Genomic DNA, 72,089 nt, shown 5'->3' with positions numbered 1-72,089 from the left:
TGTCTAGTATTAAGACGCTAAGTAATAAGTATTGACTTAATTATGACAAGTATAACAAATCTTTTAATTTCTTAGCTTTTTAAATACATGTACTTATAATAACAGGTCTACTAATTATTCATATCACATAGACAGCTCTGTATTATTTTAAATGTAGAAAACTATAAGGATCTCTATCAAAATGAATATTGGGTATCTGTTGCGTGTTATAAGCACTTGGGCAATATATTGAAGATATTTAATAGAAGTATGTTCATGTACAAAATATTAATGTAACAGACAAATGGTTGAGTTAACTACATACATACAACTACATACATTTATACACTTACATAATTAGGAGTAGCACCTGCATTTTCCAAGAACTTACTGTTGTCTTATGACCATTAATGTAAGCTACAGTATGAGGTGTTGTGTCGGTTACATAACTACCTCTAAAATCACCAATCTATATAAATAAACAAGGACATTTTAATATATGATCAAAATCCATTACATATCTGTATATCACAATACAATTTATTACTTTACATTGACATGTATCATTAATTAAGACATTACTATCAAACAATATAAGGATTTCAATCAATTCAAAATTATAAGACAATTATTAAAATATGACATGAAAGATCATTTATGTTATTGATTAAGTTCAATAACCTTAACAACAGAATGATAATTAATTGTTGTGTAAGTGTTAAAGTTTAAATTAAAATTTTGGGCAAGGTTAAAAATAATTGTTACTCATAAAGTCCTGCATATTTTGAATTGATTACTTAGGTAGTATATACACATATAATAGCAGGGTAAAGGTAAATTAAAAGGACCTTACAACAAAAAGACAATTGAAGTGTGCTCCTTTCTGAATGGCTTGTTTTGTTTTCTCTAAGTGTCCATCTCTAGCAGACAAAACCCAAAGTTCAGTGTCCTATATAATAATAATTACATTTAAAAATAGTAAATCATACAACAAACTACATGTATGATATAGACTATTAAACCCCCCCCCCCCCACTATAGGACAGTCAAATACACAATACACAAAGTGACAATATTTACCCCCGCCCCCCATTACAGACCCATATATACTACCACCTCCCCCCCCCCAACAAATACCAACCCCCACCCCCCCCCCCGACTATACCCCCCCCCCCCCCAACTAATGATAAACCCCCCACAGTTCATTAGTCTGGACAACTAAAATAACACAAATATAGCCCAGGAACCAATACATGTGTGTATGTAACATTGTCCCCCCCCCCAGATGTGATAACCCTCCCCGGCCGCCCCCCCCCCCCCCCCCCCCCCCCCCTGCCCCCCCCGTAGTTGACCCCCCCCCCCCCCCCCCCCCCCCCCCCCCCCCGCTTGCGCTCCTAACTATAATGATATATTAAACAACACCTACACTATTTTCTAGTGCATGCGCCTCTGTCCTCCCCCCCGTGCCCCTCTTCTAATTAAAACTACAGTAACAAAGTCTTCGTGTCACTTCTAGTTATGTAGAGCTTTACTCATGCGTCACTACCCTTGTTTCAATACATTTCTTCCCACTATCTCTGTGGCCCACTATATTTCAAAAAACATATGAAAAAAGGCTTTTATCCAAACACTTTCCATTCCTTTGTTCTACGATTTTTTTGTATGTGATATCATCAAAGAATAGTAATAATTAGACATTATCGAGTATTAAGTGAGTATTAGGAACACAGAAACAGGTCATTGATACTAGATCCAACCACTGTTTTTTTTTATAATAATTAATAGTATTTACCATGTGGTAATAACAAGATCAGTTGTATTTTAATGGATCTTAATAGGATGAATATGTTATCACAGATAATCAGATAAATTATCACTCAACTAAAAGGCTACAGTTTTAAGAAATTATTACTTGATGAACAATTTGACTTTATAAAGAAGCTATGTACACTTAGTATGGGAAAAGGAACAAAGTTGTTTTCGCTAGTTCTATTCTGTCTAGTTATAATTATAAAGACTCAATTTCAACTTGACAGCTGCATATACTGTAATTGATTATATGAGACAGTTGTTTTTTCTGACATATATCTACATATTAACCACTGCTGTACTTAATAATAATATGTAATGTATTGATTATACACTAACACATGTAGTATAACTGTATTAATTAATATAATATACTTACAATTCTCTCCTGCTCTCTCTTTGAAAGTTGAGCTGCCATTACCAGGAGAGGGTTGGTACTAATAACTTGATCTCTAATAGAACATTAGATATCAATGTACATATATCAGTTATACTATAATGTACATATTTATACTATAATGTACATATATAGTTTATACTATAAATGTATTATATAAATACCACTTTATATAGCAAAACTGTATGTTCTTCATTTATTGTCATTACAAAATCATATACAACACGATCATGTCAACATTCAAATAAAATATCTTAACAACACGAGTCAAATAAAGACACTTTTTCAACAGTGGAGTTAAAAGTTGGAAACTCCAAAAAAAATGAACAAATGGTGTGTTTTACACAACCTTAACTCTATATCTTTGTAATGATTTGAAATACTCTCTTGTTAGCAGAACTAGCTAGAAATACACAAAGTTACAGAAAGAAATGTACTTCCTCTTCAATCAAATATCATAGGAAGTAACATATCTCGTGTATATAGTAAACAAGTAAACATTGTAACTACTACAAGTGTTCATATGATCTATGACTCATATTATCTACATAAAGTACTACTAATTAACTTGTACTTTATATTAACTTACTAACTTAGTCACTTGCAGGGAAAGAGCGCCATCACGTGATTTTTGAAAACGTCATTGGCGATTTGGGTGGGCTCAAATCCTGGGACTATGGCTCCTTATGCAGAGGAATTACTTAATTATAATTATTATGCCAAATACACTTTAACTCTGATCTGGGACTGGTTCAACGCTGCAGTTGAAAACGTACATTGCCTTATATAGAATGGTTATATTTTTCTAGATGCTAAATCTGAATATACTAATCTGATACCTATACTAGATCTGACTATTAATATTTTATGTCATTTTTTGGTCATAGTATTTGTTACATACACAAGATGACTAGCTGGTCTTTGAATTTTTGTCAAATTAGCACATCTATAGATTTTTGACAAGTGATTAAACAAATCAAGTGACCTTTATCCTACCTCCTCCTCTAATTGAGTCTACAAGAAGCCAGTAGAAATGTATACCTGATCAATTAATAATAACTTGTGTCCAATATGTCTACTTAATATTGACAAAACCCAAAACCTTCTAACATTATTACACAGACGCATATGTACATATCTCCATGGATAGCAATATTAAGATAGTTCATTATTATGAAGTACTGTAACACTGGCAGTGTTTAAACCCTAATATATATGAAATAAATCGTCTTTTGATATCTAGATGCTTGAATTGAAGCCTTTGGAAATTTATCTAGTATAGAGGTGTCTTTAATATATAATAATGTGATAATAATATATTTAAATATTAAACAAATATTCTATTGTTAGTCCTTATAAACCAATATCCATAGATCTAGATTTTGTAGTAAGTTATTTTTAGTTGTTGTGATGACCTTCTACCAATCTCTCTTTTTCCTTAACTGTTGTCAGTATACTAGTTGACCTGTTAAAACTGTCAGCCACAGATCTATCTCAAACAGGACTAATGAAGTTTGTGGCTAGGTAGCAACTGTTAGTTTGAATAAGTACTAATAGTTTAGAGAAAGAAGACCTTAGAAAGGGAGGTAGTAATAATCACTATATCTCAGTTGTGTTACTGTGGAATAATTAATAACATCAACTATAATTGTGTGTATATATAAGTATAATCAGGACTAACTTTAATTGTAATGTAAGGCTCTTTACTGCTGTTAATATAGCTATATAGCTATTGTTTAATTCAGTGATTCTTGGTGTAACTTGACTACAATGAAGAAATGAACATAGTTATGTCCTTATATATATCACAAGTTATACCACATGACACATAGTGATGTCATATAGTACAAGTTATACCAAGTAGCATCCTAAACCCTAAATCTTAATAGACTGAATAGAATAGAATAGAATAGAATTACACTGTTTACAATCATGTTTCATTCATACTATAAAGATTATCAAGACAGTGTTCCTTTTTTGATGTATTCATTAATGTCATTGTATTATCAGATCTAGTGATATACTTGAAGTATTAATATCTTCCCACTTGCTCTGATTTCTTGACATTTTACTCCAACATCAATGGAGACATTGAATTTGGTTCTCCTTAACATTATATTGTTATTGTTGTAGAGTTGATTAGTATAGTTGTATAATATATATATTGTAGTATGGTACAGGAAGTGCATCCTCAATATGAAACACTTTGTGGATGACTGGAAGTTTAATTATATTCATTACATAATTATTGCATCACATGTATTCAAACATCCAACTATGATCATTAGATGCTATTCCTACTTAATTAGACTTTTTATCTATGTAAACTGTACGTTCATAAACATTATTAGTTTATATATTACATGATCTGTTATTTCCTGTAGATTAGTGAGTCAGAGACTAACTAATAGAGCGTGTGTCTCCTGGAGAGATTGATGACGGAAAAATAGAACTAATACTACAAACAAAAACAATACTTAGCTAGTCAAGTTAGTATTATTTTATATATTCTAGTTATATGTCACTATTGTAGGATGTCCAAGATAAACTTGATCAACTAGTTGAACTCTTTAAATGTCTTGTTGATCAATCTACTCATCAATAAAGACACTACATTAGATAACTACTCACTGCTGTTATAAAAATTATTAGACAATTTTGAATAATGTTGTATTATTGTTTTAATGAAATATTGTAGTTATGTAATTGTGGATTACTTTGTTATGTATTTTAACAATAAAAAGATTAACAAAAACAACAGCAACCATAATATAAGAAATTAAAGTCTAGACATTTATTTTAAGTAGTCTAATTCACTAAGGAAATATAATGTAGAGGCAAATACAAAAAGTAAGTATGTTAAGGACTGGATACTAAGTAGTGGAGCTAAAGCCTTGCGGTACATAAAAAGTGAAAAACATTTTTGTTATGTACAATAGACTACTTAACTATAACATTATTAACTAGTTATAAACATGCTAATTTTCTAATATAATGTATATAATAAAATATAGTGTTGTATAATAAAATGTCTTACTTTCTAGTTGACTTTTCATTCTTGTACCAATGTCTTTTAACTTCTGGTTCTGTTTTAGAAGGAAGTCACAAGAGCTTTTAAAAACTCAATTCCTTTTTCTTCAACCTGTTGTTGTAGTTCAGTAACAACTTTGTCTGCTTTGTCATAATCATCACCACTCATCCTTTTCACATCCTCTTTAAAATTTAATGATATCAACTTAGAAGAATAGAGACGGTTAACAGTGAACAAAGGTTTACCTTCAATGGCTTCACAAATATCAGCAAAATATTCTTGAAATATTTCTGATGGATCAATAGTGTCTATACAATAAAATAATAAAAAGAAATGTAACTGAATTAAAGAATAGTTAGTAAACAATGTAGAAGAGATATAGTTAATTAATGTATCTTAATTTCTCGTGATCTCAGTAATCTAATACAACTAAAGATACAGGTGTCCTTATATTTTCAATTTCCTTTAAGATTATTAACTAATTAAGCTTATCATCAGTCAACTCAAATCTATACACATATCTATTTATAATGATATACCTCTGACATTACTCTCTTGTTGTTCTTGAGCATACTTCTTAGTTTTAGGCAAATCATCTAATATTGTGTAAATAAAAGAACTATATTCAAAGAGTTAAATAAAAAATTTAAATATTAAATTCATAGAAATCAAAACACACATGTAATCCCTAGCACTTCGTTATGAATATAATTAAACCACATTAGTTTCATTTATTTTCTAAAGTAGACAGGCATTTGGTAAAATTTTGTTCATATTTGAGATAATTATATAGCATTGTCTGTGTTATCAATTGAAATAAATTTCTCATGATATATGTAAGTAACATAACATGTAAATAGAAAATAATTACTTTTAGTGAAAAGAACAATAATTTGTTGTCATTACCTGAATTAACGTTACTACTATGCTTATGTTTTACATGAGCCTGAATTGGTTTCTATAAAAAGTATAATAGTGAGTTAAAATGATGCATAAAGTTATCTTTAAATGTAGATTTTATAAATGAAGAAGTGTATGTGACACTTAAAATAATCTAACTAATTGATCATCATCTGTGTTATCAGATTGCTTGAGCTTTTTGATATTGAAAGGGAAAAAGATCTCTTATGCTTAACAGGAGCTGAGAATAGATAAGATTAAGTCATTGATTAAACAAAATTAAAGGTTATATAACACTGTGATGTCATAATAAAAAAGATATTCATTACCTACTTAGTAAACTTAGCTATATTTTATTTATAAGATGTGGTTATTATTGATAGGACATGAATTAAAAATGGCGTGATTATAATATATCCCTTACTGTAATACATAGGTACTGTTTCTAGACCACACCTCAAAATATTCTAAAACCTAAAGTATACATTCTACTCAACCTCCACATGATTTTGTCACAAATTAATTAACTTCATTTACTAAAGTAAGGTGAAAGTTGCATGCTTTTATTGTGTGACTATGGGTAGTTTCATGCTAATATGTAGAAATATATATACTGTCCTGTTTCTATGACAGTTGAAGACCATACAATATTAATGATTTTGTAACATATGTAAGAACTAAAGTATCTTAATTTCTCATGATCTCAGTAAATCAAATATATTGATGACAACTAAACAGAATATGATATTAGTGACTTTGTAACATGTCTAACAATTAATATATGTTAATTTCTCATGATCTTAGTATCAAATATAACTCTAAATAGTCTATTTATCAACATATATAAAGTACTTATGTCAACTATAACAACATAGACTATAAAATAACTCTATACAAACACAATGGAAATCATCACATACATTATATGTAGTGTTTATTATTTAGATGTCTTATATTACCTTGTTGTGTAGTATTACTAGCGGAGTATCTGGTTTGTGTTCACTTGAAAGTTCATTAGTAGAATGTTGCTATTGGATACAGAATATAAGTAATGATATGAGGTATATAGTGTTGTAGTTTTATAAAACACAAAATTGATGATGAAACTATTGTTTATATTATTGCTAAGACGAGGTGAGGAATTACAATGTAATTGTTAGTAGTAATTATTGTCACATAGTGAAACTATCAATCTATCTATGTCAAATTCCTTCTAAGAACCCACAACCACAAAGAATGTTTCATGGGTATGGCTGCATGCCCAGATGCCAGAAACCACTTTTTGTATCATCACTTCAACGACTGATATTTCTCATTTTGCCTTTGAATAGATCAGACATCCCTTTCTGATATTAAACTAGTGGGTGTCTACACAAGTGTATAAATCATACCTGATGTTCCATTGATAAGTTGTCAGTAATACAGACTTCAGTTGAATCAATGGCGCTTGATTCCTTAGCATGTTCTATAGAATATTGAGTTGAACGAAGTGACAATTATAGGATAAGCTAAACGTTGTAGTAAATGTTTGTGTAATATACAAATATGTATTGAAGTTCTCAACTTTAATGTTGAATCAGTTAATCACACGATTATTCTAAGAGGAACTAATTACTGACCAATCAGCAATTTTTCAAGACTACAGTAATTTACTATAGTAGAAGCTAGTTATACACTTAATACTTGTTTATCAAGCCTTGTTCCTGTGACACTTAATTCAATAAATCCTTTACATTGGTATATAATATATATTCATTACATTATAAGAGTAATGCAGTAAATATGTTTGTTGTAAGTATGTTTGAAATATAATAAGTACTTCTCTAATGTATACATTATTCGTAAACCATTGTGTAATTATAGAAAGGCTTAGTAATATGGACTTACCATCATCAGTTGCTCATCACTTCTGTTCTTGTCTGCTTGTGTTTATACCTTCTGTAATAACAATATATGACATTAATGAAAGTATTAATTATTTTTAATATAACAGTAGCAGCTATTAAGCAACATTATTATTATATTATAAACTATTACTTGTAAGCTATTCCTTAACTCAGTGAACAGTTAAATCATTGAAATTATAACTAAAGATACAGGTGTCAATATATATTCAATTTTCTTTAAGATTATTAAATAATTAAGTATCATCATCAGTCAACTCACATCTACACACACATGTATTTATAATGATATACCTCTGACAATATTCTCTTGTTGTTCTTGGACATACTTCTTAGTTTTAGGGCAAATCATCTAATATTGTGTAAAATACATGAATTATATTCAAATAAGTTAAATATTAGATATATAGAAATCAAATACAACATGTATTCCCTAACACTTTGTTATGAATAAATTATAATTAAACTACATTAGTTTCCTTTACTTTCCAAAATAGACAGATAATTGATAAAATATTTGTTCATATTTAAGATAATTATATAGCATTATCTGTGTTATTAATTGAAAATAAATTCCTCATATTATAATGTTAGAAACATAGTATATACAAGAAAAATATTACATTTAGCTAAAAGAAAACTAATTTGTTGTCATTACCTGAGTTACTACTGTGCTTGCGTTTAAGAGAGCCTGGATTGGTTTCTATAAAAACAGATGACATAACATCTCATAACTCCAAATACAAGAGTGATTTAAAATGATGTATAAAGTTATCTCTAAATGTAGATATTATATTTTAAGAAGTGTGTGTGTGACACTTTAAATAATCCACCTAGTTGATCATCATCTGTGTTATCAGATTGTTTGAGCTTCTTTGATATTGAATGGAAAATGATCTCTTATGCTTAGCAGGAGCTGAGTATAAATAAAAATTATATCACTGATATTAAACAAAAATAAAGGTTTACATAACACTGTGATGTCTTGATAAGAATAAAGGATATTCACTACCTAATTAGTAAAACTTGCTAAATTTCATAATATGTGGTATTATTGCCAGGATATGAATATATGTGAATTACAAATGATATGATTGTAATGTACATTATAATCATATCATTAATGTAAATTATAAAACATTGCAAAACCATAATGTTTAGTACTATGTGCACATTCTATGCATTCTCAACTTGATTTAGTCACTATTTAACTTTCATAGTACCACCTTTCAAGTGGAAGTTGCATGCTCTTCCCTCTATTGCATGACTATGGGCTACTAATATGTAGAAACATCTATGCTGTCCTGTTTGATGACAAGTAAAGAATAATATGATATTAGTGATTTTGTAACATGTCTAAGAAATAATATATCTTAATTTCTCATAATCTCAGTAATCAAATATAACTCTAAATAGTCTATTTATCAACATATATAAACTACTTATATCAACTATAACAACACAGACTATAAAATAATTATATACAAGCACAATTGAAATCATCACATACATTATATGTAGTGTTTATTATTTAGATGTCTTATATTACCTTGTTGTGTAGTATTACTAGGGAGAGTATCTGGTTTGTGTTCATTTGATAGTTCATTAGTAGAATGTTGCTATTGGATACAGGATATAAGTGTATGATATATAAAGTATGAAGTATTGTAGTTTTATAATACACAATATTGATGATATAACTTTTGTTTGTATTATTACTAGGACTGGAGGTGAGGAATTAGAATGTTATTGTTAGTAGTAAATCATTGCAACATAATGAAACTATCAATCTATCTAAGTCAAGGTTAGGAATGCTTCTAAGTGGTCACTCAGTTGCATACCCAGATACCAGAAACTACTTTTGTATTATCAGAAACACATCACTTCAGCAACTGATATTCTGATATTTCTCATTTTTTTATGTATAGATCAAACATCCTTTCTGACATAAAACTAGTGGGTGTCTGGAATGAGACTACACAGTTTATAGAAAGTAAATGATCTGATTAGCAAGAATAACTCCTAATTACTGAAATAAGCTATTTATGTTATTAGCTGACAAGACTAATTACTTAGTTATTATTGAATTGTTGCTAATGACCTTAGCTTGTCATTAAGTATAGACTCTAGTAGCTTTGATTTGTTTTTTGTTTTCATGTTATTGCCTTATAGTTGAGCTGTAAAACATTCATAGCCATAAATTATCCATCAGTAATTTTGTTTATTGTAGTGACTTTATAATAGTGTCAGGCATTTTGAAATACATGTACACTTTTAACAAATCAAATTTGTTAATGACTACAATTAATATAATCTATTACACAAGTGTATAAATCATACCTGATGTTCCATTAATAAATTGTCAGTAATATAGATTTCAGTTGAATCAAAGGCGCTTGATTCTTAGCATGTTCTATAGTTATATTGAGTAGAACAAAGTGAGAATTATATGATTTGCTAAATGTTGTAGTAAATTTTTGTGTCATATACTAATATGTATTGAAGTTCCAACTTTAATGTTGAATCAGTTAATCACATGATTGTTCTAAAAGAGAAACTGATTACTGACCAAGAAGCAATTTTTCATGACTAAAGCAATTTACTATGGTAGAAGCTAAATATACACATTAGTATAATTTACACTTCTTTATCAAACCTTGTTCCTATTGCACTCAGTTCAATAATATAATATTAAGATATATCAGTATATAATCTATACTTGGAAAATTACATGAATATATAGTATGTAACTGGAGCCCTACTTTGGTATCAAATGCAGTAAATATGTTTGTTTTAAAGGAAATATAACGAATACTACTCTAATATATACATTATCAATGAACCATTGTGTAATCATACAAAGTTTAGTAAAATGGACTTAGTATCAGTTTGATTATCAATTGTGTTTTTTGTATGTTAGTGTTACTTAAAAGTTGCCAGTAGCTTAAGCTTGGAAGTGTTTCTTAAATCAATTAATGCTAAATGTCATAATTAGTTACACCCAATCTGCAGCACTCACAGAAAGAGCAAATTAAATTCATTAGTTGTGACATGTATTTGCAGTCAATGGGTTAATTTATTTGTTCCCTTTTGATAGTCACAAAACAATAACTAACATCCATTGCAACAAACATACCCATATATAATTGTAATAACATTCATGGCTTACACATTTTGAATAGCATAACAAATCCCCTATATACACAATTAATAAAAATATTTCCAAAAAAGATGGTGTAGTGATGACAATTGCCAAAAAGGAAAGAAACAAGATAGGGATAAATACACAAATTTTCTTTCACATTCCAATGTGTGTAGAAGCTGTTAATATATATTGTACATATCATACAGTATAAATTTTCATTGATTGATTCCACAAAAAATTATTAAATTTAGTATGGTCATCTGAATAACTACATTTAAACATAAAGTGTTGTAGACAATTATTAGTATAAAGAAATATATTGTTTTATTATTATAACCAATTACTAGATATAGTATGTATATATATTTGAGATATATGCATTTGTCATACAAAGATATTTTAGTTGAGTGTAATGCTAAGTCATCACTATATGTGTAAGATCTATAGTGAAACAGTATATTTTAATATTTTACCAGTAGTGGTCAATAACTCCAATAGATCATCATCACAAATGGTCACTACTTCCCTTTGTTTGGGCTGCATAAATAATACCATAAAATAACTATGATGATTACTAGTTTACAAAGGCAATGATAAGTAATCTATCACTATTAATCAATTTCTTTTAATAGGTATCACACAAACTTGTGTTATGTAAAAATTAACAAAGAACAATTACCTAATTTACTAGGATTATATAAGCACTCACATTTTAAGAACTCTTCTATCTCCATGACAGTAGATTTATTTTCAATTGGTGGACTTTCTATTGTCTGTAAAATTGTGTTTCCAAGTTATAGCTTCAGGCATTGTGTCCATCCAAATTTGGAGTACTTCGGCAAGTTTGTCAATGTCTCTTGAAGTCTTGCTTTGCAAAGAGGCCAGATGTGTGTATTGAATTCCAAGACATTCACCAATAGTATACCATTGAAAAGCGATACCTGACATTAGTTTAGGAGGTCAGGTTTCTCAGGATGTTTTTCTAATAAATCAGAAAGATCAGAGTCATTGGTGACAACAATGTATATGTATACACACTAACTATTATAAGAAAGCTATCATTTACTACACAATGTCCTTAAATATGTATATCAAAACCTTTATACTTGAAATATTTCTAGATAGAAGGCGATCTTTTGAGACTTCTATTATTTCATTTTGTGTTAAACATGGACTTGAGAGAACCTTAAATTCAATAACATATATCTCTTAAAATAATGAGTAAAAGGATAATGTATTAATTTATAATTAACTGTGCTCACATATAGGAAATATATAGGCTCATATATATATAATAATAACTGAATGACATGTATTAGGTTTAATATAGTACTATAACTTACCAATGGATTTTGTCCAATGAAAAAAAAACTATAGTCATTGAGATGACTGGCAAATCTGAGTAGGGTGCTACCTTTGGATGTATTATAAAATGACATTATACTGGGAGCAACTTCTCGAATGTGTTGAAGATATCTTTCTGGAATAACTTATTGGCTTTAACTAATAGAGAATAAGGCATGGGATGACGTTTTGGCTGGTGCAAGGGAGATGTATGGTTCATGTGGACAAATGTGTTTGACATTGATTGGACTGTCTTGAACTTCATTATGATCAAATATTTCCTCATTAACTAGCATTCCTCGAGCTACATCATTTACTCTGTAGATTATTGTTCAAAAATAGCCTTACAACAAATGTCAGCTAAAGATCCCGAAGGTTATGATTGTACATGTCAATTTTACACAGACAAAATTGCTTTTGAAGAGAAAGAACAGTTTTATAACAGAGCAACATATTTTTTGACTTTCAACTCCTTTGTCATTGAAACAAATACAGTGACACATCTATTGTTATCTGTCACTTCCACTACTACATCAGTGCTATGTTTCCAATAAATACCATTCTTCAGACTGTACAATGACGTTTGAACTGCTCTATAGCAGATTTTGTAACTACTTCACCAGCTTTACGGCGACGAGGAAGGGAATATTGATATGCCAATTGAAGCAAAAGAATGTGAAGGAAGCGAACAGAGAGAAATTGAAATGGATTAGGACAATACAAACACCAACAAAACCATCTCTTGTTTCAAAGATTGAAGTGGTTTGTCTTCTGTAATAAGTGCAGGAAAGAATAAAAATTCTCATCTTTACTAATAGGAAAGTCATCAGATGGTACATTGTTAGTGATACAGAAATGGTGGAAGAGTCCATTTGATGACAAAATTGTAGACTTGTTATGAAATGAATCAGCATATCTGTGTTGTGTTTAGGAAAAAGGTTAGCTAGAGTAGAAACAGGCATTATACCAGTATTACTGGCAACTGGTTTACGCTCACGATCAATGCTTTTATTAAATAAGACACCATTTACATCAGTTAAGAGAGCCTTTGGTTAATAATCACCCATGTGTTAGCCAGAAACAAAAATAAGACCCTTGCTTCCAGAATTGTTAAAAATTCTAATACTGTTGATCTATCAGTCAAAAGACAAGGCTCATTTAGTTCCATTAATTTGGAACATAGCTCATCTAGGACTAATAGCAACCACCTCAGCTGTTGAAGATAAGAATTTAGACAGTGGCAGTGGTAGCTCATCTTATCATTTTTGTCCACAACAGATTCACAGCTCTCTCTAATTCTCCATACACATCTCGACACCTATTCCTCCTGGTCGATGACAGTCTAGTAGCAAAAACCCTTTGTAATTCTGAAAGTGACCAGCCAAATTTGCTACATCATTTACAAAAGGCTGGAAGTCTTTTTCACTGGACAGTTTATCAGCATGACTTCCAAGGACAAGTACTTGACTTGAGCTAATTAACTTCATGCTTACATTTTCAACAAAATTAAACCAGAAAAGCAGGGTCCTTCTAATCGTCTCCTCATCATCAGTAAGGTTGCTTAAAATTGCAAAGACAGCTGGAGACCTCAACAAGAGAGTTTCCAGTACTGCAGCATGGCTACTGTAATAATCAGCATGCCCAGCAAAATCAAAAAAACAACATTTCCTATTTCCTCACTACAAACACTATGGTACTCAATTCCAGTGGTTTGTAATACAACACCATCAACACATTTTTCTGGATCAATATTATCAGATACCAATAATTGTTAGCACGATAAGAGATAACTGCAGCTAATGAACTTTACCAATTCTGTCTTTCCGCAGAGAAATAATTAGCATATGATTCTGTGAGGTAGTCTCTGTGACATTGTTTGAATGGTTGAAACAGCTTCAGTAATCGAAATCTATTAGGTACATCTGGTTGAATACAATCAACGGCATTGTTTGATGTTTGTTTAGAGCTACTAGATGATCTGGATTTAGTTGGACGTTATGTAATAGGTAGTAAATTGTTTCTTCATTGCCACTTTCACAGGCAAAATGTAGTAGATTATTGCCATCCTAAAATTAAAATAGTGAAAATATAAATAGCAACTGTATTGTTATAATACAATATATGTTCATGTGTAATATGAGACAAATAAACAGATTAACTTTTAAAAATACTTTTATGTATAGTTATAAGGTAAAAAGAGTAAATTTCTTAAAAATTATATTAATTATAACAATTTTAAGAATACTTGACAAAAAAAATAAATCTTTCTCAAAGAAAGACTTGTACATTATACAATGACAAGAAAAACTGACATGATAAATCTTAAGACAAAAAGTATATACATGTTAAGACGTCATATCAAAAAGCACATCTTTTACATAATAATAAAAACTACCATACATCATGCACAGTATAGATTATCATTGTAGTTTGTTAGCAGAAGAAATACTAAATGTCACCATTATCATTATTATTTACTAAATATGAATGAGTAAACATTCCTTCATAAAAAACGATCCATAAAAGATTTTTAATAGCATCACAATTTTTAAAAGTATCATTGATTTTGACATCTTGATGTATATTGGTATGGTGAATTATCAGTATTATATGAAGAGGGAGTATTGAATATTTACTATCTCTGCAGATTACAGTTCTGTATGTAACCTTTTCACAGTGACACTATAAGGGAAAATTGCAATACTGAAATTTACTATTGTCTAAGGTCTATTTAATTCCTCCATCTTGTAAATTTATTCAATTTCATATCAAGACTTAGTCTTTCACTTAAACAATCACTATAAATCAGAACACAAGAAAATTAGACAAGAATATCTTGACTCAGTATTTGTTCAAAAACACTCTCTATATTCCATGCAGTGTGATCATAGATAAGAAAATGTTACTTCTATGTAGTAAACATACAACATGCATATAAACAGTAGCTCAAAAGGTTACACTAGCGGCTAGGAGGTTTTTGAAACCAAAAAATATACACTAAGTTCACTTGAAGTAAGCAGTATTACAAAGCAATTAACTGAACTGTAATTATTAAATAACTTAGCAATGAGGGTTCTACTCCTTAGATTTAGTTGATACCCCATATAAACCTTTTATCTCTCATGTAAACAGATCATATTGAGTGTTAGTCACCCGGACCCCCAGGGATAGTCAAGCAGAATTAACTCATTAATTCAGTAATCCAATTATTAATATGATGGTTAATCATACATAAAAAGGACAAGGACTAATACAAATGGAAATTTCAGTCCTGCTACTGAATTTTTGCTTAGGTTTTCAACAGTAGGATATTCTCAAGGAACAAGATATGACTAAATTCAATATATGTACAGTAGATCATTGTGAACTATGGTTGTACAACAAACGAACAAAATAGCGTGTCCACTTGTCAATGTACTTCCACCTGAAAGCTGGTGATCTATTCAGAATATATGAAAGTTTTCGAGAATCTATTACCCAATTATAGGGAAATCAATGTAGAGGTGTACTATAAAAGAGGTCAAAAATCACTGAAGCAGCAAAAACAGGACAGGTAAATGACAAGACTATCAAGCAAGTTTTTATGCACATGTGTGTATATGCAGGAGGGAAGAGGGCTAATAAAGGTCACATGCAGCATACTAAATTTGTGTATAATTTTCATGCTACATTAATTAATTGATACATTAATGAATATTGTAAGTTGTTGATATAACGACCAAGCAGTTATGTTTGACACATTTCAGGCAAAAATCAAATTTGATTTTGGATTATTGTTCTTGGAACATCTGTTGGCAAAAATATGTTATCAAAAACATATGAAAGTAGTGAATAGTCTGGTATGAGAGAGGTTGGTATCCAATATTAAAGACAATATTAAATGTCTTACTTCAAAGGGAATAATACATAAATAACTATAATATGGACTTATTGGTCTGTAGCATTTACGTCAACTTGTACCATTTCAAAAAATGACTTTAGAACATTAACATGACCTTCTGTGCTGCATGATGTGTTGGTGTTTTTCCATACTAGAAAACAAGAGAAGAAATTTATTCATTACAAAAAATAATACGAACTATCATACAATAAAACTATATAGTCAATATAATAGTTATCAATACAGATAATAATAACTATTGATTATGATGGCAAATCAGGCCAATGACACAAAAAAAGCAGAAACTAGAAGTGTTGATAGCGTTAGACACTCTGATCTAGGCAGTAAGGTAACCTGTGAAACCAAACTAGAACTAAAACTTAAAACTAACAAATTGCTATTGAATAGCCTTTGTCTTTAAAAAAGTGGCCACCATCTCACATTGTGAAAATGTTAGCAACAACCCACTAATAATATTAACAACATATCTATGTATAGTTGATGTATTTTAAACTATCGATAGTATTTTGTCATAGTAATAGACTAACAGCTTGCTTTCACAACAAATATTGCTATGTCAATGTGTTCAGTAATGTCTATCAATTGAACAACTTAGTAAACTGATATTAGTAAGGAATATACACTATATAAATTAGGACACACCTACTAACAGTTGCCGCTGACTATGCTAATATTCACACATAATTTAAACAACAGACTGCATCCTTAAGGTTGTAATATGAAAGAGCATTGTTATTTCTAGCCTCATATATACCAGTTTAGCAACTACAACAGGCCTAATAATTTATTGTGATAATAGTAGCTTTTGAATTAATAGGTAGTCTTTGACATTGTATGGAAGATATTGGTTTATATATTCCCATCTTGCAAAGATGATATTCTGCAAAGTATTCTACTTTGTGAGAGATGTAATGTCATTATTTAAAGATGACAAAGTTATTTATGTTGCTTAAGGTCCTAAGTCAAATAAAAAATACAAACTATACACATTATACACTGACTTTGTTACAAATATTAGGATTTGTATTGATACTAAGAGAAGAAATTTGACTGTGTCAGTGTGACCGTTACCTGAGCAGGCAAAGCTGTATCTTCATCCTAATAATAAAACAACAAGTGAATGTGAATGAAAATATGGTTACTACAATTTTTAAAATACTACAGTAAGAGAATATAACTACAGTCTGGTAATCAGTTAGTGACGATCTTACAGCAATCTGAACATCATACTATAGAGTTTGTAACAGTTCAAAATATGGTACACAGATACACCCGAGCAGAGATATTGTTGATATCAGAATCCTTGTCTATTACAGCAATACAATGAGACTGTTTATTGAGGTATCCAGATAGTAAAAAGTTATAACAATCTATGACTATAAGGATGACCTGTAGTTTTGATATATTGACTCTGATTGGAGCAGCTGTATTCGAGGTATTTGATATCTTAACTGACATAATAAGATGTTAACTCACTGTTTATACTAACATTTTTTTGTTTAGTGTTTGTTTAATAACATTACATACAGTAAAAAAACTATATCATTGCACTGTGGATTCTTATACTATGCAGTGACTTTCGAGTATCATAGTATTTTCATCATCATATGATTCCTATATTACAATGTCATGTCATATACAGTATTTTCAGTTCCTTGGTGCTTTAAATATTTAGGACAATAAAGAATTTTACTTTTCAAAGAGAAACTAAGTCCTGTATATCTCTGACTTCTCATAAAATATTATATTGTTTATAAACATAAAGAAATTTATAATTATAAAAAATTAATGAGTTATCCTTTACTAGAAAAGAGTCATTTATTATAATAAGATAATAACTTACAAAACTTGCTCTTTAACATTTCAGCATTAGCATTCTCTTCTTTAAAGATGTATTCACCTTTCATATCTACTAGTCCTCTTACAGCAGCTGCTAACATAATTTCATTTAAGAAAGTAAATACACATAATGTACATCATAATAAAAATAACAGGTATATACTAGGAATAACATGCACATAAATGCCACATGGCCACGATTTCCAGAAGCTCTCATTATTAACTATGTATTAATTACATGACCATGTGAAGGTGTGTTTAACTATATCCTACCTATGAAAGAACACTTTTTTATCTGAAACTATTTCAAGACATTAATACTAACATTCATAAATAGATAGAGAAAGATCTCTTTTTATGACAGAAGATTTGTCGTGCTATCATAGAGTTAAGAGGGGTAGCTAGCTAGTCAAAGACAATTCAGTCCAGTTTAATCTTCTTATAAAAGTCTTATAAACAATTAACACAAAAACTAAAGACAAAATATAAGCCTGGCAAATTATGAAATACTAAAAATCAACTGGCAAAGCTATTTTTAATACCAGTTTGAGTGGGTGTTAATGTATTGTATAGTCTATTGAATTTTATTAATCATTAATGCCATTAAATATTGATCTCAAACTACATACATGTATACCACTTACATAATCAGGAGTAGCTCAACTTTTTTCATAAGAACTCTACTGTTGTTGTTATGACCATTTGATGTAAGCTATAGTATGCAGGTTTTGTTTCCTGTTTTATAACTGACCTTTAAGAGATCATTGAATCATATAATAAACAAAGTACATTTTAATAAATGAAATAAAATCCAATTACATATATTATGTATACACAATACAAGCTATTACTTTACATTGACATGTATCATAAATTAAGACCTATGTTATCACACATAATAATGGATTAATTCAATTAAATTATAAGACAATATTAAAAATACTACATGTAAAGATCATGTATGTAATCAATTGTGGATACTAATTCAGTAACTTTAACAAATAGAAATAATAATTAATAAATTATGTAAAATAAGTAGAAGTTTTTATTTAATATTTAGGTGCAGCTAAATGAATTAAAAACTTATTAAATTTAATATTTTGAATTAATTACCTAAGTCAAATAATAACAGTAGATTAAAGATAAAGCAATAGGATCTTACATTTAAAACGACATTTGAGGCTTGCTTTTTCTGAACAGCTGTTTTTACTTTCTCTAAATGTCCAGCTTCAGCATTTTCCCAAAGTTTCTCATTCTATATAATATAAAACATTTATTACATTTAAAATAGTAAATCATACCACAAAATACATGTATTTACACATAAGATGAGACTAATAAAAACTATAGGACAGGTCAAATACACATCTAATGTAATTTATTTAAGGTAACTTGTATTTATTGTTATATATACTAGCTATAGAATGTATCATCAGGGATAAATGTTAATGCTGAGTGTATAGGGTAATCAACACAGAATACCTTTTGGAATAGAATTATGAAAACAAATTTCTTATTACAGTAAAATCACACTATTTCATATATAAAAAACAGAGACAACTAGACTATATTACAAATACAAGACTCTACGACTAATAATAAACAGTTCAATTGAGTTTATTTATATACTGTATCTACAACTATGACTAGAACAATAAGTGAATATTATGACACTAATATTTCTTGATATATGAAGACATTAAAATGACTTTTATATATGAATACCAGAATTCCTTATGTCAGTTGTGTGTTGTGTAATAGCTATCATGTTGTAAAATAATTGTAATGTATCTATAAATGGATCCTCCCTTGACTGTTCTACTTCCTTATTCACAAAGTCTTTTATAATAATCAATTATGAAAGAGAGGAGAGTCTTAAATTACAAAATCAGAGCACACGGTTGCTCACGTGATTATAATTATAACATAATAGTAATAATAGGTAATTGACCACAAATGCACAACAATAATGCCCTCCTTCTTCATGTATCTATAATATTCACACCATCCTCAAAATATATACTATATTGTCCACTTAACAGAATTGTTACTAATAAGCTTTTATTGACTAACTTTTAGATTCTTAAAAATCTATTTTACAACAAGAAGGTTTAGTAGACGAAAATAGCTGTTAGATTGAGAAATTCATATACGATCAAGCACAAAAAACTAAGTAATGACATAACTTTTCTTTAAACATAACAAACTTATCTTTTTTACTTTAACTCTGTCAAAACTTAAGTTATTTAGAATTTGAGCTATGAAGAAGCTGTGTATATGTTAGTATAGGAAAAAAAGGAACAATTTGGTTGTTTAGCTAGTTCTCATTTTTTCTAGTTATATATTAAAATCTCAATTAGTCAACCTTTAACAGCTGCTATATTAATGGAATATACTGTAATAGATTGAAATGTGATGGCAATTCTTTTGGGCATAGTTCTATTATAAGCGGCTTAATAATAATATGTATTGTATCATTAAATACTAATACATGTAGTATACTGGATTATTCACTAATATACTTACATTTTTCCGCTGCTTTCTTGCTTTCTGAGCTTCCATTGCCAGGAGAGGGTGGTACTAACAACTTGATCCATGACCTCTTATGAAACATTAGATATCAATGTACATGTATCAGTTATACTATAATGTACATATATCAGTTATACTATAATGTACATATATCAGTTATACTATAATGTACATATATCAGTTATACTATACGGTACATATATCAGTTATACTATAATGTACATATATCAGTTATACTATAATGTACATATATCAGTTATACTATAATGTAGTTATACTATAAATGGTATTATATATATATCATTTATAGAAAGGTATTGCATCATTTTCAATCAAGACCTTGGTTACCATAGTTTCATCAATATGATGTAACGTCTAATACTAAGTTACCACAAACACCAAACCAGTCTACTTCAATATGTATAAAGCTATTAAAATATAATATTGTGTATTTGTTGTCTAATATTTGAAAAGGTGTCATAAACAAGAGATTAATTTACTATTTCAACTGAACCTAATCAGTATACTAGTTACTATCATTGCAAATATCGAAAGACTGTCGTACTACCAGAGTTAACTAAAAAATATGCTAAGTTATGTAAAAGAGACGTACTTCCTCTCTATAGTCTCCACTATGATAGATGTTTATAGGAAGTAATATATCTCGTGTATTAGTCAAAAGTAAACACTGTAAGTTCAACATTGTAAAGTAAAACATTGTAAATTAATAATCAATTGCTAGGAGAGAGTACTACCGACGGCAAGCATTTAATATGACGTATGACTCATGTTATTTACATACAGTACGATACTAATTAACTTGTACTTTATATTTCACTTACCAATAAGTCATGATACATGGCTTCTCTTAAGAAGAGATTAATCATCAGCTACAAGGCATAGCATAGTACAGACTAATATTGGAAAACTCCACGTACTTCGGGTACATTCCTTGTCCATAACCTGCATGTAAAAACTATGGTTTACAATGCTCCTGTTTCTTATGAAAACGAGTACATAGTATTTTTGGAATTTTGGCTTTATTAAGCGTTACTGGTATAATAAATATTTATTTGAAGTAATATTATTTATCTGACAATTTACTGATAAATGTTATATCACAGTCATGGTAAGTTTTTTTGCTAGTATTAATATACTACAAGGAACTCTTCAGATTAAGTTTTTAAAATGTGTACAACCATTTCCAACATAAAGTAAAATATGTTTACAAAACAAATCACAGTTCCCACAAGTTTTTTAAATTTTTTTTTAATATTCTGAAGAAAAATGGAGATAAAAAGAAATATATTATAATTGTTTTTTATATTATACCATCAGTAGATGTGTCATCAGTTGTAAAAAGGTTTTTCAAATGTATATCTGGTAATTAAACTGGTATTTTTTTTTGTTCTGTTCTCATCTGTGAAAACAGTTCGCAGTCTATACAAGCTTTAGGCTTGAATTCTCTATAGCTGGTGGACCGGTCCACTCCTTTATTGTTGCAAGAGCAGCATCATCTATAAAGAAAATATACTGTAACATAGTAGAATGTTTATACAAGAGTTAAGGAAACTGATGTGCTACCTTCTCGCTAGTAGTACTTCTAGAGAGGATCATTTCTCTTTCAAGATTCCTCTTAATAGTGTTATGTTAGCCTCATAAAGTCCAAATTTCACCAGTACACAAGCACTGTATTAGTTTAAGAACAGATAAATAGCAATGACCACATTGTTGAAATTGCTGATGAGTTCTAAGAAAAAAAAAACAAACTTAGTTTGACATAGTATGTTTGTTTGTACATATGTATGGGGAAATATAAGGGGTGTACTTATGTATATTTTTATACAGGGGGCTAATTAAGTTTGTGGTATAAGTGGGACTTACCAATGTGTGGGAGTAATCAGGGGGTCTAATTAAGTATGGCTATACAAGGGGTTTACCTATGTATGGGGCACACAATGGTTCTAATATGTACAGGATAGTGATAGATCAGTCTGTATATTTGTGACAACATAATTAATATCTTCCCATGTTTATATACATATCATTCCGTCCATTTATAATCTATTCATGTCCATTAATTACTTCATGTGCAAGCACAGCAATTTGTATTCCCAACTCAATTTATCTTTTAATCTATTTTTAATGTATTATTTCCTAAACTATATAACTCCACATCACTTCCATATCATCTACTACATATAATGTTTTAAATAACTCCATCAAATTATACAACATCAAGTTCAGATATGTGATTTCACAACTTACCTTTAAATACACAACTCAATACTGACCAATAAGTAATTATACTAAGATAGTAGTATCCATGATGATGCAGATCACATTCTCAAAAAATAGGCCTGACTAGTTCAACTCTCATACCTTTTTCTACAGTTTCTCAGCAAGTTTTACAATTTATCCATTGACTCTCTAAAGAGAGCTCCTTCTTTTTCAGCCTCCATCTTCCAAGTACATGCAGCAAAAATTAGGACGACTGTCAGATCAAAAATGAATTTAAAATAGTTGGTCCCACCTACTAGTTAATTGCTATGGATACTTTCCTAATTAATCCTCACCAACAAAATTGATCTCGTGGTTTAATTATCTTCAAATATGGATTTCTCTGATTCTACCTTAAAAACAGGGCCTTCTCTAAATATCTCTGAACTATATCCAGTATAGACTTCCTAACATCATATTAATTACAATGACACATTCAAGTATGTGTATCAATTACTGACTAATAGTCAATTTTATCAAAAGTATGATAACTTTTTCTGCAGATTTAGATGTCACAACTGCTTCCCCAATGAACCAGATGGATAAGTCTTACTTAATGTATTATGAGTTCACCTCAATTCTATCACATTCTCAGTGCATCCTCCAGATGGACTCATTAATTCCTTGGTTTACTAGTTTAAGTACACAAGAGTGAAGAGTTTCCATATGAAGAGAACACTCTTCAAAATCATGATGGTTGAAGAAGTAAAGAATGTATTCAGATAATCTGAGATGGAGAAAAGGACCACAGGTGAGAAAGATAAAGGAGGAGTACCACAAGTAACAATCCAGTAGGCAAGCATCTACTAACAAGAAACTGTCAGGTCAGATATTAGCTACTCAAGATGAGGTGGCTTCTGAAGTAAGGATTGGGTCAACTACTGACATAACATCCAATCAAACTCCGGATATAATACCACAATCTCAATGTGAGCTTATTAGTACATTAATTTACATATATTCACACACACAGGATGACAGGGTCTTTTATTATAAGGAAATTGTATATCTCTATAGACAATTATAAATGTATACATATGTTGTGTGTATTTGAATAACTCTTAACAGATAATTAATTGGAATATTTTTATGTGTAGCTTCATATCCATGTTATTAGCAAATGAAGAGGGCATTAGAGAAGGCCCTGTTATTATTACTAGTCAACAAGGAATGTCATGAGACAGAAACAAGAGAATTGACTAAAATTTTAGATCATTTACCAACAATAACCAGGTATGTTAATAAATGACAAATAACTTAATATTCATTTCCAGTGAATAAAAAGACTAAATTTATAACTAATAAGAAATTAGTTGAATATTATAATTTAAGGTACTGGAGGTTTCATTAGTTTAACATAAAAAGAAGCGGAGATGAAGAAGACACTGATAGTCCATTTAATGGAGGAGATGACAACTTCAATGTTTGCCTTAGTAAGTTTTCTATTACTAGTGTTCCTTACTGTATATTAGTATAGACTGTTCATGTGTTTATTAGAACTACTACAATAATTAGATGTAGAGTACTGACAGGTAGGGTATTATCTATTAATACATCTATCTAATGTCTAACATAGTCATTTACAATATCTATTTATTCACTGTTAATCTCTATCCATCAATTCATCTATTGACTATAACTTATCTATTCATCATTACTCTATGAATTATTGACATACCTTATTGTTTTGATCCTTTTATCTTAAGATATTTCTCTCTGGGATCTGCAATAGCTTATTCATCAGTCAATAAAGCAGTGGAATATGACATTATTAGAATCATCCTTTCCCATTAAGATTTACATTGGGTCTACTTGTTATTGTTATCAATTGTACTTGTCACTATGTTAGACAGGTAAATAATACAGTTAATAGGATAAGTTAATAGTACAAGTTAATAGTACATGTTAGATAGAATATAAATCATACTGGTTAGATATTCTTATATAATATTGTTTGTATCTGTCACTGTAGACATTACGGCTACTGTCAGCAACTTGACTATTGTCTATAGTAGTAATGATCCATGGATCACTACCATCTAATGGAGTCACAATGATAAAATAATTTACTGTGTTATATCATCCTGTGTCACTGAGAGTACTCTATGATAAACTCACTAACAGGTAAGTAACATTGACATTAGTCAGGTCTGTGGAGTACTGGGTATAGCTATAGAAATAAAGATAATACAAATGACTAGCTATAATACATGGGCATGTATTTTATATATATGTCAAACAGGGATTCATACAGGATTTTTCTTTAGGGAGGGAAACCCTGGTTTGGGGTATGTTAATACCTAGCATGTTGATTTTATACTGTTGACTCTACAAGTAGGCACTGCTACTTGTTGAAAGGTCTATTATTCCAATGAAAATGATCAAAATGAGTCTGCGAAACCGACTGTCAGATGCTAATTTACAACACTTAATGAGAGTGGCTATTTAAGGGCCAGCATAAAGGAAGTATACTTTAATGAAATCTTAGAAATATTAAAATTGAAAAGTAGAAGACTGTTATTGTAAATAACAAGACTGCATGCTATTAAGAAGAGACAATTGGTTATATTAATCAATCTCATTATTGTTATGCACAAAGTGAAAGTTCTTGTGGGGGAAACTGGAGTTTGGGGGGGAGGGGAGAATCCCAGGTTCCCCTCCCCCCCTGTATGAATCCTTGGTCAACTAGGAACTGTTCTATTCTAATTTGACAGTGTCCTTTATGACAGGCTCCACTTTACATGCATGTGATTGTCACATGATGACACTAAGTTTTTCATTAGATTTTATATGCCAGAACCAACAACCACTATATTGGAAAATGTTGTGTCACTTGCTGACAGAGATAGCTCTAGCACAGGTATCTTCTTTATATGAGCATTTTATTTTTTTTACATTTATATTTTGTATATCAATATCTTCAATACCTCTATTTTGCTCTCTATAGCTTTTAATACTGTTGGTTTGAGCTTTCTTGGAGACAACATCATAACCCATTTTAGATGAGAGAATTATACTGTTTACTAAGCAACTTATATATATGGTATGTTAACGTCTATGATATCACATAGTCAACCATATACTATCAGAATAAGTAGAAGATAGTAACTTAGTTTTATCAATGAGTGTCCTTATAGTGACAGTTTAGAGTACTTGGTATAGAGTACAGGACAAAAATATAGAACAAGCATTCTAAAATACTTAATTCTTGAATCTTAAGTTCCATGGCTTGCTTTCCTCTTTTCTATAGGCTTGATATATTGACTACAACAAACAGTTTCTCCTTCAACTGGTCAAACAAAACATTTGACTGACTATTTGGTTAACTCTTAGAGTGTAACAAGAAGCATTTGTATATGTCTTAGCAGGTTCTTGGCTGGATGAACACTTAGTGTAGATAGATTAGAAAAGTAAGTACATGTATATGTAAGTAGTGGTTTGGTCTAGTTCATGTATGGAGTGTAGGCTGGAAGGTAAAGGATATATACCACAAAAAGATAAGGTTTTAAATGTCCTTGTATTGAACACATGCTTTTAAGTTGTGAGCCTTTCTGTAGTGGACAGATTTGGACATTAGCAGTTACTGAATCAGGACACTGAGGAAGGTTCAATATCGAGGATATTCTTAGTTCACAATATACAATTATAAGAGTAAAATGTTTTGAATTACACAAATATGAATAAGAGATTTTATTAATACATAATTAGAATAGACCAATCAAATTGCAGAATTACGGGTTCATTATTTTACTTATAATACCTACCGGGCAGTCCGGGCTCACTATGATACCTACCGGGTAGTCCGGCGGGAGATAATGTAATTATCAGTAGTTGTTGATAATTTTATTCAAATAATGATAAAATATGAAATAAATATATAAATATGTTTTTAAGCAGTAGTTGGTGTCGTGTTTCGTAGACGCTGGTACAGAACTTTCTCTGCACGGACAACATCTTCGTCAGATTTGGGAAGGGCGTATCTTGTAGTAGAAGTAGTCGTCGTGGGGAGGGGGGCAACATGTGTTCAAATCTGAGAAAAAATGTCGTCAAATGATTCTCTTCCTAATTCTGAAATTCTTAATTCTGGAGACGACGCAATGTTTCTAGGCTAGTTGCTATGGACGCACTGTATCTAGGCTAGTTTGCTATTGTGATTTTTTTTAATAATAAATACCTTAGATACTGTTTATTCGGTTTTATATGCGTATTATAAACCCTTGGAAAACCATAGCAACCTCGCGCTTCGCGCTCGGTTGCTATATAGGTTTCATCGAGTTTATAAATACGCATATAAACCTCGTAAACATATATAACCTATATGTTTTGAATAAATAAGAAGAGATTACTAGTATTAAAACTAGACCACCAAATAAACTACTGTTGAAGTAAATGTTGTGAGTTTTCTTTTTTTGAATATCTGTGAAATGTCAACCTATACGGGTGTTTAAAACGTTTCTTATTATCAAAAAACAAGAACCTATACAATCTTTTAAGTAGTGTTAATTAGATAGCAAAAATATAACAAAATTGTAATAGTGAGAAGTACATTCAAAGACTTGCATTGTACAATAGAAAAGCCCAGTTGATAGATAATAGACACCACCATTCTTCAAAGTGGATTACTCCTGAATAAATGTACCTATGAAAATGATAAAAAGATTAACTGACTCATTATTTTGATGACCAAGACATCAAACTACAAACTGTACAGTTATAATATATAAATAATATCTACTGTATATCAATAGAATGTAATAGTCATTTACAGGAGTTATCTACATATCTACTATACACATACCAAAGTATTACTTTATATGATGCACTATAACAGTATTTTTATAAATTACCATATTATAGCAAAAATGACTACAGTGCCTGACACTACACACAAACCACCACAATAATAATTATAAACTATATTAAAAAAGAATAATAGAAGGGACATAAATTGATTTGCTGAAGATAATTTAAGAAGTCATTCAATGCCAAGTACATGTGCATTGAAAATAATTACTAGTGGATTTGATCAGACAGACATTGGAGGTGATGTTGTCTCTATTATGTGTTAATGACATAAGCTGTTATATATATTACTATCAATACTACTGTCAAAAACAGTCAATGATAGTTTTACATTTTTATCTTCTAGGTCAACTGCTGTAAATGAAGGACATAAAGTAACTAGTAATTTAATACTATTGTAATAATCTCTAATATTTTTAATGCTATGATAAAAACTATCTAGTTAATATGGGTGTGCTCAGAAAAATTGCTAAACTTAATAATAGTCACTATATTAGAATGAAATATGCACAAGCTTACTTGATAGAATTAATAATGTATATCATCTTATCACTAATTATAGTCATGATGAACTTACCACTAACAGTGTTATTGTCCTTAGTAATAGACTCATTAACACTTTCATTCATATCTATATTGTGAAGGATATAATAAAATATTTAATTATTTATTTAATAATCATTATGTAATCATGTACAGGTTAAGTAATATTAACTTACCATCACTTTGTGCTCAATTGGTGTCTTGTCTGTTTGTATTACATCTTCTATAAAATTATAACATAAAATAAACATATAATATATTAGTATAATATATGTACTATTATTATGTTGACACTAAAGTGGATCAAAAAATTACTAAACTTAATACAGTACATCTGAATAACTAAGGAGACTTGATTTGTTAACTACAATTATAGACTTACCATTGACAGTGTTAATGTCCTAAACAATAGACTCATTTTTATTAATACCTATATTAGGAATGGAATAAAGTAGTAGTCATGTAGGAATCATAATATATAGTAATCATGTACAAATTAATTAATATGGATGGATAAGTTAACTTACCATCAGTTTGGTTCATCAATTGTCTTCTTGTCTGTTTGTGCCACACCTCCTACAAAATGTAATATAAAAATGAACACGTATATATCAATGTATATATGGTAAATATGAAATATCTTCCTGTGAATTTTACATGCTAAATATTGCTATATTTATAATTATTAGTTCTGTGGTTTTGATGATTACAAAAAATTCAAATGCTTCTACCACCTTTGTGAGTAATTGACCAATCAGATTGCTTGAAATAAGGTGAATAACTATTTCAGAACCACATGGGAGGTTTAATACACTAAATTCTATCTTTTTCAATGGAAACAGAACTTGGTAATTCAGTTATTCTAAAATTAGCTTCATCTTCGACAGCAATAGTGATACAACCAGATAAGGTTAAATGTTGAATTAACTTTGTGTCATATATTATATTATTTTGAATTTGTCAGCTGAAGGTCAACAAGTTAATTATACTATATTGTTCTAAGAAGGAAAACTGAATACAGGCTGATTGATAAGCTGTTGACCAACATTTTCAAGAATAAAGCCAATTTAACATCCTATAAGATAGTTATACACCTTAATACAGATAGCTATTTATCAAACCTTGTGCCAACTTAATACTCTATATCTGATTCAATTACACACAAGAAAATAAATAATAATTAGACATCATCATTCCATCAATTTTAGTAATAACAAACTTATCACTATCAGTGTTATTCTCATCTCTAATAAACTCACTAACACTTTTATCAACATCTATATTGTGAAAAGCATAAAGTAATTAGTATATATTTAGGAATCATTGTGTAATCATGTACAAGTTAATTAATATTAACTTACCATCATTTTGCTGCTCAATTGTGTTTTTGTCTGTTTGTGTTGCTATAAAATTATAACATAACAATAAATATAGAATATATTAGTATAATATATGTGCTATTATTATGTTGACACTAGAGTGGATTAGAAAATTGATAAACTTAAATATACTACATCTAATAACTAAATTTAAACTTAAAATGTTGCAGACAATCATTAGTATAAAGAATATATTGTTTTATTAAAAACCAACTACTAGATACATTATATATTTGAAGTATATGCATTATCAGCTAAAAGTATGTTGGTTGAGTGTAATTGCTAAGTCATCACTATATGTGGAAGATCTATAATGAAACCAGTACATTTTAACAATATCTTACCAGTAGTGTCAATAACTCCATTAGATCATCATCACAAATGTCACTACTTCCCTTTGTTTGGGCTACATAAATAATAGTAACAATACCTATAATGATTACTAGTTTACAAAGGCAATGATAAGTAATCTATCACTATTAATCAATTTCTCTTATTAGCTATCATAAAATTTGTGTTTTCTTATGTAAATACCATGCATTTTAAGTGAAGCCATACATACAAAGTTAAACAAAAGTACAATTACTGAGAATATTGTATAAGTACTCACATTCTAAAACTTCTCTATCTCCATCACAACTGATTCATTTTGGATAGTGGGACTTCCTATTACTTCTAAAATGGTATTCCAAGTAACAGGTTTAGTCATTCTCTCCATCCAAAGTGTGTAGCACTTTGGAAAGTTTGACATCATCATATTGATTAGAACTATTCAAAGAGTCCAGATTCTCCGTTTTTAATTTTTAAGAAGAACACCAATAATTGTACCATCTGTTACAAATCCTGACCATTAGCATTAGGAGGTCATTTTTCGGGAGCTTTTCCTAATTAATTAAAAAATGATCAAAAAGTAAAACATATGAACAAAATACAGTCTATATAAGGTTTTCTTAGATATAATCAAACCTTTTAGAGTTGAAATATTTGTAGATTGAAGGCGATCTTTTGAGATACTTAGTATCTCATCACATGTTAAAGATTGAGTCATGAGGTCCTAAAATTTAATTAAATACATATTTGAAATGAATAGACTACAGGAAAATCATAACATATCAATTAAAGTAATTAACTGTGTTGACATATAAAGATATATAGGCTCATATAACATGTAATAATGAAGACATGTATTACGTTTAATATAGTGCTTGCTAACTTACCAAGGATTTTGTCCAATGAAAAAGCTATAGCCATTGAGATGACTGGCGACATCAGATAGGTGTATTCTTTGGATGTATTATAACACGACGTTATACTTGGAGTAAATTCTTTTATATGTTGAAGAAATATCTCTGGGATAACTTGATTGGCTTTACTAATAGAGAATAAAGCAGGATGACTGCTGGTGCAAGGAAGATGTATGGCTCATATGGACAAATGTGTTTGACATTGCCTTGAACTCCATTCTGGTCAAGAATTTCCTTGTTAACTAACATCCTTGGGCCACAGCTCTTACTGGATAAAGTGTTCGTTTTGAAATCCCCTTACTATGAATGTCAGCTAAAGATCCAGAAGGAATGATGTACTCTTCAATTTTTACATGGACAAAACTGCTTTTGAAGAGAAAAGAATCAGTTTTATAATAGAGCAACATATTATCTTTTGACTTTCAACTCCTTTTTTGTTGGAAAACAAATACAGTGACACATCTATTATTATCTGTCACTTCCACTATACATCATTGATATAATTCCAATAAATACCATTCTTCCAGACTGTACAATAACGATTCAACTGCTGTATTTGTATAAGAGACTCTAATTCACCAGCTATAGGATTATAGATAGGGCAATAATCAGAATATGCTAATCGAAGTAAAAGAATGGTAAGGAATAGCGAACAGAGAGGAATTGTGATGGATTAGGACAATACAAAGCACCAACAAACCACTTTTTGAAATGTTCATTTAAATCTGAAGGAGGCTCAGTGGCAACAAGAGCTGGGAAAGAAAAGAATGTCAGCATTAGATATGTGATCTGATGAAGAAAGGTTGGTTGTAATAGTATTCACTGTTTCTGAATTGAAAAACATGACAAAAATCCATGCTTTTCAAAAAATCAATAAGCATACTTGTATCGTATGTTGGAAACAGCTTTTGGTAAAAACAGTAACATGAACAATGCAGTAGTGTTGCTAGAGGTTGGTATAGGAAGACGCTTGATGTTCTTATTAAAAAGAACACCATTAACTTCAGAAGGAGGCTTGATTTGTTGACTACAATCCAACTATTAGACACTATTTTTTTTCTCAGAAACAGAACAAGACCTTTGTCACTGAGAATTGACAAGTAGTCAACCAAAACTGCTTCATCTGAAGGAAGGGAAGGATCATCAAGAGCTTTTAGGCTTTCAATAAGCTCATTAATGCTAATAGCTACTTTCTGTAGCTTTTGGAGGGAGGCATAATGGACATGGCAATAATAACTAATGCGATCAGACTTATCAACAACAGCCTTACAACTTTCACGAAGGTGAACAATGAATTCAGGGAATCCTTTCCACTGGACGATGACATTCCATGGAAACAAAAACCTCGATACTCTTGTTTACGAAATGGCATCATTAACAACCCTAATCGACAGACAACTTGAATTCATCATAACTGTTGGTAAATTGATCAGCATAACTTCCACCGACAATCACTTGAGAAGATTTAGTTAAATTTGCACAAACATTTTCAATAAAGTTAAACAGTAATACAACTGCTTCTTGAAGTAATCAAACCTTTTTTGAATCTATCAACTATTGTAAAAACTGCAGGAGTTCTTAACATAAGATTCTCCAGTACAGCTGCATGACTACTATAATATTCTTGATGACCAGCAAAATCATAAAGAACAATATTGCCAACTTCATGATACGAACATTATGATAGTTAATACCGGCAGTTTCCAAATTGCACACCTTCAACACATTGAGAAGGGTTGTAGTGATAATCAGCAGGTTTATCAGCACGATATATAATGCATTGGGATAATGACTAAAACTTTCAGCTGTCAGGTTTCCACAAAAAAAACACTTTTTCTATATGAATCAACTGGAAAGTCTTGACGACTTCCTCTCAAATGGTTCAAACATCTTCAATATTTCAAGTCTGTTTTGATCATGCAGTCGGACGTCATCTAGTGGTGTATTCCAATGCTTGTTATGAGCAAGTGGATCGACTTTTCCAGTGTGAAGTAGATATGAAATTATGTCTAATTACCATTAGCACAAGCAAGATGTAATAGAGAGTCCCCATTCTGTAAAGAATAAAAAGTATAATTATATTTATTAATACAATCTAGATTATACATGTATAATAGATACATATGTTATATAATCTCCTAATAGAGCAACAAATGAAAAAGATACAATAATGTTTTTGAATGTTAATTTCCTTAAAAATATTGATTATATAAATCAATAATGTGTTATATTGTATGTTAAAGCAAAGAAAAGCATAATACACATGATAGATATATCAGTGTAGTTATATACATAGAAACAAGGACAAAATCCTAGAATTTGAAACAATACATTCAGATATTAGTCTGTGCTTGCTTCATATATGCCTATTGTTTGATTCAAGTGTTATGTTTAAAAGATCATAAAAATGTAATATTGTGATTTACCACATGTATGTAACATGACCAAATAGCAGTGATGTAGTTTGTTATTTGTGAAAATATAAAGAATTCACTTTTAATCATTTAATGTATGATCTACTGCTATATGCAAATGGTTGACCTCATTCTTGAAGGCAATTCCAGTTTTCTGATGAAATGAAAACATTTATTGCAGTGATGTGTTGAAGCATCTACAGCTCTGCCTATATACCTAATATAGTGTAGCAACATCAATAGATGGACTACAGGTTGCTGGTATCAATCAAGGCCTATGGGACATAATACTGAGTAAGACATTCAGAGACTCTATACCTTAACATTAACACTGACTATATTAAAGGTCAAGTAGTCAGTTAATTTGCTTGTAATGACAGATAATTGCCTCTCTTTAAATTAGTAACCAAGCTTAGGTCTATGGTCTACTATATTATATAACGTAATACTGACCTGACCTGTTTATTTTTGCTGATGACTTTACTTACTAAACAATTTTTACATTGTGATATTGTCTACATGTGGTTGTTATAACGTTATTAAGGTGGTAGGAAGCCTTAAAACTGCTTATTAATTATATTCATTGTGCATTGTAATATTTTCGTAGGTTAAAACAGAAATGCAGTTGAATGTAATTCTCAGTTCTGTTACTCAAAGTACTTTATTTATGACATAAGTGCATGTACAAGTTGAACATAAGATTTTATTAATCATTTTCTTGCACCAGATTTTTAAACTATTGAAGAGCAGAATGTCATAGCTATTACTGGTCATAGAAATGTTAATAGTGCAAAAAGATATTACACCCTCATCTACTACAGGCTATGACGAGCACTAATGAGTGTGACATTAAAAGTCAAGTAGCACTTCAACGAGGCTTTGTTCTTTTTCTAAAACTGTATGTTTATAGACTTAGATTTTGCAACACTTACTATACTCTTCACTAAACCAAAATATGTAAGTGGATAGGACACTCGAGAAAACTCCTTGACCAAGTCACTTACATGTGCAAGTTATTGATCACGTGATAACTATAATTATTCATCAAATAAAGCATGGACACCAAGATCGTAGCAGAAGAAAGTAAGTTAAAGATTGCTGCAACTTGAGAATGAAGCATTTTTAGAAAATTCACACATTGAAAAAGTAGTTAATTTTATATTATTCACAGTAGTAATTTTCTGAGAAACTCTACCATATTGATTGTGTTTTGGAACAGACAGACACAATGACAGACAGACTGACAAAGCAATGTAACCCTTGCCCATAGAGTGAGTTATGAGTGTTAATAAGAGGTACATCCCATATTGTGAATATTGTTAGTGATAACCATTAATAATGTTAATAATTGTGTCTTTACACTAAAACATACAAAAAAACATAAACTTATCTATTTATAATTGATATACTTTAAATTATCAATAGTATTTTATCATAGTAACAGTTGCTATGACAACAACTATTATAATGTCGATGTTGTTCAGTAATATCTATCAATTGCCAACTTAGTAAACTAAAATCAGTAAGAAAATGTACTATTATAACAGGCCACACCTACTGATTGCTCTCAATAACTATCCTTATTAATCCTGCACTAAAATAAAAATTTAAAAGGACAAATCAACATAGAAATTTCTAATAAGCACAGCCATTACTCCTTATATCTTACTTATAGTGATAGGTAATACCAATGTTAATTATTAGCCTGATAGCCAGGTGTTTAGTGATGAAAGGAATTTCTATACTTTATATTTAGTTTATGTATAAATTAATCTCATGTAAACAGATCGTATCAGTGACAGTCACTGATATAGGACATAGTCAAGTAGAATTGAATCATTAATTCATGTAATATAATTTATCATTTATACTAATAATACATATAAAGGAGACAAGGAATAATACTATGGAAATGTCAGTCCATGTTACTTAATTATTACAGGTTTTACACAGTAGGATATTTTTAAGGAACCAGATATGACCAAATTCACTATTTGTCCAATAGATCATGTGAACTATGGTTTTATATGAAAATGGGGTTGTCCACATGTTAATGTACTTCCACTGGAAGCTGGTAATCTATTCAGAATATATGAAAGTTCCTAAGAATGCTATTGCCTAATTATGAGGAAAAACAACGCAGAGTTTGTTATAAAATAGTCTTATAAAACTACTGAAGCCACAAACAGACAGGTAAATCACAAGAGTATAGACAAGTTTTTATGTGCATGTGTATATATGTGAGAGGGCTAATAAAGGAGGTGGTTCTTGGTATTATTTGAATATGATGACATCATCATGACATGACACATATTGATGTCATCATCATAGTATAAGTTACAAGTTGCACTAAGAAGCACCCTGAACCCTAAAACCTTCTAAACCCAAATAAACTAACCATACATTCACACTGTCATTATTAACCTGTATGACACATAGTGATGTCATCATCATAGTACAAAGTTATACCAAGAAGTACTAAACAAAGATCACATAGAACATGCTAAATTTGGTATGTATTAATTTTCATGACCATTAATTAATTGACTATTAATAAATATTGTAATTGTTTGATGTAATGAGAATAGGCTATGTCTGACATATTGTAGGCAAAAATCAAATTTTGATTTGGGACTATTGTTCTTGGAACATCTTTTGACAAAAACATGTTATCAAAATATTGGACAGTCTGTTATGAGAGAGGTTGATATCAATATTGAAGAGAATATAAATGTCATACTTCAAAGGAATAATTCATAAGTAACTATAATATGACTTACTTCATCTGTAACATTTATGTCAGCTTGTCCCACTGTAATTAATAACCTTAGAGCATCAAAATGACCATTCTCTGCTGCATAATGTGCTGGTGTTCGTCCATACTAGAAACAAAAGAGGAAAAGTTATTTAATTATAAAAGCACAGGAACTATCATACAATAAACTATATAGTCATATAACAGTCATCAATACAGATAATCATAACTATTGTATTTTTATGTCAAAACTTGACCAATGACAGAGAGACAAAAAGTAAGATATTAAATGACTCTCAATTTATTATAAACATTGTAATTAATAATAAAACTAGATCATTTATGTCACAATCTTATCACACTTATAATGATTATCAATTCTATTAACATGATATAAATATTCAAATTTGTCTTTAGGACTACATTTAAAAGGTATAGGGTTTCTAAGTATTATAATCACTGAGAAAAATGTTCTATGGATGTTTCATTGTAATATATTATGGAAGTTATATGTTTGTCACTACTATATAAAATAAAATGACCTTTATAAATGTATCATAAAATTATTTTGTATAATAACTAACAAACAGTTTCCTGTCTTGATTGATTATTGTATATTATTTTTTCTTTAATAACAGAACAGATAATGGGTGTATCTAATGTATTCTATGTCAACTTAGTATATTCATAGATAGTATAGACTACATAACTGGGATTGGGAAACGGATCACGTGATCCCATAGAACTGAATGAACATTCGAAAACGCATTCCATGTCCAAAAAAAATCAATTAATTTTATTACCTGACATTGTAAACTGGACACACTCTTACCTCTATTGTATTACTCTATAAAGATATTAGTGTTATTTTTATTTATCAACACATTGACTATATATTTTCTTTATATTCTATTTTTAAAAAGTTTATAATAATGACATTCACTTTTAAATTAGTTATTTTTCGACGAAAATGGCACTAAAAATACTTTTGTCGCTCCTTCTTCATACAGCAATGTTACCACTAAAAGGTTTAGGACAAATTATTTAGAACAAATAAGAACACATTGGTTTAAACTGTTCTTATGTTAGTAAAGTCGTGCTATTCTAATGGAAAACACTAAAAACAACAAAAGATATAGGTGCACTTTTGGGACTATAGCCATTGTTTTAAGTTATGTAGACATAAATTACAGCTTGTCATCTAAAGATGAAAGATTTCTGTGTTGGTTTAGCTTGTTTATTACTTGCTTTGGAAATCTCCTGTCATAGTTATGTAAGATACAAAAATATGTGTACATATTCAGTACTAAATAATTATTAATAATTAATTTCATTTCAGATGGTAAGAGACTGTACTATAGAAAGCACAGATCAATTAATTTAAACAGGAGGTCTGTACTATCTAACACTTGTGTAGCAACTGGTGTACCAATTTTAAAACCTACATCTGAAAGAGCTCCTTGTAGTATTATACTAGCAAAAAGACTTCTGTCTTATACTGTAACTGTGACCTAACATTATCAGTAAATTAATTGTCACATAAATAATAATTACTTCAAATAAGTATTTATTATAGTGTAACACTTAATTAAAGTAAAAATTCCAAAATACTACATGCTTGTTTCAGAAGAAAACAGGAACACTGCAAAGAGATTATTCTTCAATAATCTCAAGCTCTTGGCAACCAATTGCAATATATGTCCAAGTATGCCATCTAGTTTAATTGTTATGGGGAGGGGGTCTAGTTATATTAGGAACCATAGGTAATTTAGATGTGTTAATCACACCACCACCGATAAGGCACATTGCTCCATGACATTACTCTTTGTCCATCAGGATTAAGGGGTAACTATGTCTTATCAATGTGACCATAAGTTTATTAGAATAGCAATGTCTGTTACATGTTAATATATTCAGGATATAGAGAGGTTTAACATCTAGTGACTAAATGTACTACTATTATAACAGGTCACACCTACTAATACCTGACACTGACTATCTTTCTTAATCCTTTACTAACAAAAATTTGAACAACAAGTCAATGTAGAAATTTCTAACAGCCACACCCATAACATTCTATATCTATTAAATATGATTTAAATCTACTAACATCTAGTAGTCTCTACAAACAATATACACTGACCCTGTCACAAATATTGAGATCTGCTTTGGAGTTTAACAGTAGCTGTACGATATCACAGTAACCCTCATTTGATGCTAAATGTAGAGATGTTTGCTGATTCTAGAGGAAGAACACAAGAGTTTATTGTGATTATAATAGAATTAATTATAGAATATATATCAATAAAAAAAATGGACCACATATTAAAATTAAAATTATAAAAAATTGTCTTAAGATGCTTTGGGATGTATTGGTATTGCAGTTGTTTTCTTTATTATTGAAAGCTGGAAGTTTCAAGTAGTTATCATAGAATAATAGAGAAGTCTTATCATTAATAGTTGAAGAGACTACATTTAAAGAAATATTTTCTGTCTTCAGGTTAAATTACTTAACACTTGGTCTTTCAAGTAGTATCATAGAATAATAGAGTAGAATGTCTCACTATTGGCTGTTCTTTCCTACACTCAAGGGTTTAAGCTTTAAATTTTTTTGGTGCAAGTCTAGTAACATTATAAAAAGTATAGTATAATGCTGATGATATAACTTCTATTCATAAGAACAGTTTGACACAAATGCACATCATATTTTAGTGGGACCTCTGTGAATATCAAGATGATATCTACTACTATTATAACAGGCCACACCTACTAATACCTGACACTGACTATCTTTCTTAATCCTTTACTAACAAAAATTTGAACAACAAGTCAATGTAGAAATTTGTAACAGCCACACCCATAACATTCTATCTCTATTAAATACTGATTTAAATCTACTAACATCTAATAGTCTCTACAAAACAATATACACTGACCCTGTCACAAATATTGGGATCTGCTTTGGAGTTTAACAGTAGCTGTACGATATCATAGTAACCCCCATTTGATGCTAAATGTAGAGATGTTTGCTGATGCTAGAGGAAGAACACAAGAGTTTATTGTTGATTATAATAGCATTGATTATAGAATGTATACCAATAATAAAATGGACCACATATTAAAATTAAACATTATAAAAATTATATTAAGATGCTTTTGGATGTATTGGTATTACATTTGTTTTCTCTATTATTGAAAGCTGGAAATTTCAAGTAGTTATCATAGAATAATAGAGAAGTCTTATAATTAATAGTTGAAGAGACTACATTTAAAGAAACATTTTCTGTTTTCAGGTTAAATTACTTAACACTTGGTCTTCAAGTAGAACATGCTCAGGTTGAATAATTGTGTTCATGGAAAGAGTACATTAAATTCATTTGTTTTCTCTATTATTGAAATCTGGAAATTTCAAGTAGTTATCATAGAATAATAGAGAAGAATGTCTCACTATTGGCTGTTCTTCCTACACTCAAGGGTTTAAGCTTAAATTTTCTTGGTACAAGTCTAGTAACATTGTAAAAAAATATAAATATAATGCTGATGATATAACTTCTATTCATAAGAACGCTTTGACACAAATGCATATCATACTAGTGGGACCTCTGTGAATATCAAGATGATATATACTACTATTATAACAGGCCACACCTACTAATACTGACACTGACTATCTTTGTTAATCCTTTACTAACAAAAAATTGAACAACAAGTCATGTAGAAAATTTCTAACAGCCACACCCATAACACTATATATCTATTAAATACTGATTTAAATCTACTAACATCTAGTAGTCTCTACAAAACATATACACTGACCCTGTCACAAATATTGGGATCTGCATTGGAGTTTAACAGTAGCTGTACGATATCATAGTAAACCCCATTTGCTGCTAAATGTAGAGATGTTTGCTGATACTAGAGGAAGAACACAAGAGTTTATTGTTGATTATAATAGCATTAATTATAGAATGTATACCAATAATAAAATGGACCACATATTAAAATTAAACATTATAAAAAATTGTCTTAAGATGCTTTTAGATGTATTGGTTATTGCAGTTGTTTCCTCTATTATTGAAAGCTGGAAATTTCAAGTAGTTTCATAGAATAATAGAGAAGTATGGCTCATACTGGCTGTTCTTCCTACACTCAAGGGTTTAAGCTTTATATTTTTTGGTGCAAGTCTAGTAACATTATAAAAAGTATAGTATAATGTTGATGATACAACTTCTATTCATAAGAACAGTTTGACACAAATGCACATCATACTAGTGGGACCTCTGTGAATATCAAGATGATATCTACTACTATTATAAACAGGCCACACCTACTAATACCTGACACTGACTATCTTTCTTAATCCTTTACTTACAAAAATTTGAACAACAAGTTAATGTAGAAATTTCTAACAGCCACACCCATAACATTCTATATCTATTAATACTGATTAAAATCTACTAACATCTAGTAGTCTCTACAAACAAAAATACACTGACCTCATCAAAAATATTGGGATCTGCATTGGAGTTTAACAGTAGCTGTACGATATCATAGTAACCCCCTTTTGATGCTAAATGTAGAGATGTTTGCTGATCCTAGAGGAAGTACACAAGAGTTTATTGTTGATTATAATAGTGTAATATAATATTCCTCAACAAAAACAATTTACAAAAACAATCAGTTCTAAACAAACATGTGCTCTCGTTTATTAACTATCATGTTAATTGATGTTAATTAATGTTAATTACTATCCTACATAACCCCCTCTCTTCAAGAGCTCGTCTCGAGCGACAATGTGACATAGGGGGCATATCTATCCGGAACTCTGCGTGTGCGGGTAGGTCGAGAAGTGGAAGGTTCTTCTAATGGGTAATTGTTAGATAATTCATCTTCAGACTCACAAAACAGAATGTTCAAAAGAAGGTGGCTGCCAATATGTCGGAGAATGCCGTGGCATTCCTTTAGGAACTGGTCTAAGAGTATGGAGCCGTAAACGATTTATATGAACTGTCTTCTTTCGTCCATCTGAGTGTGCAATTATGACAGTTGGTTGACCTGAATTGTGTTCCAAAACTGTCCATCCACTCTCCCATCTTGAACAGAGCTTTCCAGCTGTTGGTTTGGATAACCAAACATGATTACCCACTTGTAATGGTGACCTAGTATGAGCCCGAGTGTCATATGTCTTCTTCTGAGTAGATGCTGCATCTATAAGGTGCAGTTCAACTAATTCATACATCTGACTTAACTGACGTTGGAGTTGTTTAGAATAAACATAAGTGTCTGTGGATAGTCCAGGTAAATCAGATGGAAGTGTGGGTTCTCTACCAAACATTAAAAGATATGGTGAGCATTTAGTAGATGTGTGCGTTGAGGATCGGTAGGCATATAGGAGAAGAGGCAGCCATTTCTCCCAATCACTGGATTTAACACAATATGTCCTTAACATCTGCAATAAGGAGCAATTGGTGCGCTCCACTAAACCATCACCTTGGGGATGATAGGGTGTGGTTCGTGATTTATGAATTCCAAAAGCCCGGCATGTCTCTTTTAAAAGTGTGCTCTCAAAATTAGCTCCCTGATCAGAATGAATATAAGTAGGTATGCCATAAATACTAAAGGTTTCAACGAGAGCTTTAAACTGTACCTTCTGCTGTTTGATCTTTCAGGGGAATGGCCACAGGCCATTTAGTGAAGTAGTTTGTATAACTAAGATATAAGAATTGCCCTGACATGACATAGGTACTTTTAGAATATCCACTCCTAACATCTCCCAAGGTTTACCCATAGGCATATTTACCAATGGGACCGGCTGGGGTAGTGCTGGTTTTGCTTGATTGCAAGCATCACAAGAGTCGCAGTAATTTTGAGCATCTGTTGCCATTCCAACCCAGTACACATTTTTTTGTAATCGCAGTAATGTTTTCATATACCCTTGATGAGCACCTAAAGGAGCATCATGAAATTGTTGTAGATAAGTGCTTTGAGACTTAATGGTGCTATTGGCACTAGACGCTGCTCTTTACTAACAGGTTTAATAATACAGCGATAAAGAAACACCATTCTGTAACTTGAGTTGGGGCCATAGTTGAAGCCACCTTCTGTATGTGGGTGTTTACATTCTGTACCTTGAGGTTTTTTGTTACCGTTTTTGTCTTGATGTATGAAATGATTTTTGCTAGAATTGGATCATTAGTCTGTTCCTTAATCAGTTCACTTTCACTAGGTCCACAAATGACTTTTGTAGCAGCTGTACATGGTTGCCGTGACAAAGCATCAGCATTTGCATGTGGGTACCTTTTCTATAAAGAATTTTTAAATTCAAACTCTTGAAGTTGCAAAGCCCAACGGCTTAACTTTCCTTCCATCTTCCTTGCAGACAACCACTGTAGTGGGTTGTGATCTGTATACACAGTGAAACAATGCCCCAAGAGGTAGTGTTTAAAGTACTTAATAGCATAAACCAGAGCTAAACACTCTTTTTCGATGACGCTGTAATTTTTTTCGGCTGGCTTCAGCGACCGACTACTATAAGCGATAACGTTAGGTCCTTGTTGTAATACAGCTCCTAACCCTGAGTCACTAGCATCGGTATATAGTGTAAATGGTAAGGAGAAGTCAGGACATTTTAAAATAGGTTGAGAAATTAAGCAGATTTTAAGTGTGGTGAAGGCTTCTTGACAAGGATTTGTCCATTGGAATGTTACACCTTTATTAGTAAGATGATAGAGGGAGAGGCGATGTTAGCAAAATTTTTTATATATCTTCGGTAATATGAAGCCAACCCCAGAAACCTCTGCACCTCTGTAACCGAAGAGGGGGTTGGCCAATTCTGAATAGCTTTCACTTTATTGGGATCTGGTATCATACCGTGTTTTGTAAAGGTGTGACCAAGGTAGGAAACTTCTTTGCACCCCAATAGCACATTTTTCTCCATGCAAGGTAAGACCATAATCTACTAATCTCTGAAAAAACTTGTCTGAAGTGTTGTTTGTGGCTTCTTTCATCACTAGAATATACCAAAATATCATCTACATAAACCATTGCGAAAAGTAACCCCCGAAGTACACGGTCCATTAACCGCTGAAATGTTCCAGGTGACCCTGTAAGACCAAAAGGTAATCGGAGAAATTCGAATAACCCCATACCTGGGCCTGGTGAAAAGGCTGTTTTTGCTTGGTCTTCAGGTGTGATAGGGACTTGCCAAAACCCTTTCCGGCAGTCCAACTTAGTAAATACTTGTGCATTCCCTAAATGATCTTGTACTTCATCGGGTAAAGGTAAGGGATAGCTATTTTTTTTTCAGTCGTTTGTTGAGTTCGCGATAGTCAATACAAATTCTTATTTCACCATTTCGCTTCGGCACGAATACACAGGGTGCCAGCAAGGGCTACTACTTTCTTGTATAATGCCTTGTTGTAACATTTCAGCAATTTGTTGTTGAACCCTCTTCCTTATAGTGCACTGGTATTCGTCTTGGAGGGACACGTATTGGTTTAGAGTTCCCCGTCGGAATATGATGGTATATTGCGTCGGTTTTTCCTGGAACAGAGCAAAACAGGGATTTATATTCCTTAATTATATCCATGTATGCATCAGAAGAGGCAGGTAGTGTAGATTTACCTGGATGAGTGAAACGTGGTATGGCACAATTTTCAGTATCATCTTCGTCTCCTGATAAAATAGCAGCTGTGTGGTAGGAGTTTTCCCATAGCTTTTTCTTTGACGATGTTGTGTTCTCCCCGTAGTCACATTTGGAACTACAGTTGTACCATTGACAGTAACAGATTTTGTTTTGTAGTCTAAACAGACATTGAATTTGGCCAAGAAATCAGTACCCAAAATGACAGGTGCAACCAGTTGAGGGGCAACATACATCGCATGTGTCACAGACAATGTACCTATATGAAGAGGTACAATGGTAGTGTTGCATAATTCCATCTCATTGCAGGAAGCTGTGATAACATTTATAGGGGGTGCTATTGAGTTATAACTCAAGCCGCTTGTTCAAGCAAGTGTTGACTAATTAACGATACAGAAGAACCACTGTCTAATAAAATAGCACAGTGAATATCTCGTATTTTTCCTGATATTTTTGAGAGTTGTTTAATATTTACAGGCATATCCAATGTCGAGGCCAAGTGTATTACTTCCGGTCGCCTCCCTGGCCTGTAGAGACGACCGGGTGGCGTTTCCCCAACACTGGGCATTTGTGTGACCGTATTTTACCACAGTTAAAACATTGAAAGGTAGTACGGCAATTCTTTGCAATGTGCCCAAATCGTTGACACCTGTAGCATTGCTGGGAATGGATATTGGTTGCCTTTTTCGGTTTATTCTGATATCTGACTGCAGCAATACTAGTGTCTCGGCTGTCACTTTCTAATGAATCAAGTCTGGCACCAATATCAAGTATCATCTCTTCTAGTTTCTGTAAACCAGGAGTACTGCCAGTAACTGACGAAGTGGTAAGATGTGCTGCTTCCTCAGGTAACTGTTCATTGTTCATCATGAGCAAGCGTGCTTTTGCTAAAGCATCTTTGGTAGTCGTGATATCAGCTGGCGAAGATCACATTAGTTTGGCAATTTCCGTTGGGAGACCGTCAATGAAGTGATGGAGTAACATTTGTTCCTTCGCCTCCCCAGTTAACTCTGGCATGGCTATTTCAAGTAGTCTCTTAAGGTTATACAAAAAAACACGTGGGGGTTCTCCCGGCAAAAGCCTGCGGCGTTCGAACTCTCTCATTACCTGAAAACGCGTTTCTTTTGTTCGAAATTCTGCCATCAATGCTCTCACAAAATAGAGTAATCTGTCTTATCTTCGTCCGCCATCTCTAGGTAGGCTACCAGAACTTCTCCTTCGAGAAATGTCGGGATTTTACTTGCCTTTTTGTCATTATCCCATCCATTGGAATTAGCACATATATCAAACTTCACTAACCACTCATCTAGTTCATCGCCATCCTTAATAGTTTTAGGTAAGGCCACATGCCTATCTGCCATCTCAGACTCTGCTACCAGTGTAATATAATATTCCTCAACAAAAACAATTTACAAAAAAAATCAGTTCTAAACAACATGTGCTCTCGTTTATTAACTATTCATGTTAATTGATGTTAATTAATGTTAATTACTATCCTACAATAGCATTAATTATATAATATATACCAATAATAAAATGGATCACATATTAAAATTAAACATTATAAAAATTATCTTAAGATGCTTTTGGATGTATTGGTATTGCAGTTGTTTTCTCTATTATTGAAAGCTGGAAATTTCAAGTAGTTGTCATAGAATAATAGAGAAGTCTTATAATTAATAGTTGAAGAGACTACATTTAAAGAAACATTTTCTGTCTTCAGGATAAATTACTTAACCCTTGGTCTTCAAGTAGACATGCTCAGGTTGAAATTGTATTGATGGAAAGAGTAAATTAAATTCATTTGTTTGTGCAGTTAAATTTTATTAACCATTTCAATATTCAAATATATCTAATAAAAATAATATATAAAAATAGACATTGACATTGTATATAAACACAGTCCAAAACATAACTGTCTAGTATGTAAAGTATGCTAGTGATAAAAATAACAACTACAGCTACTGCAGATCTATTTATTAATTTATAATTTATTTAAGTTTATTGATAAGAAACAACTGACAATATTACATTAATACAAGTATTAGTATAACAATTGTAACATCTGCTCTGAAAGACATGAGTAATAATTTATTTTGGATCATGGCTATCATTATTATTAACTACATGATATACAGGACTTGTTTGGTTATTATTATGTAATGTCTTTTAAAATAAGATATAAATTTGGTTATGTAATTCCTACAAACTTCCTTGTTTTGATTTCTATACAATATATCATTACACATGACATGAAAACACAATAGACAATGAAATGCACTAAAGTGCTTAACCTCGCTGCGGTCTTATCCAGAGACCTCCTCAAGTGACATAATCTCACATGATGCGCAAGATGATTATTGATGACTCAGCATTTCTCTTCAATCAAAGGGAAAAAAAGCTTTGCCTTTTAGTGCGTCTACTGGGTACTTTGCACTCTAATTGACAAAGGGTCCAATACTTTCCAACTTCTTAGTAAAAGTTAGTGATTCTCCAATGACAGCTATTGTGCTAGGATTTTTAGTTCATTCTCAATGTATAGACAAGGATAACTGCTAAAAGTTAGTAAAACTGTCATAACTTTCCAAAGAAGTATTTCTACAAAAGTTCTTACTTTAAAAAGTCTGAAAATGTCATAAGCTATATGCAGGAGGTTTTTATTGAATTTTCAAGTGTTCACTGAAAGATGTGCTTTTTTTCAAAGTTTTTTTCAGACTTTTAAAGATTTTGTTCATTTGACGCTCCTTTTGGAAGTATTCTTAAGAAGTACAGACGTTTTGCTACCATACCACTATAGTTTGGTAGCTACCAGTGCCTTGTTTGCCGAGTTGAAGCAGTTTAAAGCCATTTGCCCGGGTAACACACACACACACACACACACACAGACTAAAGTAACCTTGCTATGCTCGTCCACGCACAGCGAGGTTAATTAATGTTAAACTAATATGTTGATATGTAGGGTTTTCCTCACACAGTCATATGTTAGATTTAATAACAAATGTGACTTTGATCTCTATCTTTAGTATGTTCAAGATAAACTAAACTTTATCATTTATAATTAAATTTCTATATACTTAGGTTCTAACTTTGTCTTTCATCTTATTTACCCTTCATACTGCTCTAGACATCTTATATACATCTTTACTAGTTTTAAATATGTCTAGTTTTATACTTTCTAATAACACCTCTTAGTAATAACAAAATAACATCAAGTTTATACCAGTTTTTACAAATACCAGAATTCTTTTAAGGATTACCTGCTATATGTTAGTCTACAAACTAAATAGACTTCAAAGGTTAAGTCCATAGATTTAATAATAGAAATGTTCATATCATTTGTTGGCTGACATTCACTGACCACGAATATCATTTACCAAAGAAGAGATTATATCAATAAATACAAATCTACTAGTTTACAAATAAAATAATAGTCTTTTGATAATCTTGAATTTGGCAAAAAGTTGTATTAATAGTACAAGGTTAGTAGGAAGTTTGCTAAAATGTCAAAATAGTCATATTAATTAAAGGTCTGGGATAAAAAATGCCTTGTTCATTAACATTGACAATGTCAATAAAGTAAAATAATAGAGAAGTATTATGGAAATAAGAAAAAGAGATATTAAACTGTTTTCTAGATGAAACAATGAAAACAATGTCTACAACAGTGGGTGGGGTTAAATCTCTTAAATGGCTGTAAATGATCTCCTTTGTTATAAAATATATTACTTTAAAAAGTAAACAATAACAAACAATAGTAATTTATTATTATTTAATTATTGTACTAACTTATCATGATGACCATGATGAACATTGACATTAGCACCTGATGTAAGTGCTTGAGTTACATTTTCTATATTACCATTTCAGCTGAAGTCAAAAGTAAGACATCCTGTTAAAATAAATTATATATTATAACTGTGACATGTACCCACACATAATTAGGTCATGTATCATAATGTAAGATCACTATTTCCATATCATCATATACAGTAAATATATTATTATATTTATCACTTACATTTCTAACTTGGTCCATATCTCTTGCTCCAAAAGAACATAAGATCTTAACAATGTTATCATGTTTATACCAGTGTGCTAAATAAAGTGGACTATGTCCCCACTATAAAATGAAATAAATTGTTTTAATAATAACAATAGATAAAAATTGTTAAAGTAGACATATATAGTAATATATATACACACATGCATGATCCAAAACAATCTTAGAACTGATCATGTTTATTTCAAGTAAGAACATATTAATATTTTATATATTATTTTACATATTAGGTTTATTATATTTTCCAGTTATATTAGTAATTGTTATACATCAAATAACAAATGAGAGCTACTTTGTCCTATCCATACTTTATTGAAAATTAATTGGATTACATTGGCTTTGATCTATATCCTGTCCTACTAGACAGGTAGTACTACATATATGTACATGTAGTAGAGATAATAAATGAAATATAAATTATACATAATACACACTGACCTTGTTATAAAATATTAGGATCTGCATTTGACTGTAGTAGAAATTGGACTACCTCAGTATGACCATTAATTGAAGCATGATGTAAAGCTGTATTCTGATTCTAATAATAAAACAGCAAAGAATGTAAATGAAAATATGACTACTATAATTTTAAAAATACTATAGTAAGAGAATATAACTAAGTCTGGTAATCAGTTACAGTATATAGTGAAGATATCACTGCAATGTTGAACATCATACTATAGAGTTAGTAACAGTATAAAAATATATGTGTACACAGATGAAGTAGTGACTTTGTCAATATCAGAATTACTCTAATTCCTTGTCTATTACAGCAATACAACAACGTTGTTTATTCAGGTATCTAGATATAGTAAGTTCATAAAATAGAAGTCAAATTATATATTGAACTGTGGATTCTTATTATGTACTGTGACTTTGAGTATCATACTTTGGTTTTCAATTGTTAGTATCTATACACAAACTATTTCAATGTCCTAGTATTTTCATCATTATATGATTCCTATATTACAATGTTATAACATATACAGTATAGCTCATTAGGGTTTGAATATTTCATGACAAAAATATCATTCAAAGCATTAAATCTTGTACATCTGACTTCTCATGAAAATATTGTTTTTAAATAAACTTATAATTATAAAATTTCTAAGTATCATAATCACTAAGAAAATGTTCTATGGATGTTTCATTGTAATATGTTTGTCACTACTAATATAAATAAAATGACCTTTTTAAATCATAAAATTATTTTGCATAATAACTAACAAACCAGTTTCCTGTCTTAATGATTATTGTTATATTATTTTTCTTTAATAAACAGAACAGATAGTGGGTGTATCTAATGCATTCTATTTAGTATATTTAAATTTTATAAGCCACACCCACTGATATGCAATATAGTGCTAGCCATTTTATAGGCAAAGAGATTATTCTTCAATAATCTCAAGCTGTTGGTAACCAATTGCAATATATGTCAAGTATGCCATCTAGTTTAATTGTTATGGGGAGGGGTCTAGTTATATTAGTAACCATAGATAATTTAGATGTGTTAAATACACCCCCAGATAAGGCACATTGCTCCATGACATTACTTTTGTCCATCAAAATTAAGGGGTAACTGTGTCTTATCAATGTGACCACAAGTTTATTAGAATAGCAATGTCTGTTTCATATAAATATATTCAGGATATAGAGAGGTTTAACATCTAGTGAGTAACATATATCAATGGATAACATAAGATTATTCAACATTCACAATGTATGCTCTATCCTTCCTATTGTTACTATGAAGTACATGTAATGAAAATAACAAAAACTACAACTACCACAGATATATAATAAATTTATAAATTTATATTAATTTATAATAGTAGTATATGAACTGTATGTACTACTTTTATAACAGGCCACACCTACTAATACCTGACACTGACTATCTTTGTTAATCCTTTACTAACAAAAATTTGAACAACAAGTCGATGTAGAAATTTCTAACAGCCACACCCATAACATTCTATATATTAAATAAATCTACTAACATCTAGTAGTCTCTACAAACAATATACACTGACCCTGTCACAAATATTGGGATCTGCTTTGGAGTTTAACAGTAGCTGTACGATATCACAGTAACCCCTTTTGATGCTAAATGTAGAGATGTTTGCTGATTCTAGAGGAAGTACACAATAGTTTATTGTTGATTATAATAGCATTAATTATATAATATATACCAATAATAAAATGGATCACATATTAAAATATAACATTATAAAAATTGTCTTAAGATGCTTTTGGATGTATTGGTATTGCAGTTGTTTTCTTTATTATTGAAAGCTGGAAATTTCAAATAGTTATCATAGAATAATAGAGAAGTATGGCTCACTACTGGCTGTTCTTCCAACACTCAAGGTTTTCAGCTTTAAGTTTTTTGGTGTAGTCTAGTAACATTATAAAAGTATAGTATAATGCTGATGATATAACTTCTATTCATAAGAACAGTTTGACACAAATGCACATCATACTAGTGGGACCTCTGTGAATATCAAGATGATATCTACTACTATTATAACAGGCCACACCTACTAACACCTGACAATGACTATCTTTCTTAATCCTTTACTAACAAAAATTTGAACAACAAGTCAATGTAGAAATTTCTAACAGCCACACCCATAACATTCTATATGTATTAAATGCTGATTTAAATCTACTAACATCTAGTAGTCTCTACAAACAATATACACTGACCCTGTCACAAATATTGGGATCTGCATTGGAGTTTAACAGTAGCTGTACGATATCACAGTAACCCCCTTTTGATGCTAAATGTAGAGATGTTTGCTGATTCTAGAGGAAGTACACAAGAGTTTATTGTTGATTATAATAGCATTAATTATATAATATATAACAATAATAAAATGGATCACATATTAAAATTAAACATTATAAAAATTGTCTTAAGATGCTTTTGGATGTATTGGTATTGCAGTTGTTTTCTCTATTATTGAAAGCTGGAAGTTTCAAGTAGTTATCGTAGAATAATAGAGAAGTCTTATAATTAATAGTTGAAGAGACTACATTTAAAGAAACATTTTCTGTCTTCAGGTTAAATTACTTAACACTTGGTCTTCAAGTAGACATGCTCAGGTTGAATAATTGTATTGATGGAAAGAGTAAATTAAATTCATTTGTTTGTGCAGTTAAATTTCATTCAACTATTTCAATATTCAAATATATCTATAAAATAATTTATAAAAATAGACATTGACATTGTATACAAACACAGTCCAAAACATAACTCTCTAGTATGTAAAGTATGCTAGTGATAAATATAATAACTACAACTATTGCAGATATATTTAGCAATTTATAATTTATTTAAGTTTATTGATAAGAAACAACTGACAATATTACATTAATACAAGTATTAGTATAACAATTGTAACATCTGCTCTGAAAGACATGAGTAATAATTTATTTTTGGATCATGGCTATCATTATTATTAACTACATGATATACAGGACTTGTTTGGTCATTATTATGTAATGTCTTTTAAAATAAGATATAAATTTGGTTATGTAATTCCTACAAACTTCCTTGTTTTGATTTCTATACAATATATCATTACACATGACATGAAAACACAATAGATAATTAATGTTAAACTAATATGTGATATGTAGGGTTTTCCTCACACAGTCATATGTTAGATTTAATAACAAATGTGACTTTGATCTCTATCTTTAGTATGTTCAAGATAAACTAAACTTTATCATTTATAATTAAATTTCTATATACTTAGGTTCTAACTTTGTCTTTCATCTTATTTACCTTCATACTGCTCTAGACATCTTATATACATCTTTTAGTAGTTTTAAATATGTCTACTTTTACATTTTCTAACAATACCTCTTAGTAATAACAAGATAACATCAAGTTTGTACCAGTTTTACAAATCTAATGATACCTCTGTGAATACCAGGATTCTTTTAAGGATTACATGCTATATTGTTAGTCTATAAACTAAATAGAATTCAAATGTTAGGTCAATAGAATTTAATAATAGAAATGTTCATATCATTTGTTGGCTGACATTCACTGACCATGAATATCATTTACAAAGAAGAGATTATATCAATAAATACAAATCTACTAGTTTACAAATAAAATAATAGTCTTTTGATAATCTTGAATTTGGCAAAAAGTTGTATTAATAGTACAAGGTTAGTAGGAAGTTTGCTAAATGTCAAAATAGTCATATTAATTAAAGGTCTGGGATAAAAAATGCCTTGTTCATTAACATTGACAATGTCAATAAAGTAAAATAATAGAGAAGTATTATGGAAATAAGAAAAGAGATATTAAACTGTTTGCTAGATGAAACAATGAAAACAATGTCTACAACAGTGGTTGGGGCTAAATCTGCTATAAATGATCTCCTTTGTTATAAAATATATCACTTTAAAAAGTAAACACTAACATACAATAATAATTTATTATTATTTAATTAGTGTACTAACCTTATTATGATGACCATGATGAACATTGACATTAGCACCTGATGTAAGTGCTTGAGTTACATTTTCTATATCACCATTTTCAGCTGAAGTCAATAGTAAGTCATCCTGTTAAAATAAATAATATATTATAACTGTGACATGTACCCACATATAATTAGGTCATGTTATAATATATCATAACATGTAAGATCACTATATCCATTTCATCATATACAGTAAATATATTATTATATTTATCACTTACATTTCTAATTTGGTCCATATCTCTTGCTCCAAAAAGAACATAAGATTTTAACAATGTTATCATGTTATACCAGTGTGCTAAATAAAGTGGACTATGTCCCCACTATAAAATGAAATAAATTGTTTAATATTAACAATAGATTAAAATTGTTAAAGTGGAATATATAGTAATATATATACACACATGCATGATCCAAAACAATCTTAGAACTGATCATGTTTATTTCAAGTAAGAAACATATAATATTTTATATATTATTTTACATATTAGGTTTATTATATTTTCCAGTTATATTAGTAATTGTTATATATCAAACAACAAATGAGAGCTACTTTGTCCTATTCATACTTTATTGAAAATTAATTGCATTACATTGGCTTTGATCTATATCCTGTCCTACTAGACAGGTAGTACTACATATATGTACATGTAGTAGAGATAATAAATGAAATATAAATTATACATAATACACACTGACCTTGTTATAAATTAGGATCTGCATTTGACTGTAGTAGAAATTGGACTACCTCAGTGCGACCATTACGTGAGGCTAAATGTAAAGCTGTACTCTGATTCTAATAATAAAACAACAAAGATTGTAAATGAAAATATGATTACATTATTTTTTAAAATACTACAGTAATAGAATATAACTAAGTCTGGTAATCAGTTACAGTATATAGTGAAGATATCACACAAGTTTGAACATCATACTATAGAGTTACTAACAGTATAAAAATATATGTGTACACAGATGAAGTAGTGACTTTGTCAATATCAGAATTAGTCGTCTATTACAGAAATACAACAACATTGTTTATTCAGGTATCTAGATATAGTAAGTTCATAAAATAGAAGTCAAATTATATATTGAACTGTGGATTCTTATTATGTACTGTGACTTTGAGTATCATACTTTGGTTTTCAATTGTTAGTATCTATACACAAACTATTTCAATGTCCTAGTGTTTTCATCATTATATGATTACTATATTACAATGTTATGACATATACAGTATAGCTCATTAGGGTTTGAATATTTCATGACAAAAATATCATTCAAAGCATTAAATCTTGTACATCTGACTTCTCTTGAAAATATTGTTTTTAAATAAACTTATAATTGTCAAATTAATGAGTTATCCTTAACTAGAAACAATCATTTATTATAATAAGATATAACTTACAAAATATTGATCTTCAACATTCACATTAAACATTCTTCTTTAAAGATTCTTTCACTATATCTAATAGTCCTCTTGCAGCAGCTTCTAACATAATTTCATCCTAAGAAATCACAATAAGTAAATACAGATAATGTACATTATAATAAATACAACAGTATATATTAGGAATATACATGTACATAAATGTCACATGACACAGATTTCATCAACCAGAAGCTCCATTATTAACTATATATAAAGTACACTATATCCTACATATGATAGTATACTTTATTTGTCTGAAATGATTTCAAGACATTCACAAATAAATAGATAAAGATCTTCTTTATGATAGAAGATTTACAGTGCTATCATAGAGTTAAGATGGCTAGCTAGTCAAAGACAATTTAGTCATTGTTTAAAATACATTCAGTCCAATTCAATCTCCTTTTTCAAAAAGTCTTACAAACCAATTAACACAAAAAACAGACTAAATAGAAGCTTGACAAATTTGAAATACTAAAATCAACTTGCTAAGTCATTTTACAACTGTTAAGTGTGTGTTAATAAGGTCTATTGAATTTTATTAGACATTAATAAACATTCCTGTGGTTACATGTTCTGAAACCAATTAATTCCATACCAAAACATGACATATATACAAACATTTACCTAGTACTAAAATACTCAGCATTATATGTTAACTTTAATTAATGTAATTATAAATGTTATATGAAGTCATTTGATAACACTGTTGTATCTTATAATGTTATATGACATGTTTTAAACTAATGATTTAATGATAGTTATTAACGATGTAAACTAATATTAATAGAAAGATAGCGTGGATATAAACAGAATATAGGTATATAACAATTATATTAGTAAACGTCATAATCAATTATCCATTAAATGTATTGTTATGTGTATAAGGACTTGGGCAATAAATAGGATACATTTTAATATAAGTATGTACATGTACATAATATTAATGTTACAATCAAACACTTGAGTCATACTAAAATTGACCTCAACTACATACTACATGTATGTACTTACATAATCAGGAGTAGCACCTGCATTTTCTAAGAACTCTATACTGTCTTATGACCATTGATATATGCATCAGTATGAGGTGTTGTACCCTATATAATGAAGAATGACATTTTAATATATGAAATAAAATCCAATTACATATATTGTCTATACACAATACAGGCTATTACTTTACATTGACAAATTATCATTAATTAAGACATTACTATCACACAATATAATGGATTTATTCAATTAAATTATAAGACAATATTAAAAATACTATATGTAAAGATCATGTATGTTATTAATGTAGATACTAATTTAATAACTTTAATAAATAGAATAATAATTAATAAATTGTGCAAATGTTGAAGTTGTTAATTAATATTTAGGGTGTGGTTAAAATGAATTAATACTCATTAAATGTATATATTTGGATTTAATTACTTAATTTAGTAGACACAAATAATAACAGTAGATTATAAGGTAAATTAATAGGATCTTACCAAATAATGATAACTCAAGTTTGCCCCTCTATGAAGGGCTTGCTTGACTTTCTCTAAATCTCCATTACTAGCAGACTCCCAAAGTTCAATGTCCTATATAGTAATAAAACAAGTTATTACATTTAAAACTAGTAAATCATATACAACTACATGTATTATATGAGACTAATAAAACTATAGGACAGGTCAAATACACAATACACAAAGTGATAATATTTATATAAAAAGAACATGATGTAATTAGTATTATGTATATAACTAACAGAGACAATTAGACTATACTACAAATACAAGACTATACTAACTAATAATAAACAGTTTAATTAAGTTTATTTACATAATGTATCTACAACTATAACTAGAATAATAAGTGAATATTAATAACATTAATTTATTTAATTTTCAGTCACTTTAAATGTTGCCTTCAAATAATACCAACAGTGTAGCACTTATATAATGAAATGCAATAGTTCCATTTTAATAAAGAATGTATCTAGAGTCCTGACAAAAAAATTAATACTTCATAATGAAATTAATATTATACTCTAGACTCTAAACACTAAATCTAGGAACTAAATGTATTGATTTCACATTAAAGTATGTGGCTTTTTCTCTGGACTAAATTAACTAGACAATACAGGATACTATTATTATTAACAATACCAGTCACTACTAATTTAAATACATAATCATAATTATTTATAATACTAGTATGATAAAGTCACTCTAAAAGAAGAAAGGAGATATAGAGATGGCAGTGCCAAAAATTTACTAAACAAATTATTAAAGTGAGTACTATGAACACATAGTGACATGTTCATATAATGATAGTAGATACAACTATTGTTTATATAACTAATAGTATTTTATGATGTAATAATGAATATAATTAGTTATAAATCTTAATAGTGTGAATAATTACTACAGATAATCAAATGAAATATCACTAACTATATGTCTATAGTTTGTAAGATATTATCACTTCATGAACAATTTAAGTTATAAAGAAACTGTGTACATGTTAGTATGAGGAAAAGAACAATTTGATTGTTTAAAACTAGTTCACATTTTGTCTAGTTATATAAAGACTCAATTAGAAAACTTAACAGCTGCTATATGAATGTAATATACTGTAATAGATTGAAGGTGATAGTAATTTTCCTTGACATATCTCTACATATTAAACATTACTCTACTTGATAATAATATACCGTAATGTATTGATTGTATACTAACACATGTAGTATACAGGATTAGTTAATAATATACTTACAATTTTCTTCTGCTCTCTCTCTGAAAGTTGAGCTGCCATTACCAGGAGAGGGTTTGGTACTAATAACTTGATCTCTAATAGAACATTAGATATCAATGTACATATATCAGTTATTATACTATAATGTACATATATCAGTTATACTATAATGTACATATATCAGTTATACTATAATGTACATATATCAGTTATACTATAATGTACATATATCAGTTATACTATAATGGTATCATATATCAGTATATACTATAATGTATTATATATATCACTATAAAAAGCATTGTGTCATTTCAATCAAGACCTTGGTACTATAGTTTCATCAATATGATGTAAGTCTAATACTAAGTTACCACAAAACCAAACCAGTCTACCTCAATATATATAAAAACTATTAAAATGTAATATTTGTATTTTGTTGTCTAATATTTGAAAGGGAACATGAACAAGAGATTAATACTATTTCAACTGAACTAATCAGTATATTAGTTACTATCATTGTAACTATTGAAAAGACTGTCTTGATATCAGATTTAACTAAAAAATACACTAAGTTATGTAAAGAGACGTACTTCCTCTCTATAGTCTCCACTATGATGTTTATAGGTAGTAACATATCTTGTGTATATAGTCAACAAGTAAACATTGTAATACTAACATGATCTATGACTCATATTATCTACATAAGGTATTACTAATTAGCTTGTACTTTATATTACTTACCAAGTAAGTCACTGGTATATCGCGTCTCGTAGGTCAATTGTTAGGAGAGAGCACCTATCACGCGATCTAGTGAGCTATATAGCTCCTACTGACGGGCGGAGGAGGTGAACTATAGGCTTGGAATGTGTAGAATGTTGGGGGAGTACCGCAATGTTGTGGTTATAAGTTGTTATTACAATTGCCACGAAATTGATGAAATATCATTTTCCTGAGTTAGTAAACCTCCTTATTCCATTGTTTTCATGGTAAAGAGTCGAAGGACACAAAAACAGAAAAGGAACTTATGGGTCCAGAAATAACATTTAATATAAACACTATGTAAATATTGTCATACTGTCTCACATTCACTTCTAAACCCTCCTTTGCCCATCAGCTTATCAAAAAAGAGGATGAGTTTGCTCACTAGACTACTTCTAATTGTTTTTATGTCAATTTTTATTAATATTTTGTGTTATTTTTTCTAACAGAGTATCAACAATATGGCATCATATGATCCCTCATCAACAAATTCCTCTTCATATTTCAATGTAACAGTTCCTAATATTCAAAGTTGTCTTGTTCCTTTTAAACAGTTAAGGGAGAGAACACAGAAAATCATAAGAAACTCCTCCCCCCCTCAACATTGCAGCAACAGGAGACAACACAGCCTATTCCAGTACCCAGACTCTAACTACATCTCAGATCAATTGATGATTATGGGTGGGGCTCAAATTGGTGCATCTCCAACTATAGGGGCAACCTAAAGATAAATTGATATTATATTATCCATTCATAGCTATAATAAAATATCATCAATTACTTTACACTAGTGAGATAAATATTATTTATAAAAATTGATTTAATATTGTTACTATATCTATTCTTCATTTTCTAAGAATAGCGCTTATTGTCTCTCATTTTATTTGATGTAACACATCTAGTTATGAACATGACAGAGAGTAAGTGGTTAATTAACCATTAAGTATGAGATGAGGTAAGGTACCTATACAGTATATATGGTATTAGGACAAAGATGACATCAAAGGTTGAATACCTGTATAATATACAAGAATAATTAAGTTATGTAACTTGAAGGAGGATGACACAGTTCTTATGTAGATTATGAAATCAGGTAATGTTACTAATACTGTTGACTACTCCATTATTAATTAGAGAGAGAAAGAGACCTGGACATCAAGGTAGGATAATGTTGATAATATTCATATTAAAATTCATCATACAAATAAAATAATTTACCCAAATGTTTCAGTAATCAGTATGACTATCTTCATCATTGTCAATGGTTCTCCAGGTTTCTATGTTCACTCTAATAAATTCACATTTGGATAGCATTAATATTATATATACTGCTTAATCTATGATCATTATATTCCATATAATACATCATGAAAAAGAAGTACTAAACACTAATTGTTCTTATTATTAATATATTACTATTACCTATGGATTGAAGTCAAACAGGAGATAACAACATAGACTTCCCTATCAAGAGGAAACAACAGATGTCCTACCTCATGTTTATCACTGAAGTTCAAACAAACTAGAATATAAGATATAGACTACATTGTACATATAGAACATGGTATTGTCTAACTAATGAACTATCACACTGAATCTCATAGCTCTGACAATTACAACTAGATCAAACTACAAGACTTGTATAATATACAAAAATAATTAACTTGGAGGAGTCTGGCAATGGAGATTTTGAGGAGAATCAATCAAAACAGAGAAAAATACAGATCGCAACATGAACATGTATGTGTAATAAATATGAATTAACTTTAGAATATTATGCTAAAAGCTGAGACTGTGTGCTACAGTGTAATTATATTTATTTACAGAGATTCCAGAGACGAGGGTCAGTGACAACTGAAATGGAACTTGTTATACATAACTGAAGAATCAGAATTAAAGGACAAAAGAACAGAGCTCTCACTGTGTTGCTATTACTCCGAGTTTCATGCGTTATGCGATCGTCAGACAGCTGGATACTACTCTATTTACAGGCTGGTTATATAGCATCGAGGTGTTAACTATGTCCTATCCCTAGAGAAATGTGCTAAATAGTACTTGTTTTCGTGTCGGCATTTTGAAACGAGTTTGGATCTTTTATTCAGGGTGGTGGTTTTGTCGGCGTTGATGATAGAGAACTTTTCCGTTAGGCAAAGGTTGCACCGCTTTGTTGTGTTGGAGTAGGCTTGTGCCCTTCGGTTTATTGACCAGGTATTTTGTGAATTCCTCACCGTCTTTCTTCAATTGCCAAACATACTTCGATAGTTCGTGCTATTTCCGTATTTCTCGTGCCTAATTGATTGCATGTGGTTGGAATATCTCTGCTTGAAGGCGTGTTCGGTTAGGCCTATGTACACCTTTTTTCTCATTTCTTCTCATGTTTTCGACTTCTGCATTGTAGATGCATGCCAAACCTAGCCACATCATCAAGGCACACAATAATGAGGTCTCAAAGGACCACCAGCACGCGCACGCAGAAACCCTGCAACTGCCGAAAAAAAGACCTATGCCCACTAAACGGTGAATGCCAGTCCAATAACATCATCTACAATGCAGAAGTCGAAAACATGAGAAGAAAATGAGAAAAAGGTGTACATAGGCCTAACCGAACACGCCTTCAAGCAGAGATATTCCAACCACATGCAATCAATTAGGCACGAGAAATACGGAAATAGCACGGAACTATCGAAGTATGTTTGGCAATTGAAGAAAGAAGGTGAGGAATTCAAAATTACCTGGTCAATAAACCGAAGGGCACAAGCCTACTCCAACACAACAAAGCGGTGCAACCTTTGCCTAACGGAAAAGCTCTCTATCATCAACGCCGACAAAACCACCACCCTGAATAAAAGATCCGAACTCGTTTCAAAATGCCGACACGAAAACAAGTACTATTTAGCACATTTCTCTAGGGATAAGACATAGTTAACACCTCGATGCTATATAACCAGCCTGTAAACAGAGTAGTATCCAGCTGTCTGACGATCGCATAACGCGTGAAACTCGGAGTACAGCAAACACAGCGAGAGCTCTGTTCTTTGTCCTTTAATTCTGTTCTAACCCGCTCTGTCTAACGACATCGAGCACTCTTCAACAGACTTAGATACTTCAGTATAACTGAAGAATCAGATAATTCTGAAAACCTTAATAGAATAACTGAACACAAATTATTGTGGTTTCTGTTTAACCACGCCCCTATTTCAATTAGTACTAATTACATTCCTCAATCAGCTGATTAGAGTAAGTGTAAATTGAGTGACCACTTGTAGTGGATGTTCTATTATAACAAATGTTATAATGTATTGTGAAATTAATATGTGACATAAACTCTGGAGTCTATGATGTCTTGTTAATAACAATTTCTATATTTTATTACAAGTTTACAATAATCTCTACAAGTTATAATAAGTAGGTCTTTAAAGTAACTGATGATGATATAGACAACAATGAATAGTACAGTGAGAGGTTAAAAATAGAAAAGATCAAGAGATTTTATCCTCACACTATATAACTTTAGCTATAGTGTTCAGAGCTATCAACTACGAATTAGATCATATTCAAACAAGTTCAATGACACATTACCTAGAGGACTAGATGAACAAACAATTAAAGTAAATAATGACAGGGCAAAGGTTGTCTGTAATCACTTGAACTATTATTACAATTGTAGGCATTAAGTTTCCTTTATATTGATTAGTAACTATTTTTTATATCACAGCAGAAACACTTGTCATATAATATGACAGGTTTTTGCTGTGATATAAAAAATAGTTACTAATCAATATAAAGGAAACTTAATGCCTACAATTGTAATAATAGTTCAAGTAATTTATACAAAAGTATCCATTGTTATACACACCATATATGGAACAAGTATCCAAGTATACAAACTTGTATACTTTTGGAGTGTTTATTAATTCAATATTAAGTTATTGATTGTATTTTAATTGAAATCACTGACAAACTATGAAATGATTACACAAAAATAGTATAATTGCAAATGAAAAAAAAGTCAATAATAATGATAAACAGGAAATAAAAACAGATAAAAGGGGAAATGAGCCAGGTCTAACTGATAGTACATAACTCTATCTAAACAAATGATCAGGTCAACTTTTGTTCAATAGGTATGATTACATATACAAATTCTCGTAAGAACTTGAAAAACTTAACAGATACTTTTGTTGATACAACACATGATTTGATTGATGTCAAAGAGATGTAAAAAGTGCTGCTTCTTTTTGTGAGAGACCATACTTGAGCAGGTTCACCAAAAAACTGTTTATGTTCATGTTGCATAAAAACCTAAACCTCATCAAACCATAATGTGCAACATTTCTTCTCACTATTGTTTAACACTGTCACATTAATGAATTGTTCCACCTCAGATAAACTATGATCATGATCCAATTTGTTGTGATTCAACAATAACGAGAGAATTTCTTAACATTTTGGATTTCAATGCACCATTACAAAATCATTAATTTTAGTAGCATAACAAACTTTGTGTGGTAAAAGAACCTGATCTGTATTGCCAACAACATGTGATACGGCAGCAGAACACTTTCATGATCATTCGATGGTGAACACATCCTCGTATACAGAAGTAATGGAGAAAATACTAAATTCTCTGATAGTAGCAGAGCAGCTTCAACAACATCTTGTTGTAAAGACACTTTGTTATATCTACAACTTGTGGCACCTTGTTTTCGCCATTTCTCACAGTCTTCAAAAAAACACTGGTCGAAGTAATAATATTTCCAAGGATTGTATTACACTCCTGTAGTAATATGTTAGGTATGGACAAAGAATCACTGTTCCTGAGCTCGAACGTATCTGTTTTCATCAAGGGTGTGCTACAAGGTCTTCTCCTGGTTCGTGTGTGGATGATTTGGAAAATTTTTACATATGAACAAAGGGCTGTGTGGTCTCTGGCCTTTGTGATCAACTACAACATATTTGTCTTTAGGGTATATTGAATGACATTTCTTGCAACAAAAATACTGTTGAAATAACTGTCGCCCACCAACATCTAAATGAGCTGTCTTAAATTTGCTGGTAGTTTGAAGAAAAAACTGTACTAACAGTTCTGAAGATATATTTCTTCCAAGTAATTTCAGAAATCTAGCTAAGAAAGTGAACAGGATGTCAATTGTACGATCAGAAACTCGAAAGACAGTTTTTTTTTTTACACATCTTTGAGGTAATCATAGCATGTATTAATTTTATAAGATATAGTTTTTATGTAAACTGACAAAATACAAGTACATAAAAAGGTTATCACATTGTACACAAGTATATTCTTCTCAGTTTTCATAGAATACCTTCTAAATCTTCAACTGCAACATCCTGTCCACTTCCTTCAGTACCAGTGGTACTACTAGTACAGGGATATTCCAGAGAAAACGAAGACTCAACATTATTATCTTTGTATACACTGTCCTTACTCCATTCACCAGATACTCTTGAGAAGTAAAGTTTTTTGCGTCTAAAAAATACTGTTCTGGAGACACTTTTACTGCAATGAGGACAAAAACTTCAACGAGCGAGCATCCATGCTGATCGTTAGCACACCTACTAGCCACACCCTCGTAATAGAGTAGAGCACGTGCGTTTGTAATTTTTGGCTCGACAACCTACAAGAAGGGAAGGAAAGGTTGTGACTGAGGGTGAAATATGTGAATACTTTCATCATTATGAACTCTTTGATGCTGAAGACTAATAATGGGAGAGATCTTCTGTGAAAACTCCTACATCGAAGAAAAGCATATCGCCAAAACACTTCTTAAACAAAGAGAATGTGGCGCCAACAAGGACAAAGGCAAACATCTACTACTCCACAGTATATACCAGGTGATGATTTGTTTAGTTTAGACTCTGTTACTAAATAGGTTGTGAGTGATTATAGAAGTGATGATGATGAAATATTTTCCTTACCTGACCTCAAGCTAAATAAAAAACAACCATGCACTGTCTGCTCCCTGTGAATTTGTGTTCCCCCTTCAAGCAGTTCTGTTGTCAATCTACCTAAAAGCAGTGTTGTTGTTGATAAATCCATTTTGTTAACTCTTCCCAGGCTCAGATCTTCGACATTGGTATTTGTGGTGCATCCCATTGACAAACAGATATAATGGTGCTTCTACAACAACAACCAATAATGTTGCAGCATTTGATTGACCAACAGAAGGTTATCACCTCAAAAATGGATGAAACAGATTAAAAGGCTCACCACAGTGGAGAAGCTGATGAAGGAAAATTCACTTTCATCAAATAGTAGCACACCAGAGAGAGGAAAACAAAGTATTGCTATAGTGATCTTATGGTACGTTTCTGTTTGATTCTTGTGCTCATTTGATTGATTTTTTTAAAACAAGATCTCATCATTGTATGATGCTTTAGAAGAAAACAACAAATTTAAATTGAAGGAAGGTAAGTTGATATATTTTTCAGTATCACTCAAGTATTAAAACTATGTTTTCAGTTCAATGTCCCCTCACAATGTAGTAGTATGTTCCTTTTTAATTGAACAAATGAAAGGATCCACCTATTCAGAAAGATCAAATTAGAGGTGCTGACTCCTAATTAATATTTAGTGTGTTCTTATTAAGATTTACATGTAGGTGGTATTAAAGGAAGTATCAAGGTTTACGAAGAGAGTTTTTACTTGAAGAAAACAGTGATGCTGAAGTACTGAACACTGAAGCAATGAAGAAGAAAATATAGAGCTAGAATTCATAAGGTATGAATTTTCACCAGTTATTAATTTTTCCTCATTGAGACTATTAATTTTTAGAAATTTAAGAACAAGAGATGGTTAGAAAGACTGAACTTCAGTATTGGAATGACATAAACATTTGATCACATGTCTGAAGAAGTGATGATCCCTCCAACTCTGAAGTTATTGTCATTCATAAACCTACTTGGAGATCTGAAGGTATATTTTAAGATTATGTATCTTTTTAAATTGGCATTGTGTCTCATGTAGTTTTGAATTGTTTCTTGGAGTTATTGGATAATCGTTATTTGAAGAGTATCAGGAGTAAGGCTGATGTGTTTTTGAGGAAAACAAGAAAACTCAAGACAAGTTCCACCTCTGCACCTCCCCCTAATACCCCAGAGTGGACATTGAAAACCTCTCAATGACTTTTTTGAACTTTTTTTCTTAATTTTTTTTTCATGTTAGGAATTCAATCAACAACATTCAGTATACAAAACATTGTACACATGTGGAAATCACACAACAGTATCCCTACAGTATATAATACTAGTATCCAAGATTGTCTATAAGATTGGAAATGTAAGTACATATTCAACCAAATGTGACCACACCTTATTAAATATTTGTGGTTTCAATTGACAGACAAGTATTTAAAATATTTTTTTGAGTGTGTAGCTGGAATTGCAGTATACTGATTAGCTTTGTACCCAGGTATTTACAAATGGCTCAGCATGAGGCTGCATACCATTATACCAATATAGTGAGCTAACCCCTCCTCCTTTTTGATAATTACAGTACTCCCCCACATTCCAATTGGGCAATAGTTTGATGCTCTATCAGCTTATCAATTACAAACTTGTACATTAAAGAAGCTCTCTCCTCATACAGAAAAGTCAGGTGGACTGAAGATACACGGCCGTGTCATTAGTCAAGTAGCCATATTTGGATACCTCAAGTATACATTTTTGGACACCTATTGTATTCCCAAGTGACCAACAAGATATCCAATGTGTATTCCACACTGTTGGTAGCTGTGTATATGTCATTATTTTATTCTCTTTTTACACCAGATACTCGAATGTAATGACAATGCTTAATTGTATTCATTACATAGTTAATTGCATTCACATGTACTCAAACATCCAAATATGGTCATTGGATGAACATTAGTTCTCTCCTTCTTAGTTAGAAATTATTGCCTATGTAAATTGTGTTGTCATGTAGTATGTTTGATAATATAACATTGTTAGTTTATATATTATTATATACTGTATGTCTATATAAACATTAAATTAAGAATTCTAATATACAACATTATAATCATTACATCAAAAATATAAAAATAGAGGGAAATCTACAATACAAATATAATAAAATATTATAATTTAATAGTTCAAGTAACAAACACTAATACAATCTACTAAATAAAGTATTAGATAATAACAAATGTAACAAAATGTAAAAGGGAGGACTCTATCCAAAGAACATGTAACCTACAATAGAAAAGAACTTGTAGTTGTTACAAATTATTACACATTAAAGAGTTTGTTATTTATATAGTCTTTGTCTCTTTGAGTATTATTGTATATAATAATACACTAGTATTGTTAGTATTATTGTATATATAATACACTAGTAATGTTAGTATCATTACAAGATTGTGATCAGTTAATTCATTAATAGAAAAACCACATGTCAGCTATTTCTAGTACATTTTATAGATGTTATGTGTGTTCATGTAATATTTTCAACTTACACTCTATAGTTGACTCATCATTTTAGTACCAATGTCCTTTAAAGTCTTGTCAGTGTGTTCTAAAGAAAATCACAAATCTTCTTTAGTAACTCAATTGGATGTTCATCATCATCTATCTGTCTCTGTAGCTCATCAACAACTTTGTCAGCCCTCTCATATGCATCATTTATACTCCTAACATCTTTCTTAATACATGATGGAAGTAAATCAGCAGAAACCAGATGGTTAGCCATACGAAGTGGATTAGCTACAACCACATCACAGAGATCAGCAGAATATTTTTGAAAAACTTCTGATGGATTACATTTACCTGTATGATGTAAATATGAAATATCTTTTTGTGAATTTTCACATGTTTAATATTTATGTATTAATTACTTTGGTTTTTTTTAAGATCATTAACATAATTCTATTTATATTAAATGATATGAACATATAAAATATCATGGAAGATTCAGTATTATTTGACAAAATACACTATGACAGCTGCTAATAAGCTAATAGAAATGCATTTGATTTTAACCTTTTCAAGTAGAGTATTAATACCTAATATGGTAATATATAATACAAACAGATAAGGCTAAATGTAGACATTTATATCATATATAACTATACTTTTGAATTTGTTAGCTGGAAAGTCAACTGCTATAACAAGGAACTAGTAATTTAATAACTATTGTAATAATCTCTAATGCTATGAATAAAACTATCTAGTTAATTTGGGTGTGGCTCAGAAAATTGCTAAACTTAATAATAGTCACTATATTAGAATGAAATATACACAAACTTGATAGAATTAATAATGTATATCATCTTTCCACTAATTATAGTCATGATGAACTTACCACTAACAGTGTTATTGTCCTCAGTAATAGACTCATTAACACTTTCATCAACATCTATATTGTGTAGGATATAAAATATTTTAATTAGTTATTTAATAATCATTATGTAATCATGTACAGGTTAAGTAATATTAACTTACCATCATTTTGTGGCTTAATGTGTGTCTTTGTCTGTTTGTGTTACATTTTCTATAATATTGTATTATAAGAATAAACATAAATATATTAGTATAATATATGTACTATTATTATGTTGACACTAAAGTGGATCAAATTACTAAACTTAATAATTATATACTACATCTGAATAACTAAAGAGACTTGATTTGTTAACTACAATTATAGACTTACCGTTGAGAATGTTCAATGTCGTTAGCAATAGACTCACTTTTATTAATACCTATATTAGGAATGGAATAAAGTAATTAGTCATTTAGGAATCACAATATATAGTAATCATGTACAAATTAATTAAATATGGATGGATAAGGTAACTTACCATCAGTTGCTCATCAATTGTCTTCTTATCTGTTTGTGCCACATCTCCTACAAAATTGTAATATAAAAATGAACATATTATATATCAATGTATATATGATAAATATGAAATATCTTACTGTGAATTTTACATGCTAAATATTGCTATATTTATAATTATTAGTTCTGTGGTTTATGATACAAAAAATTCAAAATGCTTCTACCACCTTTGTGAGTAATTGACCAATCAGATTGCTTTAAATGAGGCAAATAACTATTTTCAGAACCACATGGGAGGTTTAATACACTATATAAATTCTAATCTTTTTCAATGGAACATAAATTGGTAATTCAGTTATTCTAAAATAGCTTCATCTTCGACAGCAATAGTGATACAACCAGATAAGGTTAAATATTGAATTAACTTTGTGTCATATATTATTTTATTTTGAATTTGTCAGCTGAAGGTCAACAAGTTAATTGTACTATACTGTTCTAAGAAGAAAACTGAATACTGGCTGATTGATAAGCTGTTGACCAACATTTTCAAGAATAAAGCCAATTTAACATCCTATAGATAGTTTATACACTTTAATACAGATAGCTATTTATCAAACCTTGTGCCAACTTAATACTCTGTATCTGAATCAAATACACACAAGAAAATAATAATAATTATACATCATCATTCCATCAATTTTAGTAATAATAAACTTATCACTATCAGTGTTTATCTTCATCTCTCACTAACACTTTTATCAACATCTATATTGTGAAAGGCATAAAGTAATTAGTATATATTTAGTGCAATCATGTACAGGTTAAATAATATGGAATTATCATCACTTTGTGGCTTAATTGTGTTTTTGTCTGTTTGTGTTACATTTTCTATAAATTGTAACATAAAATAAATGTTAATATATTAGTATAATATATGTACTATTATTATGTTGATACTAAAGTGGATCAGAAAATTACTAACTCAATGCATTACATTTAATAACTAAATTTAAACTTAAAGTGTTGTAAACAATCATTAATATAAAAAGAAAAAATTATTTTGTCAAAAAAATAATTACTAGATACAGTGTATATTTGAGGATATGCATTTATCAGATAAAGATATTTTTAGTTGAGTATAATTTGCTAATCATCATTTTATGTGGAAGATCTATATTGAACCAGTATATTTTAAATATCTTACCAGTAGTGGTCAATAGTTCCAATAGATCATCATCACCAAATGTTACTACTTCCCTTTGTTTTTTGGCTACATAAATAATAACATAATTATAATAATTATGATCATTACTAGTTTACAAAGGCAATGATAAGTAATCTACCACTATTAATCAATTTCTCTTTGTTAGCTACCATAAAAATTTGTGTTTTCCTACCAATGCATTTAAGTGAAGCCATACATGCAAAGTTAAACAAACTGAGAATATTATATAAGTACTCACATTCTAAAAACTTCTCTATCTCCATCACAACAGATTTATTTTGGATAGGTGGACTTCCTATTACTTCTAAAATAGTATTCCAAGTAACAGGTTTAGTCATTCTCTCCATCCAAAGTTGTAGCACTTTAGAAAGTTTTTGTCAACACCACGCTGATTAGATAAACATAAACAATCTAGTTCTCCAGTTTCAATTCCAAGACGCTCACCAATACTGTACCACCAACTATAAATCCCTGACATTTGCTCTAGGAGGTCACATTTCTTGGGAGCTTTTTCTAATGAATTAAAAATGATTAAAAAGAAAAACATATGAATAAAAGCAGTCTATATAATGATCTTAGATATACAAATAAACATGAAAATCAAACCTTTTAAAGTTGAAATATTTGTAGATTGAAGACGATCTTTTGAGATACTTATTATCATGTCACATGTTAAAGGTTGAGTCAACAGATCCTAAAAATTTAATTAAATACATATTTGAAGTGAATAGACTGTTAGGATAATCATAACATATCAATTAAAGTAACTAACTGTGGTCACATATAAAGATATATAGTCTCATATATCATATAATAATGAAGACATGTATTAGATTAATATAGTACTATAACTTACCAATGGATTTTGTCCAGTAAAAAAAGCTATAGCCATTGAGATGACTGACAACAGCAGAATAGGTGGTATCATTAGATGTATTATGACATGACATTATACTGGGAGCAAATTCTTTAATGTGTTGTAGAAATCTCTCTGAATAACTTGATTAGCTTTATTATTGGAGAAATAAGCATGGATGACTGCGGGTGCAAGAGAGATGTATGGCTCATGTGGACAAAGGTGTTTGACATTGATTGGGATGTCTTGAACTTCATTATGATCAAATATTTCCTCATTAACTAGCATTCCTTGAGCTACATCATTTACTCTGTAGAGTATTCGTTTGGAAATGGCCTTACTACAAATGTCAGCTAAAGATCCAGAAGGGATTGATGTACTCTTCATTTTACATGGACCAAACTGCTTTTGAAGAGAAAGAACAAGTTTTTATAACAGAGCAACATATTTTTTGACTTTCAACTCCTTTGTCACTGGAACAATACAGTGACACATCTATTATGATCTGTCACTTCTACTAGTACATCATTTCCTATGTTTCCAATAAATACCATTCTTCCAGACTGTACACGACGATTCAATTGCTGTATAGTAGATTTTGTAACTACTTCCCCAGCTTTATGGCGACAAGGAAGAGATATAGATATGCTAATCGAAGCAAAAGAACATGAAGGAAGCGAACAGAAAGAAATTGTAATGGATTAGACAATACAAGCACCAACCAAATCCATTTTTGAAATGATCGTTTAAATCTGAAGGAGGCTCTGTTGTGATGAGAGCTGAAAGAAAAGAACGTCAACATTAGAAAACATGATCTGATGAAGACAGGTTGGTAGTAATAGTATCCAATGTGTCTGAATCAATAACATGACAAAATTCATGCTTTTTAAGAAATCAATAAGCATGCTTGTATCATAGGATGTAAAGAGATCTCGTAAAATAGAAACATGGACAATACCAGTGTTGCTAGAGGTTTGGTATAGGAAGACGCTTGATGTCCTTATTAAAAAGAACACCATTAACTTTAGCAAGGAGGTTTGATTTGTCAATTACAATCCAACTATTAGAGAGTATTTCGTTTCTCAGAAACGAACAGACCTTTGTCACTGAGAATTGACAAGTAATCAACCAAACTGTTTCATCTGAAGAAGGGAAGGATCATCAAGAGCTTTTAGGCTTTCAATAAGCTCATTAATGCTAATAGCTACTTTCTGTAGCTTTTGGAGGTAGGCATAGTGGACATGGCAATAATAACTAATGCTATCAGACTTATCAACAACAGCCTTACACTTTCACGAAGGTGAACAATGAATTCAGGGAATCCTTTTCCACCTGGGCGATGACAGTCCATGGAAACAAAACCCGATACTCTTGTTTACGAATGGCATCTTTAACAATATAATCGACAGAGAACTGAATTCATCATAAACTGTTGGTAAATTGATCAGCATAACTTCCAACGACAATCACTTGAGAAGATTTAGTTAAATTTGCACAAACATTTTCAATAAAATTAAACCAGTAATACAACTGCTTCTTGAAGTAGTCATAACCTTGGTTGAATCTATCACTATTGTAAAAACTGCAGGAGTTCTCAACATAAGATTCTCCAGTACAGCTGCATGACTACTATAATATTCTTGATGACCAGCAAAATCATAAAGAACAATATTGCCACTTCATGACTATGAACATTATGATAGTTAATACCAGCAGTTTCCAATTGCACACCTTCAAACACATTGAGAAGGATTGTAGTGATAAGCAGGAGGCTTATCAGCACGATATATAATGCATTGGGCTAATGAACTTTTTCCAGCTGACATGTTTCCACAAAAAATAACTTTTCTATATGAATCAACTGGAAAGTCTTGAACGACTTTTCTCAAATGGCCTCAAGCATCTTCAATATTTCAAATGTTTCGATCACGTAGTCGGACTTGTTTCTAGTGGTGGTATTCTGATGATTGTTACAAGCAAGTGGATCGACTTTTCCAGTGTGAAGTAGATATGAAATCATGTCTACGTTACCATTAGCACAAGCAAGATGTAATAGAGAGTCCCCATTCTGTAAAGAATATAAAAGTACAATTATATTTATTATTAATACAATCTAGATTATACATGTATAATAGATACATAATGTTATAAATCTCCTAATAGCACAACAATGAAAATATACAATAATGTTAGTTGAATGTTAATTTCCCTTAAAATATTGATATTATAAAATCAATAATGTGTTATATTGGATGATAAAGCAAAGAAAAGCATAATACACATTGATAGATATATCAGTGTTAGTTATAGACATAGAAACAAGGACAAATCCTAGAAGTTAAAAACCATACAATCATATATTAGTCTGTGCTTGCTTCCTATATACCTATTGTTTTGATTCCAAAATGTGTTCAGCTTTAGAAGATCATAAGAAATGTAATATTTTGATTTACCACATGTATGTAACATGATCCAATAGCAGTGATGTAGTTTGGTTATTGTGAAAATATATAAAGAATTCACTTTTAATCATTTAATGTATGATCTACTGCTATATGGCAAATGGTCAACCTCATTCTTGAGACAATCCAGTTTTCTTGTGAAAATGAAAACAATTTATTGCCATGATGTGCCGAAGCATACTTACAGCTCTGCCTATATACCTAATATATGTAGCAAATAGATGGACTACAGGTTGCTGGTTTTTTTTTATAAATCAAAGCTTATGGCACATAATACATGAGGTAAGACAGTTCAGAGACTCTATAACTTAACATTAACACTGACTACTATTAAAGGTCAAGTAGTCAGTTAATTTGCTTGTATATTGACACATAATTGACCTCTTTTAGATTAGTAACCAGCTT

At 30.4% G+C, this 72,089-nt stretch overlaps 1 protein-coding gene across 1 annotated transcript; it reads right to left on the bottom strand.

The window, feature by feature from the left end:
• Positions 1-36,224: 36,224 nt before the first annotated feature.
• On the bottom strand, positions 36,225-44,708 carry LOC121391183 (ankyrin repeat domain-containing protein 1-like; the record flags this gene model as incomplete). The annotated part of the gene is made up of 6 exons (XM_041522892.1): positions 44,523-44,708; positions 42,328-42,501; positions 40,696-40,794; positions 39,136-39,234; positions 38,343-38,441; positions 36,225-36,326 (listed from the first exon to the last, which is right to left on the bottom strand). Coding segments are annotated over exons 1-6 (759 nt in total), but the record flags the coding sequence as incomplete, so codon positions are not given.
• Between the last annotated feature and the right edge of the window lie 27,381 nt (positions 44,709-72,089).

Source organism: Gigantopelta aegis, unplaced genomic scaffold (assembly GCF_016097555.1).
Source record: "Gigantopelta aegis isolate Gae_Host unplaced genomic scaffold, Gae_host_genome ctg1889_pilon_pilon, whole genome shotgun sequence".
Taxonomy (NCBI): domain Eukaryota; kingdom Metazoa; phylum Mollusca; class Gastropoda; order Neomphalida; family Peltospiridae; genus Gigantopelta; species Gigantopelta aegis.
This window is presented reverse-complemented; position numbering and strand designations above follow the sequence as displayed.